Source organism: Rhipicephalus microplus, chromosome 6, assembly GCF_043290135.1.
Source record: "Rhipicephalus microplus isolate Deutch F79 chromosome 6, USDA_Rmic, whole genome shotgun sequence".
In the NCBI taxonomy this organism is placed as follows: Eukaryota; Metazoa; Arthropoda; class Arachnida; order Ixodida; family Ixodidae; genus Rhipicephalus; species Rhipicephalus microplus.
In genome coordinates, this window is record NC_134705.1 from 57,432,893 (window position 1) to 57,504,981 (window position 72,089).

A 72,089-nucleotide genomic window follows, 5' to 3' on the forward strand; every position below is an offset into this window, starting at 1 on the left:
TGTAGTAGTGTGAAACGAGTATAACATTTCAAGCTCCAAAGTGGTGCCGGTGAGAGATTTCTTCTGCGCGTTGTTGAACAATAAAAGATAGTGCTCAATGTACATGCCAATGACTGCTAAGGGGGAAAGAGAGAAAGGAAAATCAGACTTTTAGTTAACGCGCACGCTGCGAATTTTTTTATTGTTCAACAACGCACAGAAAACAAGAAAGGGTTGCTATGTTATACTCGCTGGGCGTAACCTCTTAAGTTTTAGAAAGGTTTAGCGAGTGTTGGGCCGCAGTGCCGTGAGTACAGTGAACTAGTATATATCATGACCTCGAGGTGGTTAAAGGGGAGAAGCAGATACGAAGCGCAAGCCGTAAGAAATTAAAAGCTGAATCCTCCTGTCTCTCATTTCACATTAGCAGCCACTGGCATGTACATTGAGCACTATCTGACAGGAAAAGGTTGCTACGTTATACTCATTGGGCGTAACCCCCTTTGTTTTAGAAAGGTTTAGCGAGCGTTGGGCCGCAGTGCCATGAATACAGTGAACTAGTATATATTATGAACTCGAGGTGCTTAATGGTGGGAACTAGACACGAAGCGCAAGCCGTAAGAAAGTGTGCGTGTGCCTCCTGTCGTTCAGTCCTTGAATTATCCGCTGGATGGCGGTGCTTCTATATAAGGAATATATGATGAAAAGATGCGAGATGGTGGTACTTGGAGTGTTGAATAGGTGGACGAACGGACACACAGACAGATGCATGGATGGACGCACGGATGGACGCATGGACGGACGCAGGAGCGGATGCATTGATGAAAGCAGGGACGGACGCACAGAGGAACGTGTGGACGCACAAACAGACGCATGCACGGACAGGCTGATGGACGCACGGGCGGCCACGCAGACGCACGCATGGATGGACGGAAGCAAGAATGAATAGACGAACGGATGCTTCGCACCACCATCCATCATTCACTCCATTGATATGCTGCCATTTTTTTCGTGGTAATATGCAAAGTACGTTGTCTTGAGTTATTACCAGTCAAATTGAAATGACGGGCCAATGTTTATGGCAATTTCTACGCCTTGGCAGACAAATGCCCGTTTAGCCACAATTAGTGGTTGTCCGCTTTCTCTTAAGGCAATTTTTATGCCTGGTCATACGGATGCCCATTCAGTCACATTTTCTGGCTGTCCTCTTTCTCTAATGTACTGCCTGTCTGTGACAATAAGAACATTTGATCATGAAGATGACGTGTCAACTAGTGGAGGTAAAAGCATATTTTTTAGAGCAATGAGTCATTACTTGTGATAATTTTTACAGCATTATATCGAGGTTTACTTGCAGGTCCTGCATTTTGGCCTAGAAGGATTTTATCATATGGGAGGTAGAATGACGGTTTGCTTTTGCATGCTATATATCGAGTGTTTCAACTAGATGTTGTGATAATACGCGGTCGCTGGCACCACGGGACACTCTTGTCTAAAGCGCTCAACTCTTTCCTAATATTCGACACAGTAGTTGCGGATGTGAATATTTCTGTTTTCAAGTGAATTTGAGTATTTCATTATAAATTGCAATGAATAATTCGGCTCTAGTGTAGCTGTGTTTCTAACTTGTGTTGACTGCTTACCCGATCCATGCGCTTCATCATACAGGTTGTTTACGGCGCCATGCTTGTTATTTCTATCGTATAATGTCACCGATGTGCCACTTGAATGTGAATATGGTGAGCGTGGTCCCTAGAGATTATTTTAAAACATGTACCCTGTCTGGGTACTGTATATTTGATGCAGCTGAAAAGCACGTAAACTGGAAAGGAAAAACTGAGTGCAGAGAGCGAGGGCTCTCTTGCTACTCAAATGTTTATTTCGCCCCGCTGTGGTGTTCTAGTGGTTAAGGTACTTGGCTGCTGACACGCAGTTCGCGGGATCTAATCCTGGCTGCGGCGGCTGTATTTCCGATGGAGGCGGAAATCTTGTAGGCCCGTGTTCTTAGATTTGGGTGTACGTTAAAGAACCCCAGGTGGTCAAAATTACCGGAACCCTCTACTACAGCATCTCTCATAATCATATGGTGGTTTAGGGACATTAAACCTGACATATCAATCAGTCATACATTTATTTCAATAAAAAAACTCAAGTGAAACCACATGCTAACACATGCATGACAGACATTCGTATACAAGTAAAGAAGTGAAACATGTAATGAAGCATCTATATGTGTGCATCGAAAATCAAGGTTGTCCCTTAAGCAGATAGATTATGTCGCATTATAAGCAGACATGCTTTTTCTTTATTGGTGCGTATGATTTGACATCTGACGACGTCTTTGACTGCCTTAAATAACAGTGTGTGGGCAATGCTCGGTTTTAATTATCTGTGAGTTTTTTCAAGATAAATCATTCAGTTGTGAGAGTGCCCTCTTCCTCTGCGTACACTCTGTTGTTTTACGCCTTAGTCTTTAGCGCTGCAAAAATCACTCATCTATGAAAAGCGCGCGTATTAAAGCTGGCCCAACTACACTGTAAAAAATGAGAGCCCTCCTTCACGGAGGAAGCTGAAGGTATAGAGGTGCCGAGCACTTCCGTGAGACCAATTAGACCAGTTTCTGTAAGAAGGAGTCTTCTCACGGAATGCTAACGTTAGCACGGCCCCCACAAAACACTCAGTCCCAGATTAATAACAGACACCCTTACGTGACTGAAACACAGCAATTGCCCTAAAACGAAATATTAATACGTGCATCATACGTAGCTATGATCAGAGCAGAGTACTTCATTCGGAAGAAGCACCTTTTCGTGATGATGTTACAGCTGTTTTCTTATGAAGTAGTCCCCTACAAACATCTCACGTTGCATGTAAATGCAACCCTCCACCCCAAGAACAGTTTATACGTAGGTACTAATGATAGCGAGAAACGTAAAACGGACACTGTTGCTGACTAATTTGATGTCCTTTGAAGTCAATATTATATTTTGTGGGATGTACTGACCAGTGGTGGATCTAGAGGGCGAGCAGTAGGGGCGATTGCCCCCTTGAAGCCGTTTTCTGTACCCCACCCCCCCGCCTCCTCGTTTTTCACTAGCGGAAATGCTGTGAGTCAGAATGTGTTGTTTTTATGCTGTGGTGGAGTTCTTGCAAATTCAGTAAGTAAATATCAAAACTCCTCCTCCATTTCTATTCCAAACGAATTTCCAGGCGAAGATCAGCAAGGGTGAAGCCCTTGCTGATCTTCCCCTCGGGCTGACAGACCACAATATTAACTCACAGACTGAGAGTGAAGAAGTGGACATTGTCGGTGAGCTGCGTTTTGGCTGCGGACTGACAACTGTTATTTTCCACGTAACAATTTGGTGGAGGTGCTGGGTGCTTTTCTGACAACGGAGCTACGCAGTGGTCGCCTAAAGACTTGCATGCAGTGAAATAATGCACAGTGCTTGCAAATGACACTACGTAAAAATTAAGGACTGATGTTTGCCCCTGGAATAAAGATCGACAATAGTGCAATGCATCCCGGATGAAAGTAAACTAAAAATTTTTTATAAGGCAATTAGATATATTATTATCGTATGCATTGATAATATATTCACAGGTATATTACCACTCACCATATGTGAATTCAATACATGCGGTTTATACACATATTGCACTGTTCATGCGATATCGTAGGCTTATGCGAATACTCGAGCATGAGAAATGTTCAAATGAATATTAATGCATTTGAATTAATTTTGATTCCAATATAGATTATTGAAAATTAGGCGCCCGAAATTACCTGCAACATATAGGTGCATGTAATCCCCTGCAAAAAGTAGTTTCACTGTTGTATAGAAGTGCTATGCCATGAAAACTTTGCAGAAATAATTCGCACTGCTGCAAAGCCGTACTTTTATAGGTTAAATTGACATATTGCCCTCAAATCAATTTTTCGTTTTCAATTTTAAAAGATTGTTATGCTGGCTTATATGCTCCAAGTATAACAAATCTTAAAATGTAACATATTTTACTAGTTATCACTTGCATTCTGCAGAAAGTCGAATTATGCTAGCACTATTCAAAGTTAATTGCACTTCCTTTGAACCAAAAAGACCGACATTTGCACGCGCCTTGTTTCACTTGAAAATAATATTGTTCAAGTTGGTTGGATGATGATGAACATGATCATTTTTTATAATGTGTGGAACACACTATTTGAATTCGATTTAAAATTATTCCAGCTAAATTACTATTCACTTTGAACTTAAAATTCACTACTCGCAGAAGCCTACTATGATGTGTGAATTTGTAAATAAAGTATAACGAGGCTTGTTTTTCTGACCTGTATAGATGTTCAAGCTGGGACAATTAATATACACATCTGTTTTTGTTTACCCAGTACTTAAGGGGAGATGCTACTCGAAAAACGATTTTCTTTAATAAGAGTCTGAATTTAACACAAATTGGCATGCTAATAGAGTTTGTTCTCCTCTTTTCAAATATGTCATTTATTTTCATGTAGATTGCTTGGTTTTCTTTCTGCAGGTCAGATACTGCAAAATTATAGCCATTGTTATGCAACTATTCTGACCTATAAAAATTTGAGATAAAGCATGCAGATATAGCTGACTATGATTCTTTGGAACTATAGAGTGCAAAAAAACTATAAAAATTTTGTGTGTAAAAAGGTGAAATACAATAATAAAACAGAAAAATTTACTATGGCTCTAGTCGCCAAAGGCTTTCAGTGTTATGTAATTTTTGAAAAACATAATCAAGCAGCACTGACAATCTGAAAAGATACTTGCACTCTATGGGCCTTCATCATGCTATGTGCAAAATTTCATACAGGTATGACAATTCTAAGTATACGAACTAGCATGTATAAGAAGCACAGATCACACAAAACTGCAAAAGAAGAAAAACGCATTTGAAAGTTTCAAACTTTTTTTTTATCACAGAGTTGTTAGAAATGCATAACCTTTGGCCATAATGTTCAACAGAACTTTGAAAAGCACTGCAAGTTACTAGAACTGTCCTGCAGCATAGGTTGTGCCCTCACGGTCCTTGCGAGCACTCTCTTCTAGCCGTGCCCTTTTCACTCCACGACGACGGTGGGCCCTTGCTTCTGCTGTCAGACGCTCGGACATTCTCTTGATGCGCCTCGCATAGCGGGAATCACTGAAAGTAACTAGATCTCTAGATGGCAGTATGTTGAGCTCTTCCAAGATGTGCTCGAAATTAGCATGACCCTTGTTGAACCACAGGATTGCCATAGCTGCCTCGACAACCATTCGGGAGACAAACTTAGTCTTGGGGCAAAGTAGCCAAATTTTGCTGTTCAGGGATTCTGATGCGTTCTGGGTTTTCCCTTTGATGCATCGAGAAAGGAGCTTCTCATCCGTTAGCTGCGTATAAATGGGCAAAACAGCCAATCCCTGTGCTTTTGTCAGGAGAGGTGTGTGGCGTGGTGCAGGTTCACCAAGTGCCTCAGCGCGTTGATGTTTGCACCACGACTCTGTTGCTGCAGGGCAAAACTTGTGGCTGCCAGCATTGTCAGTAGAGCATGAGAGGAAGTACGAAGCCCATACTGCAGTGTACATGTCCAGTACACTCCCCCTGTTGCTTGTTATGGCAATCTGATAGTATGTTTGGAGCTTCTGAATGGCTGGCTCTTTCATTTTCTGCCCTCGTGGTAATGGCACATGCAGCTTCCATAGCGCGGTGCCAAGTCTCTTGGCCACATGATTAGTGCAGTGTTCTTTTTCTATATTGACAGCACCATAGACTTTTGACTCTGCAACTGCACTATATGCTTTGCTGTCACCGTCACTCAAGAATGTCATGAAATGCAGTGGGGTGTCATAAGTCAATGTTCTCTGCCAAATGCGCATTGCAGCCTCCGTTTCCATGGCATGGGAGGAACAGTCTGCATTTTTTCGACAGACTGGGCCATGGAATGCCTGCCACACTTCCTCGTCTGGGCCCATATCCTTGTGCCTACTGCATGTCAGGCAGTAATTTGATATTACCTCGAAGTCTAAGCAGAGGCCAGTATCTATGGAGATAACTGCGCCAATCCCGTTGTGGCTTTTGTGGTCCCTCTTCTGCCAAGTGCCGTCGAACATAACAGCCACATCAGTTTCGCCTGCGACTTCTTTCGTCAACTCTGTGGATCGGCGCAAGTTTTCACTCACAGCTGCCATGGCAGCGGTGTGCACCTTCTTTGCTATCGAAAAAAATCCTCGGTGGTGCATTGGCTTTGGGAGTCCAATAATGGAGCAAAATCTCGACAATTGCTCATGCCCAATGCCGACAGCGCGTGCAGCCACTACCGCCTTCACATTTACAGCGAAACTATCTCGGGAGCTCCCACTGTCGTACCGTTGGCTCACTCGGCTGCTGTCGTCCGCCGTAATACACAGTGACATATAGGAGCACAAAAGAACAGTCGCTGAGCATTCGCTGTTTTCGCAATGAAGTTCGAGGAGCGACAAAAGTTTCTTGCGCTTTTCTGCCGGCTCCCAAACGGCAAGTTTTTGAATACCGCAAGCAGGGCATGCCGCACCTGCCACAAGTGCCGTCAGCAAGAGGGTGTCGCACAAAACTGTCGTTGCACAAACCTCATCGCGCTGTCTTTCGTCTTTTTCGAAGAAGCCGAGCTTCTTTTCCAAAGCACTGAGGAAAGAAAGCGCAGCGTCAATCCCTTCACCGCAGCCACTGTCGCTCGTGCACTCGTCGATGCCGCCGTCAGGCCTAGCACATGTAGGCGCGTTCTCGTTCGTCGCCGTCGTTCGGGGCGCTTTACGCCGCCTTCCCTTGAACTTGTGCTTCGTTCGAAACTTCTGCGGTCTCACGTTGCACTTTTTCGGGCTTGTCATCGCGGAAATATGCGTAGACGTGCAGAAAAGCAGACGGACCAAACGCCGATGGCCGCCACCAACACAGCTGACAATGACTCGGTAGCCAATGGCGATGTGGCTTAGGGTGCCCCGCGTTTCAAACCGCTCAAACCACGTAATGAAAAGGCCTCTTTTTTTTTTTTGCCCACGTACGAAACTGGCGCTCGTCGGAGCTGTAAGAAGGCCAGACGCAACTTTCCCAACCGATCGCGATGGCGGGCGGCACTGCGACGGGGAGCAGCGCGCAGTCAAAGATGGCCAATATCGGCGCAAATTCACCAAATTTTGAGCCATCGCGATGCCTTCATACACATTTTTTTGCATTTTGTGGTTCGTATTTAGTTTTGAAATTTTCACAGATGAAAGAAGAAGGTTTGAAGATTACAATGCAATAAAAATCAAAAATACGAGAAATTTCGCTAAAAACACGATTTTTCGACTCGCATCTCCCCTTAACTGTGTATTCGATTCACTATGCTGTAATTTAACCTGTAATGTAATGCAAGTGACTGCGTGCAATACTTAAAAAAAATGGTCGTGCATGCTTTGCTTGAACTTCAGCGTTTCTTCAGCAGTTAAGTGGAAGCAGCTGCTGGTACTGGTCAGTAAACATTGCGATTCTGCTAGCTGGTCAAATGTTGTAGCATGTCACTGTGAAAAGCACATCTTTCTGCGGCATGCATTGCCCCAGATAACAGTGTCATTTCAAGTTCAGCATGTAGATTACAGTAAAGCAATAAAACGCCTCCTGTGGTAACATAGCCTGATATTTCTCAGCCTAGCTCATAGCATTCACTATGCTTTCTACAAAGAGTGAAACAGTCCATAGCCTTGACAGGAAGTGTGCATACATACTACTACTTGCCAAATAAACTCTGAACATCCAGCCATTCTGAACATATACAGGTGGAATTTATTTTGCCAATCGCACCATGTCTTATGGTTTACCTGAAAAGAAACACAACAGAAACTATTAGGACACGTCGACTATTTAAAGAATGCAATCTTTGCCAAAATAAAATACTATTGCATCTACCTAGCAATAACAAATGAAACACATAAAGCAGCTCTAATGCATCCACAGTACAGCCAATTTCCTTGAAGCAAAAAAGACATGTATACCTAAAATGTCTGGACGAGTGAACAAAATTATCATTCAAAACAAAAAAGCTGATTGACTTCTGCATGGATGCCTAAAAAGGGAGACACTGAAGGGTGACCACGTTAAGCATGATTGCTAGACTGTCCTTTAGAATTCATAAATATGTAACTCGTAAACGTACTCACAAAAAACTTTACTTTCTGTTTTTTTTTGTAGCAATAAGTACAGTAATCCCTCGTAATAATGAAGTAAGCAAGACGGAGAAAAAATTCGATATAAGCAGTGATTTAATATACGCAACTGCCTGATAAAAGGTGCGCAAGTACAGCCAAATTAGATATCACAACTGCCCAGAAGTGGTATCACGTGAAACATATCATTATTCACACACATAAAAGTCATTAAACTATCTTTGTCGGGTGCTTTGGCTGGGCGCGAGGATTGCCTGCTTGAGTTTGTTGAGGCAAATTATGAGGTCATGGTCGCCGCTTGAGCCCTACACTCTATTTTGTAACAGATGGAGGCTCTTTTGCGTTTGTGCCATTGTTGGTATTTCATGGAGCTGTTAGTCTAGCGGCTCATCTTTCTCATCAGGGCCTCCAAGCAAGTTGACTATTTCGGCCGGCTAGTCGACTGGGGCTTTGCTGCCTTTCCCAGTATCAGCAAAGGAAGTTTCTCCTCCCCTATCTTGTTAGCACCAAACAGCGCTGTGATGCGTCCTTTGCTTTGTTTACCTCCTGCTAAAGTTTAGCCCTGTGTAGGGTGCACGTGCTTTTGAAATAGTTTGTAAAAGAATGCGGTCTCATCCAAGTTGTAAATGTCTCTATCTGCGTACTGCTGAAGTAGGGCGCTCAGCCGACGCTTGCATCATACGTCCACGACACCGTGGTCCACGGCTGCACCTTCACCAATGATCAATTTTAAGACACATCCGGCCGTCTTTTGAAATGTTCAAGCCAGCCCTTGCAGCACTTTAAATCTTGGTTGCCCATTCGGGTGTCTAGGGCTTTGGATTCTGAAGTCTATACAGACCCATTTACAGGAAGGTTTGTACTTCTAATGCTTTTCAACTATTCGAGAAGCACACTTTTCACTTCAGAATACATAGAATCATGGTTGCACTTTCATTTCTTGAGAAATTCTCAAAGCTTTTCAGTACAGGATCCTTATTCTTTACAACAGTTGATATTGTTGCGGTGGTATTTCAAATTGTCTTGCAATTTCAGACCTTTGCCGGCCTTTTTTCTTTCACCTGACGTATCAGTTGAACTTTCTGCTCCAATGTCAGACACTTCCGAAACGGGCACCGGCGGTGCCAGTTTCAATCGACCTAATTGCTCTATGTGTTTGCTCAAAAACAGGCAGCTTTATTCTGCCAAACTTTGTCTTACTGTACAATCAATGTTTCTGATATTTTAGAGCATAGCGCCCGCCAGTTGGTGCTGTTAAGCTGTACAGACCCCAGCTTCTGACGATTCAGAAAATCCAGGCCCAAGAATGAATCTGCGGCTGAAGACGCTCCATTATTTTATAATAGAGACATGACAACTTTTCACAAAACAATTCAGAAAATTATTCCAGTACTCACTAGACATGCAAGGTGTCAGGAGCTTTTCACATTCTGTGTCTCAGTACAAAACTACATGAAATGTAATCCAAACAATTAATCAAATACAAAACCAGTGCTGACATTACAGTGGAACCCCAATTATAGGACTTTCAGGGGATCACTCAAAACCGTCGTATAATTCGGATGTCGTAAAACCAGAAAACCAAGAATAAGAGGGTGACACTGAGCCTTGTCAAAAAAGAAAAAAGGGCACAGATTGCCTGAACAAGCCTACAACATGACCTTGTGGCTCTGCAAGGAAGGTACATGAAACTAGTCTTGCCAGTCGGAGCTAACGCCATCATTACTTGGTTGAAGAAGGTGCAAGCAAATCTTTATTTTCAACCCTACAAAATATAAAACCCAGCGCGCATCTTTCTACCAATAGAGTCCGAGAATTGCCTGCACATGAAAATACAGTCGCCAATCGATAAATCAGAGACCGATAATTCGGACATGCTCCGTAATTCGGACAGTCGCGCGGCACCGCCAATGGTCCAATAGAAGTAATGTGGAAAGACGACCAATATTTCGGACAGCTGCCAAATCTACATTCAATAATTCGGACCCTGCCCGACTGTCCCGCACGCCGAATCGGCAGCCATTATCTCTTCCGGCACTCCAACCATACAAAGTATGGCCTCAGAGATCAAATTGAAAGCTGATTGGTAATCTATGAGGCTTTATTTTGATCGCAACTTTATGCCTCGGAGATTTGTACTTGAAAATGCCGATCTTGGAGGCATGGCTCAACTGTGGGGGATCGTATCGACATCACGATCATCCCACATTCCGGTTTGTGTATACCTTCGCCACCCTCGCTGTGCGGCACGGCTGTGCGGCTATCGCCGCCGTTCTGTCACATGTGTGTGTGGTACATCATTTTGCTGAATTCTGCACGCGTTCATATTTATTTTGAGACTTGCTTTATTTTACGTCCAACTGTCTCACAAGATCTGAAGTTAAATGGCACCAACGGTGCCCTCACAGCCAGCGCCGAAGGCCGCGCCGACGAAACGCGGCAGATATACAACGCTAACCAGGGCAAAGAAAGCAGCCATCATAAGCAATTGCTCAGTGGTCGTCCGCAAGTCGAAGTTGCTCGAGAGTTCAACATTTAGAAGCAAACCATATTAAACTACATGAAGAATAAGGACAAGATTTTAGGCGCGACGGAGACATCATCCGGAAGTGAACAAAAGAGGGTGAGCCAAGGTGTTCATCCGCAGTTGGAAGAAGCGTTGAGCATTTGGCTCAACGCTACTGTCGCTCAACGGGTTCCCGTTTTCGGCCGCCTCTTGAAGCAAAAGGCCAAGACATTGGCACTTCGCTTTGTCATTGATGGATTTAGGTTAGGTTCAGCGATGGCTGGCTCCGGAACTTTAAAAAGCGGTACGACCTCGCTTTCAAAAAAAATGTGTGGTGAGAGCCGTGTCGTGGATAGCACAATGGTAGCGAACTACCGTGGTGGAAAGTTGGTGGAGCTGCTTCGGCGCTACTTGGCTGACGACACCTTCAACCTCGATAAAACCGCACTTTCCTATAAGCTACTACCGGAGAAGACACTCGCCCGTTCTGGAAACCTTGCCACGGAGGTAAACTCAGCATGGAATGAGTCACTGTCGTCGGCTGCAACGCTTCTGGCACGGAAAAGCTCCCGCTGCTGGTAATCGGGAAATCGAAAAACCCTCGATGTTTTAAGGGGAAAAAAATCTGCCTGTCTGGTATGAAGCCAATACGAAAGCGTGGGTCACGCAGAAGCTATTCGCAGAGTATGTCGGAAAATTGGACCGAAAAATTGAATTGCAAAAGCTGTACCCATGCGCCGATCGCTGTCTGAAAGCCATCGAGCTAGAATGCCTGCCGCCGAATATGACCAGTATTCTCTAACCTATGGACCAAGGTATCATCAAGAATTTGAAGGTGCTGTATCATTCACGCATGCTGCAGCGCATTGCTCTGCTTAGAGAGCCAGATAAAATACAACGTTGATTTGATGTTAGCCATGAGCATGCTTGCTGATGCCTGGAAGGCAGTGTCGGCAGGCACGATCAGCAACTGTTTCCGGCACACAGGATTTACGTTGCGTAGTGAGCCCGACACGGCTGATGCAGCCGAAGAACCCGACAATGCGGCTGAAGAGCCGTACCTGCCGCCCAGCGCATCGAGCTCAGGTGCGGAGGTTATCGACGACCTGCGAGGCTGCGGTGTGCCGATTCCCGACACTGTTTCGCTTGAAGACTTTGCAAACGTCGACAGTGCAGTGTCGTCCTGTGCGGAATTGAATGACGACGACATAATTGAGCAGGTTCTGCAAACGTCAAACAGCGGTTCTGACTCTGACGATGATGACGTGCCGTGTGCTCCGGAGCCGTCGCATGCGGACCTGTCTCGAGCCCTCGCTGTTTTTTAGTCTTCGTATAGCGATCGTATCACACTGGCGGAGATACAGGCGGAGATACAGGCGGACACTTGCGTGCACGTAAGCGGAAGTGCATGCGGCAACGCATGAACGACTTTTTTCGGCCACCGGTAGACTGAAGTGTCAATAAAAGTATTTTTTTTCTAACGCATTCGTTTTTTCAGACTTACGATAATTCGGACTTATTTGCATTCCCCGTGGAGTCCAAATTATCAGTCGTCGACTGTAAAACTGAAACTGGGTTGCCAAGTGCTTCCCGTCAGAAGAGTCAGGCAGAGTAACAACTCTGTCAAATAATGGTGACAGGCCATGAGTTTTAGTAGAAATCTCATCTGCTGAGAAAATCTGCTGTTCTGTTGTTTTGAATCTGTAGTTAATTTACACATAGTCTCGTTTTGCAACATATGGTCTCTCGACTAATTTCTCTCGACTAATTTCTGCAAAAAGCGATGAAACCAGAGGGCTCCCAGTTCAAATCATTATCGTGCACATTGAGTTGTTCGAATTATCAGGAGTCTTTCTCCATAGAATAATACACAGGGCTGTGCCGGGAGTAGGGCATCAGTTTTAATTCGACATAAGTTTGAATTAACAAGCTTTTATTGTATGAATCTTAATACCACTCTGCTTTTGTGCAACGTGAGGGGTGGCACACCGGGCAAATCTGAAAAAAATTGCTTTCTTTTCATAAAGGGCAACTTGTGCAAAACATTTGTCTTCTTTCAATAAAAACTTCTTTGATAGATATCCTCACATTTCTAAATAACTTTGAATGATTCATGCAAACCATATTAAATAAAGAGTGTAGACGCACAATAAAACTACAGGAGATCAGCAAAAAACACCAGGAAAAGTTGACTTACAACATCAGTTCTTCAGCGCAACTGCTGCACCAACTTCATCATCTTGTTGTCCACTGCACCAACTTCATTATCCTGTTGTCCATAGTGGTCCTTGATTTGCGGCCATTAGACAATTTACTGTCCCTTTCTGGGTTTACGTTGAACATCTCCCTAGAAGGCATGTAAATAAGTTAGCTGGTGATTTAGTTTGGTTTCTTGTACCATCAGTTCTTACAACATAAAGTCACTATCGCATTTCTTTCTGGTTTTGTAGCATCTCAAAGATGCTTTATTTTCTGTTTAATTTTTAAGTGCTCATGATTTGTGATTTATAAAGATTAATAGGCAATATTCAAAGTGTACGGTGCCATCTGCCAAGGCCATAAGCTCCATGCATGGGCACAAAATTGAAACCAGTTGCATGTAACTGCATCTCAAATGCTAGCTGCTGATTTTTTTCTTTTCGTTTTACAATAACTTCCCTACAATTTGTGCACTATTCAGGTAACGAGGCAAGTGAGACAATACCGAGAAGAAAGTAACTTTGATTTTATTACTATATTATAGTGGAAAGATGTGGTGGGACTGCATGAAGAAAGAAGCCTAGCAAAAACTAAGCTTCTTTGTCTAAGCTTTCTTTTTTGTGCATCATACCACTGCACAGTTAAACTATATTGAACATTTAACAGCTTGCTCAATTTGCCATGCTGCTTAGTAGTAGACAGCGGTAGTTGTCTAAAGAAAAACATGATAGAGACCCCTGGCAATAAAGTATGATGACGTTGAGTACAGTTACTTCAATGTAAACAGAAATGTTAAACAGAACTAAAGCTTAACTGGAACAACTGCCTGTAAAATGATTGGTTTCGAACTCAGCCTTCAGCCTTCTTGATCTCAGTAAATGTAACTCCTACTCGATATATCATTTTTTTCTGGTTCCTTCAGGTTCTGTTTAATATATGCCTACTTTATTCTTGTCCTAATAAAGTTTGTGGCTGACATTAACACTTTTATTGATAAAGTTTAAAATGCAGGTATACAATGAAGTATTACTTGACTACCCACAAAGGCAAAGAAGTCCCCACAAAACTAAGCTTCACAGACAAAAGCAACAATTCAGCATTTTTCTTTGCACCACAAGAAATTTCAAGCAGTGCCTAGCCCAGGGATTATATTCATTACGAACTAAAATTATTTCAATGTTGAAATGTGATCAACAGCACTTCTTCAAGTGGCAACTAACCAAAATTTGTAGTCATGCATTATCAGACAGAAGAAATTATATAATGTCCATAAAAATTTCTTTGGCTTTAATGTCTGTTGCATTTATTTCATTCCGTCTTACAAAAAAGTGAGCTTCTCAATACAATTCCCCTTCATTTGTTGTTTTCTATATATGACTTGAAGCAGCACAAAAAAAACAAGAATGAGGGCAATAAAGCAACACACCCTACAGGACTAGCGCTAAACTGCCAACTGAATCGTTACTGAAAATTGATCCCTTATGTCTACGTCAGAACAATGCCTTGTCACAAAAAATTTCCAACATTATTCAAAGATGGAAGGCATAGGTATTGTTGTACTACCAGGTGGTTTTGAACAAAACATCTATTATAATCACCCGGTACTGACAGATTTCTCTTCAGCTTTAGCAAGATATTAGGCTTCCAAGATTCCTTATCAGTTTTCACAATTTCAAGGGTTACATGTCCCAAATTCTCAATATGTTTGTGAGAGACACTTTAGTGTAGGGCTGCAGAAATTTGAACCCCCTGAGGTCCTTCAGTAGGCCCCTAAATTTAAGCAAATGAGCCTCCAGCATTATCGCCTCCATTTAAAATAGAGCTTCCATGGCTGGGATTGGATCTCACGACCTGTAGGTCAGCAGTATAGCACTGTAACCACTAGACCACTGTGGTGGATCAAGACACCGAGACTGTTTGCATCATCAGCACATCTCACCTCAGAAGAAATTCCAGTGTTGTCGTGACAGGGTCTGTATAAGCTAAGTTGAAAATGTAGTAGCTCAGAAGTAAAAGACAGGTAGCCTCTAAAAAGTCTACAGCCTCGGTGAAAAGAAGCTGCTGTTCACAGGCCACAAAGGATTCCTTCTTGAAAATGCTTCCTATGGAAAGATCGCAAACAAGCCAATGGATTGAAATCACTTCATTACTATTATAATCAATACAGTCTGAAACGTATAGCTGCTTCATCAAAAAGGTTCCCACTACATTTACTGCATCCAAAGCACCTGATCACAACATATGAATTGGGTTTCAAGCCAAGTGCAATTTTATCGTATGGCTGAATAGAACTTGTGTCACTGCAGATGGCTTACAGTTCCCAGCAGAGAACTGAATGTTTGCACAATATACTAACATGATAGAGGCCCCTGACAATAAAATAAGATGATATTGAGCCCAGTTAACTCTCAGTAAACACAAACTAAAACACTTGACTAAAAGGTCTTCCCACTCAACCATATAACTGCCTATTTACCTTCCCAAAATTGTACAAAAATCGTTAGTATTTTACAATATACATCAATATGTTTATGCAATTCAGATTTTCAAATTATTATCACGCTGATTTCTGAATTCGCACAAAAATTTAATAAATAAAAACTGCTGTTGAGGGCGGCTTTCACTCAACGAATGACCTGGTAATGGGTCACAGCATACTGAAACCTGAAGCAATTATGCAATGCATGGTAACACACTGAAAAGTGCTAAGACGTTTATTGAGCAGGTGGTCGGTTATCACCGTTAACGCAATGCCACACATGTGCACTGCACACGACATCATGGTCACTGCTGCTCTTGTCGTCATCAGAAGCAATATGCCGAGTAAACGCAACGTCCGAGTCACTGTCGGCAACAAATATCATGTTGCCACTAATGCTGCCACTGGCATTCTTCATGCAAAACAGCATTATGAAATGACTGTTGCCGAGATTGAAACATGCGCGAAAGGCACTAAAGTGGTTTTTCATAGACAACAACTGCTGTCTAGAGCCGAAAACTGCAAGCAAAGTAATTGACATCTGTGACGCGTCTTCGGCAGCGGTACAAAATCGCGTGATGAGTACAGTTCGGGGTCGGTGGCTTAAAGGGGCCCTGAAACACTTTTTGAACATGGCCTCAAAACGCTGCTGATTTTTGACAACACGCGATCTAAGTAATATAGCTTGGCACAGGGCATGCAATTCACAATAAATTATCAAATTTAGCTAAACATTGCTCTCTCTTCTCAGCAAATGATGGAGCAAGCTCGAAAAGCACTCGTAAAAGGCCTTCTACCAGACATTGGGTGATTTGAACATGGCGCGCTCAGTCATTACAGGGATCGCCGCGGGAGGCTGTGACTTGTCCACGTGCGCACACGCGATTCCAATGAAAAAGCTGCGGTTCAAAAAAAAAAAAAGAAGTTCTCAATGTCACGAGGCGTGAAAGGCGTATTTTTATTGACCACGCCACCACCCCCACCCCCCTGCTTAGCTTCCAGCGCTTTTGTCAGGACGAGAAAAGAGAGAATGCAATTTCAGAGTGCGTCAAATTTTTGTTATTACGCTCGTACAAGGACTCTTGAAATTCTTGCAGCATTGAATTCATGAAACAATAAAAACTTTTCATGAATCCATATCTTAGTTACTTTGAAAAAGTGTTTCAAGGCCCTTTTGAGTGTGACTTAAAAAAGGACCAATTATACTGATTACATCAAGTGATTGGTGAGGGTTTTTGGCTCCTAAATTTCAAAAATGCTGCTAAGCAGAATACAGACTCCCTCCCTCAGCAGCAATGAAACTGATTTTAATGAGTCAGAGCTGTAACTGTGCCACAACCACGTTTAAAAGATGACGAAGGGCTAACACAATATGCAGCACATTCCCTTGCATTAGCACAGCTAAGCCTAGAACACTATAAATATTGGAAAATAGTGATCAAGTCTTCCTGCAGTCAGAGCAGCAGCTGTTTGCTTTTAATTGCAGCAAGCTGCACAGGAGATCTTTCATTACTCACTGATGAACAATGAACAGTGCTTAGAGAGCTGATTTAGGTAGGTTCTTGCATGACTTTAGAGCTTTATGTGAAAAGCATCTCTACTTTTTGATAACGTGCATTGAATGGCTCTACAGTGAAGGATGCCCACCACAGATATAGTTTAGATGGCTGTCATTTGCATAGCTGCCCAGAAACAACTTTTGGCAGAGATAGTGTCAAAAGTCACATCTTTAAATAAGCAGTCCATTGGACATGTGGTTTGCTGCAGAATTCAATACAGTTTGATAATGCAAATTGCTCAACCTTCTCCTCATGATGACAACTTGCACCAGACAATGTGCTATGTTGTCATTTCAACCTATTTTCTCACTTAAGCTAGCCAAGGTGATGCAATGAATGTGCAGGCTGCTCGTGGTTATCACTCACAGGGTTTTCCACCACCAGAGCACAATAAAAGCTATACTCACAAGTTGATAAAGATGAAAACAAAGAGTACTTGTTCAATACACAAGACAAAAACATTTCTTGAGCACAGCCAGCAGAAACCCTAACCAAAGGAAAGACACTCTTGTACATGGTCAGAAAAAGGAGCACATTATAATCTTTTCTGACATCACAATCATTCCTGCCCTCCTTCACTCCTTACTATAAAGGGAGCAGATGTAGTGATAACATGTGAGGCAAATTCAATGCAAGTTCGGCTACTTCATTATTCGGACATATATAGCAATGCAATGAAAGCTCATATTTGAGCATACCAAGTGCAATGATAGTAGGGGTGTGTGGCAGTTCAGGGAGTTTTTCTGCGATCCTGGTTCCTTCCTGGAAAATAAAGAGGAATACACTTGACCATTGACCATACACTTGACATTCCACTTGAGCAGATATATAGGCGAAGCTGCTTATGCCCGTCTTATATATTTGGTCCTGCTGTGAAACAAACGGCATTATGAACAGGTAAATTTACCACAAAATCAGCGCAAATCCCACTACTCGCTGCTACGTCTCATCTCATATAAGTGAGGTGTAGTCATGCGCTGATGTACCTGTGGGCTCATACCCCCCCCCCCCCCTTTTGAATGAGCCAACAGTACAAAAACGTCAAATGCGCCCCTCAGCGAGCTGCGATTTATTGGTTATGACGAACCAGTCATCGCGTCAGGGACGGTCGGCTAAGTTGGGTAGTGTTTTCAAACCAGAGGCATCTTAATTCTTCCATTTGTTTGTCATTCCACTGAGTGCAGAAGTGCACCCTATCATGACTGGAGACTGGCAGTGCGACCATCGGCTGAGCTCTCTGAAGCGGTGCTCGTTGAGGAAAACGTTGTGTGCGTCCCACAAGAGCGCGGGAACACTCCCACGTGCACTGCAAAGAACACGTACCGGAGTCCCAGTGACACGTGGTACGCATCGCACACTAACGCTGTGACACGCAGTAAGCGTTTCAGCAGAAGCGCGTGCACAGACAGAGGGGGATAAAAAGCGGGTCGCATGTTTTATATACAAGAAAGCTGCCACGTAGCATTCACCGCATCAAACGCTTGACAGTCTCAGCGGCACCATCACAGTCACGAGTTGAACTCGGGCCTTCTCAGAATCAACGAGTTTGTATACGAGTTCATTCATCCATCAGTTTGATTGACAGAAGCCCGCGGCGAGTATAGAATCCGCCCACCACTTTTGCTTTTGCCGAGGAGCTGTGCTAACGCCACAACGCCGGCGAGCGCATGGTTCATCTACTAGCTTTACTGCACAGGCTATGCACACACGCACGCAGAAGTAAAGGAAGCCACGTCGCTACTATAATGGAGGTATAGAATAGCGCACCGCGAGCCCTTGCGGTGCGGTAGCTGCCACTGCACATGCGTTGTAACGCGAGCCGCCGTTCGCGTTCGTGGCCCGCCTGCAGAAAATCCGAAATACCACGCGGCGACCATGGCCCGTGAGTCCCGCGAATTGCTGTGTGTAGCTTCCGTGCATTTGGGTTTGCGGTCGGGTTGAAAGTTTCCTCAGGAAGAGCAAACGCTATTCTGAAACTCATACGGCACCCGCAACTAAAGCAACGCCCACAGCACCTGCAAACGTTATTTTAAACCTCCCTATGATCTCATACTCCATTTCACCGCGTTCACGACATATCCAATCACAGCCGCGTTGCCGACAAGATGCGAGCACCCTTGGTGACCACTTGTCCTTACATTTATCCGTAATACTTGATGGAACCGAAAGAATCGGCACGAGAGCGTTGCGTGAGCACCCTTGCTGCATTCGAGAGTGAAAATTTCCATGCTGCAAGTGGAGCGAAAGAACCTGTGCGAAAGAGGACATAGGCCCACGAACACGCCTGTGGGAGGCGCGTGCTGAGTTGGCAAAAATACAGCCCGACAATCACGCTGTCGTCGCTGCACTCTGCTAAAATGCTGAGTGAGTAGTGGCGCTGACGTGCTCGCACGCGGCGTTTCTTTGATAACCATCGCAAATGCCCCACACGTGTTTCAAACGCCACGCGCATACGTGTAGCCATTTCTATCAACACCGCTATCACGCGCTCCGCACTGTCATCGTGCCACAGCTACCGCAAGCGAGCTCGGAGCAAACTCGGCTCCCCGAAAAGCTCGGGCCATGCTGCTTGCACCCCAGGCCAGAAAAAATTGGCGCACGCGTTCTGGGACGCGAAGCAGATCCATGGTGATCCTTTCTGTTCCCCGATTGACTAATCACGGCGAGTTTCAACAGCTATGCTGTTCAGTATATTCAATAAAGAAAAGAGGGGGGACAACACGCCGACAGGTGAGCATTAACATCATTTTATGTACCAGTATTCGCCTGTGAACACGTGATTGCACAACCGAAGGGAATTAAAGGGTGAGGAGGGATTGTCTATCTTGTTGAGAAACGGGATGGACAAGTTTGAGGGCAAACAAATATCATCGTCGACACCACACTAACCATCGCGCGACCGCACATTGCAATACGTGGATGCTATAGCAAAAACTTACTGATGAAGAAAACAGAGATGATGCTAGGTAAAGCAAAAAAGAAAATAAATTTTGTCCCCGAAAGGTGCCAGCAATTACTCGCTCTGCATAAACGAATAAGTCTTTCAAAAACAAATACAGTGCTGTAAACAGGACAGGACAAACAACTTTATTTGGTCCTGAGAGGCAAGGCAGCGGGCCAACTATGTAGGTCCCCACCCAGCCGTTGGCTAGTCCCATGTCGGAACAGAGAGGCCATGCCTCTCCGCTCGTTCACGGGCCCTCTGGACAGCCTGAAGCTGGACGTCTCGTCTGGGGTCTGTGATTGCCGTCGTCCAGTCTTCTTCTGTTTTAAAATCCTGTAACACAGGGCACTGCCAGAGCATGTGACTCAAAGAGCAAAATTCACCACAATCTGGGCAAAGTGGATCAATATCCGGATGAAGCATGCTCAGAAAGCCCCTAGAGGGGTAAGACCCCGTCTGGAGCATGCGGAGCGTGCTTGCCTGTGATCTGTGGAGCTTATGATGGGGAAAGGGAAAAGTCTGTCGCTCTCCTCTGTAATGAGATGTTATCTCGTGAAAAGTAACGAGAGGATCACTGTGGACGAGCTCTCCCGAACCCACCCGAGAGACCACCCCGTCGCGGCTTGTGAAACCTCGCGCACAGTCGTGGGCTATCTCGTTTGGGTTCAGGTGACCCGGCAGTACGGCCCCAAGTAACCACGGATATCCGTCGGCTGTCCGCTATGAATCCAAAGGTCGAAAAATTCGGATATCCAGAGCGGACACAGCACGGACATTCGCTGGACGTACAAGGAAGGTCCATTGACGGGATGTACTAGGTGGCTTTCTGGTGGATATCCAAACAGGATTTCAGTCGGACAGCCAGTTGCGAATGTCCATTGGCTATCCATCAAAGGGCCCCAAAGAACACATGAGAATTGAAATTAGTTTTGGAGTACTGCAGTGCATGAGCATATCCTATGCTCGCAGTCATCAGAAATTTTCTAAATCTTGTGATAATAGTGGGGCTTTAATTGTGTATGGTGATCCACAAGTGATCTGCTTTCAGATCTAGAGCTCATATCTCCTTGTATAGCGGCCGTAGTAGTGGCGTATGTGTGTATCTGTGAGCGGACAGTTTCCTTGGATGGCATGAGCTGACTCGCATGCCGATGCCCAGGCCAACACACACGCTGGGGAAACCAGAAAGCCCTTCAAGGATGAGGTATTGTTTTTTTAATTTTCACGGCATTCTGAACTGAATGCGACGGTTATTTGAAACGTGAAGGTCGCGGGATCAAATCCCGGCGGCGGCGACTGCATTTCCGATGGAGGCAGAAATGTCGGCCCGTGTGCTCAGATTTGGGTCACGTTAAAGAACCCCAGGTGGTAGAAATTTCCGGAACCCACCACTACGTAGGCGTCTCTGATAATCATATGGTGGTTTTGGGACGTTAACCCCACATATCAATCTTATTTTGAAACGTAAAAAAATATAGCATCTAGTTCAGGGTTTTTTAAGGCATGTGCTCTTTTTGTCAGGGTTAAAAATATATGTGCTCGTATAACTTATGTTGTATACTGTGCATTGCTTGTAGTATATCGTGCACTTATCTTACTAGTTTTTGTCAGCGGAAAGTGACCAACAGTTTTTAAAATAATTGTTCCATGAAATCAATAAATTTTTTTTTATCCCGTTGACCACTATAGCAAAAGATATACAATGAAACCATACACTCAATCTATCACTGAATAGACTAACTTTTCACTGCTGAACGTTTATTACAAATCACGTGTAAGAATACTTTAGGTAAATAAATGCCACGGAGCGAGCGCAACCCGACAACCCGACAAATGTAATAGTTACATGCGGTACACCACGGAGGAAGGTGATACACACGGTGCTAGCGATGACACTGCTGCCGCGTCGCAAATGCCTCTCTCAAAAACTGAAACAAGACACAAAAATGGCGTTTTCAATTCAGGTTATTTGATAATAATTATTATCAAAAACGGTTGTAATACACCACCTAATTGTGAAATATTATAAAGCTACTTTAACGACGTTGTTTATATTGACGGTGATCTATCCAAACAGCGGAGAGAAAAAAAGTTTCGTTTGGCGAGCCATCGCCCAGTCAAGCCAAGCCACTGGATTTGTTTTGTTAGTCCTGTGATTAATGGCGGCGTGCTTGTAGTGCCAGTGCAGATACGATTGTATTTTCTTCCCCAGCTACGGAGGTAAGACAGCTACATTTATTTATTTATTAAGAATACAGTCAAAGACTTCAAAACTTCGTATGAGTACTACAATGTGCTTCCGTCGCAGGTGCCAGCATGCCTAAAGCGAAGGAAAAGTCTTACACGCGCAAGAAAGCGTCATTGCAAACAAAGGCAATATTTCGGGATTTCGGATTTGAAGCCGGCAGCCAGCCGTCAACGTCTGAAGGAATCGGGAACTTCGAACAATGCAGTAGTGCGTGTGGTACACTACGCGCATGCAGTAACACGTGCTGTGCCAGTGAGTGTGCGAGCATTTGCGTGCCTGGGGCTGACGAAAACACTGCGGCTACATCAGCAGCTACTCAGGCGGATTGCTGCAGCTCGGCGCCCCCTGAGGGCAGTTCGCCTTGCGTCACTGAAAGTGACTCAACGGACACATCGCCTACAAAATGTTCACCCTGTTCGTCCACGGGAGCATCGCACACTGAACCCGAAGGCTCGCCAATGCAACTCAGCGATGTGCCTTCTCCTGTAAGCGGAGTCCCGGAGGTACCTGTTCGTTCATCTTCCACTGATGCATTGTCAAAGCACAAAGATTTTGTTGTGTCACTGCGCAGTTGGGTCATCAAAGAAAATGTTACTCATACAGCTTTGTCCGCTCTTCTAAAAATTCTCAAGGTCAGTACTTTCGATTCTTCATCTCTGCCTAGCGACGCTCATACTCTTCTCGCCACGCCTAGAGATACACAGCGTGCACATGTTGTCAGTTCAATGGTACCGGGACATTACTGCCACTTTGGGCTACAGAAAAGCCTCGAGAATGCTTTGTCAAAAGCACGTTATAAAGGCAGTCATGTTACTCTTGCCTTTAACATTGACGGGCTGCCAATTTCCAAAAGCTCCACCATGCAGTTGTGGCCCATACAGTGCATGATTCGTGAAGATCGAAGAATACCACCCTTTGTAGTTGGAATTTTCGCAGGCCCAGGAAAGCCTGCTTCAGCCAATGAGTTTCTCAACAAACTTGTCAGTGACCTGCAACAGCTTCTTTCCCAAGGAATGATTTTTCATGGGCACCTAATTGATGTTTCTTTGAAGTGTTTTGTTTTGGATGCCCCAACATGATCATTTGTGTTTCAGATTAAAGGACATACAGGTTATTCTGGGTGTCCTAAGTGCACAGCTGAGGGTACATACAGAAACAGTCGACTCAGCTTCCCTACTACGTCATCCACTTTGCGTACGGATGATTCTTTCAGGCGTCAGATTGACTCTGACCATCACCGAGGCGCATCAGTATTAACATCACTGCCCATAGACTGTGTGACCTCTGCACCACTGGACTATATGCACCTGTTGTGTTTGGGGATTGCGAAAAAGCTGCATAATGCTTGGCTAAGTGGTCCTTTAGACATAACGCCTTGGGCCTGCAAAGCGCAGACAATTCTCTCACCTTAATGTGTTGTTAGCACCATATGTGCCGAAAGGTGCTCTGCATCATTGGCCGTGAATTCAAAGTAAAAGAAAACTTGTATGAGAAGCCATTTATTTCTGGCACCATTGGTGTTTTTGTGGTTTCACAGCTTTCTGGTGTTAAATGTTGGCCATTAAGAAATGTACGCAAGGTTGCTAGGTTACCCTGGCACGGAAAATTTGTTACTATTCCACTGCTTCATCTGTCTTGAGGGCACTAAAAGAATAATTGATTGCATTTAGGATAGATTACCCTTCAACAGTTTTTGACACACCGCTTTGCTATGAAGAGATGCTTTGTTTTCTTAAAGGGGAACTCCGGTGCATTTTCGACCATAGTGAGATAATGCTGTTTTCAAATAGTATTGACAATCCTGCAAAGGCTAAGGTGGTTAATTTTGCCCAGGTACTCGTCAGTAATTTTAATTAAGCAATAAGCGACAAGTCAAAACAAAGACCAAAATGGGAAGCTGCTCTGTCATCCATGGTGGGTATCAGATGACGTCTCGAGAATTCGTCGCTGATGACGTCACGAGATCGGCTACACCCCGCCACGGCTTGCTAGGGTGCACACATAGCTCACATTCCACTTCTGATGCGCGAAAAGCAAGTTGGCGATATCGACGCAGAAGCAAGCTATGCCAGAGCGTCTGAACTTACTAGTGGCAAGTTCAGCAATGATTGCAGCTACTATCTCAGCGCAGAAGCATCGCTTTTTGATTCCGACCCGCCGGCACGTGAAGCATCTGACATGCCCCGAATCGATTTTCTTGTTGCTCAATATTGTAAGACCGACATCAACGATGACGAACACGTTGTATACAGCTGACAAAACTGAACTGTGCTAGCGTTGTCACCTCGTAGAAGAAAGCGCACGTTGCATCTGTCTGCCGGGGAATGCAGGGTTTTCCAAAAAGAGTAGGCCCTTACGTCACATGCGCAGGGTGGCCTGCGTTTACTAGTGTGATTGCAGAATCGGCTACTAATTTTAAAATTTGTTTTCCAAGAAACTGAATGACTTAGGGTGTATAATTTGGCACATATTATCACGGTACCAATGAAAACATATGTTTAAAGTTTTATTGAAATCAGTTAATATCGAAAAAACGCCGGAGTTCCCCTTTAAGTGATTGTTACATGAAAGTTTTAATTTGTTGTTTTCTTGCGTTAAATGATATGTGGGCTTTAACATCCCAAAACCACCATATGATTATGAGAGACGCCGTAGTGGAGGGCTCCGGAAATTTCGACCACCTGGGATTCATTAACGTGCCCCCAAATCTGAGCACACGGGCGTACATTTCCGCTTCCATCGGAAATGCAGCAGCCACAGCCGGGATTTGATCCCGCGACCTGCGGGTCAGCAGCTGAGTACCTTAGACACTATACCACCGTTGCGTTAAATGTTAAGCCAAGCACTGCTGATCCTAGAAAATAAGTGTAAGTGCTCCCTGAAAAAGTAATTACAACATGTTATTAAAAACTAGTCTTGGTTCCTACTGTACTCTCAAGTCGCGATATGAGCTCTTCACATGCTGGAGCAAGAAATTGTGATGTTCCCATGGCCAGGCGAGTATCCTGTATGATGTCGCCAGAATTAGTACTGTAGCCTGACGTCAAGCTAGTGTCGATGTCGCGAGGTGCACCTTGGGAAAATTGGCTTTACTAGTACTGAGGGAAAAATGGCACTAAATTGGGACGAAGAAAGAATGACCGCACAACACTGAGAAACAATGGAACTGAGAAACAACTGTGTGTTTGTTTATTACACGGGAAAATATAGAGCTGCAAAAACAAATAGGACTACAACACTTGCTCATAAAGATGAAAAGCAAGATGAATCTCTCACGAGTCAAAATGTCCAAAGTTAACAGCTCAGAAACATGTTCTCTTTTTCGAGGAGGGCAAGTGGAGGCTCACTGACACACGTGTCCTTTCTTTCTAATATGGAAGACTTCGTTGATTTCGCACTCGATCTTGTTACGATATCGTGAAAGCATCTTTCAATTATGGAAGAGCTGGGTGCAGCTGCACGAGGAACAATGGGCTGCAAAGGTGCTGCTTGTTGAAGTCTTGAGATTGAACGGGTGCTCATTCAGGTGATCGTTCAAACATTGACTGGTCTGTCCAGCATAGGTGTAGCCACATGACAACGGAATGTCGTAATACATTGTTAATGCATTCCTCGTACTCTGTCCTGTGCTTCTTTATGCACGCATGCTCTTTGGGGTTACTTTACTTTTTCGCATAGGCTGCCGAGAAAGCCTTACGCCTGCTTTGCTAACGATCTTGAGTGCATGGCTCGCACCGCGTGCGTAACGGATGGTGGAAATTTTTTGTCTTGTGCTGGGTATTTCCTGGTGCTTTGCTCAGCACAGGGAAGACAATTAATTTTTGTCGTCTCTTAGGTACATAGTTTGAGTCATGCGCTCATGCAAATCGTGTATCAACTGGCCCTTCAAGACACCCTTCTGGCTTTAATTCCAAAATAATCTATCTCGGCATTTGCTGCACTTCACACTTGCTCCGAGCTATCTCTATACACAGGAGATTTGTAGGGCAGAGTAAACTGTCCTTCAAAAAAAATGGTGGCACTACCCCTTTAATATGACAGTTATTTGGTCACCATATTGTGCTAGCAGTGAAACGAAACAGCCACTATTGTGCAATAAACATTCACATTCTCCAAAGATAAAGAGGTGTATTGGTTGTGCTTGAATTAAAACTGATGTCTATGTGAGGACTGTTCATAGTGTTTAAGAGATATCCATGTCATAAGGGTATCTTAATTGTCCCATTGCATTGTTCTATGTAGAGCTCTAAAATGCTTCTGGGCGAATGACAGTTTTATGTATGATTAATGTTTATTGTACTTAATAAACAATAAAACTGTGTCATCCATTTTCAGCATGTGATGGAATTGAGCCCTGTGCTTTCCATGATGTGAATTTGTCTGATACAATTTTTTGGTATTTCCCATTTCATGTTTGTTTTTGTATTTTTGCAACAGTCATATTTGTCACCTGTTCTGCAGTATTGTATTGGAATGGTGTTTTGCATCATACTGGATTTTGTCAGTTTTTAACTTAAACCTTTTTTATTTCTTGCTAAATGTTCTTGACATTTTTTGTTTGTACCAAAGCTTGTGTCTTTATGACCCTGTAAGTTTTAATTTTGATATTACAAAATGAAATAATCACAGTTAACTTCTTTCATTGTATTACCTTCACTGCTAGAATTGTGTGGAGCTGTGCTTCTATTCTCATCATTGTGTTCACACTTCAACTTGAACATCGTACTTGATTTAATTAGTGTTTGCTTAATTTATTTATTCATTATTACTAGAGTACATGATTTGACCTAATGATAATAAACATTTTATTGCATCTGAGACCTTGTGTGAGCCCAATCTTCTTACGCTTTAGCACTTGTTCCTGCGCAAGTTGATGCCTAAGTTTGCCAAACATATGTTATTCTGTTTTATCGATGGTAAAAGCTTGAAAACAAATAAGCTTCTAAGCATGCACAGTGGCACGAAAGTTCGCTGTACTCTTTCACGTCACTGTGCATGATTGTTTTTTCTAGCTTATACCATTAATACACAGCTGGTAATTGGCACTCCGGATCCCTAGTCGTCACCTTATTTGTGTCCATGAATCTTGTTTTAATTTAGCATTGCACCAGAAATAATTTTAGCGCTTTGATATTTAATCTGCAGCAAAAGGGTTCTTGTGAAAGACGTTCAAGCATCAATTGCGAGAGTGCACAAAATCTCAAGGACCCTCGATATTACCACACACACACACATATATATATATATAGCTAGGTATTTGTGCTCACTCAACATCAGCCTCGGACAGGCCGCATGGACATTCAAAGGACCATTAGGGGGTAGATTATTTATGCACAATGAATAAGAAATCAATATACATATCTATTATGAAGATATATGTACCTGTGTATATGTATAATATATCCCCTGATGGTCCTTTTAATGTCCGTGTCGGCTGTCCAAGACGGATGACGAGCGAACGTACAAATTTGTTACCTTTGTACATTCACAGTATGTCCATTGGACGTACATTGTACGTCCGCGGATATCTGATGGATGTCCAGAATATCCGAGACGGACGTCCCGACGTATTCCTAACGGATATCCGTGGTTACTTGGGGCTGGTCCCATGTGAGCGGGAAACCAGACTATGTGATGAATAACGTCTGAGGGGGGTTTGCTGTGGAGAATTCTGGCTGCCTCTGTGGCTATCAATCCCGATGCGAACGCCCTAACGGCCGCTCGGGAATCGGTGTACACCGTGGTGCGTTTCGTGTCCAATAATGCCAGCGCTACAGCAGCCTGTTCTGCTACATCGACCAAGGAGGTCTTCACTGAAGCTGCCGAGACAAGTTCTCCCCTGTCATTGACTACTGTCACGGAAAACCCGCTGCCGCCGCCGTGGCGCGCCGCGTCCACAAATGTCTCTGTTCCAGAGAGGTTCTTTATGAAAGCCCTAGCCCTCGCCAACCTACGACCTTTATTGTGTTGGGGATGGATGTTTCGTGGAAGAGGGTCAACAATAAAGGAATTCCTTGTTTGATAATCAAGCTGCGTAGTTTCTCCCTGATTGAAGATAGGACGGAGGCCTGCCGCATCGAGCAGTTTTCTTCCTGTTTTGAAACTCGATAACCGAATTATTTGTGCTGACCTTTGCGCTTCAATTAATTCCGAAGTGGTGTTGTGCACTCCCAACTTCATGAGTTTTTCTGTGCTAGTCGTGATTGGGACGCCGAGCACCTTTTTGACACTTTTGCGCATGAGCGTGTCCAATTTATCCCTTTCCGTTTTGGTCCAATTGAGAGCCGCCACTATGTATATGATATGGCTCATGAGGAAAGCGTGGTGGGCCCTAAGGAGGATATCCTCGCCTATGCCGCCCTTCTTGTTGGACACCCGCATAATTAATCTCAGAATGTTCTCTGTTTTTGTGGTGAGATGGGCTATAGTCTTTGCGTTGCATCCCTTAGAGTCTAATAAAAGCCCCAGAATTTTCATAGAATTGACTCTAGGAATTGTGCGACCATCCTTGGTGCAAACGCTAATGGGCACCTGATCGAGAGGGGTGAGTCCCCTAACACCTCGTCTAGCCTGTCTGTACAGCAGGAGTTCCGACTTTTCCGGCGAAAGCGCCAGTCCCGTACCTTCCAGGAAAGACTCTGTAACGTCCAGAGCCTCCTGTAGAGCTTGTTCAACCGCCGCCTCCGATCCTCCGGGACACCAGATTGTAATGTCGTCAACATATAAAGCGTGTCCGACATTAGGAACTTTAGAAAGGCTTGCCGACAGCTTGCGCATGGCTATGTTGAATAGAAGGGGGGAGATAACTGCCCCTTGGGGAGTACCCCTTCGTCCGAGTTTGAAAGGCTCCGAGACTGATTGTCCCAGTTTTATTGCCGCCGTCCGACTCTCGAGGAAAGATTCAACGAAGGAGAAGAATTTAACTCCCAGGTTCAAAGCCGATATCTCCTTAAGAATATAGTCGTGTTTGACAGTATCGAATGCTTTAGTGAGGTCCAGTGCGAGGACCCCTTTTACATCTTTGCTTGGAGAGTCAATTATTTGTGTTTTGAGGAGGAGCATGACATCTTGCGTGGAAAGTGAGGGCCTGAAACCTACCATATTATATGGAAATAGGTCATTCCTCTCGATGTAGCGCGATATCCTGTTGTGTACTGCATGTTCTACTACTTTGCTAAGGCAAGAAGTAAGGGAGATCGGGCGGAGGTGATCTAAGCTGGGTGATTTACCTGGCTTGGGGATTAAGACCACTGTGGCCCTCTTCCAAGTTTCTGGTACGACGCCCTCCTCCCATACCCTGTTTATCTCCTTCACTAAGGCCTGAATGGCTTTATCATCCAAATTTCTTAAGAGCCGATTCGTAACTCCATCGGGACCTGGGGCAGACCTTCCGTTTAGGCTATGGAGCACTTCCCTGATCTCAGCTTCCGAGAAGGGAGCGTCCAACTCTGGGGAAGGCACACCCTCATACCGGTGGGGGACAGAAGTTGAGCTCTGGCTAAGCGGGAGGTACTTGTTGGCAAGTATCTGAAATTGGGAAGCTTCTGAGATGCCTGCCATTTTCTCCTTATTAATAAGTCGGTCTATGGCTAGTTTCTGATTGCCTTTGGATTGTCCATCATCTAGGAGGTGTTTGAAGAGGGTCCATTTGCCTCCTTTGCGCATTTTCCCGTCCGCAGCCGAGCAGGCGTCCCTCCATTGTTGTTTATGGAGTTCGGAGCAGTGCTCCTCAATATGCCGATTGAGCTCCGCAATCTTTTTCCGTTGCCTGCGATTTAGCCTTTGTTTTTTCCATCTCGCGATGAGAGAGCGTTTGGCGTCCAGGAGGTGCGCTAACCTTGCATCTATCCCCGGAGCATCAAATTCTGTTACTATTTCTTCGGTGGCCTTCTCGATATCCTTCTGGATTTGTACAAGAAGTTCACTGAAGGTGTCATGTACTGACTCATCTTCACCTCTGATTTGCCTAAAAAGGTCCCAGTCTGTATATTTATAAGTTCTTGGGGGTGGTGCTCTTATTTCCATCCGGAGTTCTATGATGCTGTGGTCGCTTCCCAAGTTCTCCTGTAAGTTGGACCACTCGACCACCGCATTTCTAGTGAAGCTGAGATCAGGCATCGTGTCTCTGGCGACCGAGTTTCCCAGCCTCGTGGGAAAACGCGGGTCGGAGATAAGCGTTAGGTTTAAGTCTATACTGGCTGCAACTAGATTGGCCCCTTTCTTTGTCCTCGTAACATAGCCCCAAGACGGATGGGGAGCGTTGAAATCCCCAGCTACTATTAAAGGGTGCGATCTGGCGGCAGTTGCGACCCTATGAAGGAGTGAGCAGATATTATGTTTATAAGCCGAAGGAGGGCTATACAGGTTAAAAACGAATATGTTGCTTCGGATTTTGCCGTTGGGGATGATTTCAATTAATTGTGCCTCGAGACCGGATCTCTTATCTGAGTCGCAAATTTTGACTTCGTGCTGCTCAAAGGAGGTATCTTTCCTGACCAACGTGGCGATACCTCTGCCATTTGCGCCTTTTTGGCTAATCGAACGGTAGCCCGAGAGAACTACCTTCTCGCTAAGTGTTTCCTGCAAGAGCAGGACGTGCGGCATTGACGCCTGTGCTTTGATGAGCTGCAGTAGAGCAGCTTTACGCCTTAAGAAACTTGCGCAATTCCACTGCCAGATAGTTATGTTTCCGGTTTGGCCCGCCATTTTGAATATTATTGAAGGAACATAGCCTGCGGCGAACTCGTAGCGTCCGAATCCTGCTGCACTATCTTGGCTTTTGCAATCGTACCAGTGCTGGTCGTCTTGAGTTTGCTAGAGTCAATCATTTTCATTTTAGATTCGAGGATTCCTACTCGACGTGTCAGGTGGGAGACGCTCCCGTCCATACGTTCGATTGTGCTAGATTGAATGGCTAAGGCCTCTCTCACCTGCTTGAGCGATTCCTCAATCGCCGTTAAAGACGCGAGTACATTTTTCTCAGGGACCTGAGCGGGGGACTCGTCACTTTGCATTGCCACGCTTTGCCATTGTCACTTTGCATTGCCACGGGGGGCGAAACGGCCTTGCGCTTATTCGACCCTCCTGCTTGAACCGGTATGGGTGTGGCTACTTCACCAGGTTCACGCGAGTTGCGGAAGAGCTCGAACTCGGCCCTCAGCGTTCGTAGTGCTTCTTTAAGTTCTGCATTTTCTTTTGTAAGCATTAAAATCTCTGATTGTTCTCTTTTTTGCTCTGGTAAAATGCCCTGCGTTACCTTTTGGCCGCTTGGGATGTTCATCCTGGCCTTGTCCGCCCAAGACATTTGCTTCTGAACGTGGCCCTTGGAACCCGATCGTCCTCTCGAACGGGAGCGACTGCTGCCCTTGTCACGCCATCTGGAGCGAGAGCGCGATTTGCTGCCGGAGCGTCCTCTGGAGCGGGAGCGTCCTCTAGATGCCGATCTGCTGCGATGAGCGCTGGAGAATGATTCTTCTTCCGCCAGTCCTTCTTCGCCTCCAGCTGTGTCGGAGCCACGCCGCGCGCGCCTACGGCGGCGCCTACGCCGTCTTTGGCGCACGATGTAGGGCACCTGGAAGCGCTTTCTGCACTTGCGGTCCGCCGTTGGGTGCGCTCCGCCACAGATGGCACACGTGGGATCACACTGATGATCCGGTGATGGTGACTGCATGCCGCATCCGCGGCATTTCTTCTGTTCATCGCCCTTGGGGCAAACATCGGACCTGTGGCCCAAATCCCCACATGCATAGCACACGTCCACTTGCCTGCGATACAAGGAACAAGGGTATCGAACACCATCACACACGACGTGCTGGGGGACCTTTTGTCCGTCAAACAACACGATCACTGTTGGTGTCTTCTTGATTCTTCGAACCCCCAGAGCGTCAGGGTTTCTCCGGTTGACGATCATCTCTGTCAGTTCTGCGTCACTGAGATCCACATTGATTCCACGGATCACTCCTTTACATGTGTTGTCAGACGCAGCCACGTAAGCCGCCAAGCCTATGACAGTCGAGCCCATACTTATCTCTTGGACCCTGGCGTAGGCGCGCGCATTCGCCTCGAACGGCGTGGCAACGACGAAAATGTTCTGGAAGGGGTTCGTGCACAGCGTGTCGTCGAACACCTGCTCTGCTGTTAGGGAAGCCGCCTTTGCGAGCGAGCGCTTGAAGATAAGAAGGTCTGTCTTCTTGACATCCATCCCTCCACGGGGCCGTATAATGGTCTTAAAGTGATCCCTGGCAAGGTTTGGGATCCTGGAAGCTTTCACAACACGCCTCAACACGTTCTGTGAGGCGGCAGTGCGGGAGCCGCCTTTACCGCTTCCTGTCGCTGACGTGGGCGCATTACCAGCGTTACAATCCGCCCGCTCGGCAAGTTTCTTCTTCTTGCTGGCTACTTCAATCCATCCCGCGCACTCCGCTTCTTCCGGATTGATGTCCATGCCTTCTACAACTGACACATTGGTGTTGGAGGCCATTCTTCAGCTCGACGACGCGTTAGGCGTCGTCGCGACGCTGTTGCAGCGCCCGAGAAACGCGTCGACGCGCGAGGCGTCTGCGTGGCGTGGGTAAAAGTCCTGGGGATGTCCAAAAATTTTCACCCACCGGTAAGATGTTGGTATCTGCTGGTTCACTACAACAAACGGCGTCGAATGATGCACAGTTCTTGCTAGTTGAGGCAAAAAAACCGTGCCAGAACACTTGAACAATCGGGAGCCGACGTGTTCGCACATCCGCACTGGACGAGCGCCCCCTGGCCAATCCCGTGCTGTAAACAAATAGCAACGACCACTTGCTATTAGCCTATTGGTCCTCTAAGGATTGAACCTTTTCTGAACGTCTCAGTGAGGTTCCATGATGCACACCACAATGGCAGCCGCAAGTGCAGACGAGGAGCTTCACACACACACACACACACAAAGGCTCATTACGATCGGAGAACATTTTAGTACAAGGCAGTGGTCGGATCAGAACGGGTTGTCAGGTTGGAGATGACACCACCCAATATTACACTTTTAATTATCTACCTGAAAGCATCACACACAGAAACTCGAGGAAATATGAGACAGCACTTAGGAGACGAAAAAAAAAACACACAAGGCGTTTTACACCAGAAATTTTCACAACGGGGTTGCGTGAAATCCATTATTGACACAAACAACCAAACAAATGCCCTTTGTTTGATACAAACAAGCAAACAAACACTACCTCCCGTAACAACTGCTCCTTTTTATTTTTGGTAGGCATCACCGCATGACAATTTTTTTATTGCAGCGGAGTTGCCTTGTGTTGCCCTTTCTCCACAAAATGGCTTAAAAAATCTGTTGTGGTTTTCTACGGCATATGCACGCAGAAATATTTTTTTCAATGCTCACACATTTCAAGGCCAAACGTAGCTAGAAACAGGTGGAATTTGGCAGCAGACCACTCAACACATTGGCAAGCTGCTAAGATCGAATTCGCAACCTGAATTAATCCATACCAGAGAGAAAGAAAAGGCACCTATTTGACGCAGCACATTGTGTTAGTTTATGACCTTTCAATCACTGCAAGGGGTCCTCATCACTTCCACCGGTTCACCAGGGCTCCAGGAAATATTCCGTGACTACGTGCACTGCCAGCGAAGCATACAAATGTAACACGCGAAAATATAGGTCATGCATTTAGCCACATGTAACAACGGACAGTATAATAGGCGTGCGCACGAGGGGCTCAAAGTCAGCCCCATACATAGACGTATAATGGGGAAGGGGGGGGGGGGGCACTGCGACAAACCTCCGTCCTTCCCCGAAGGAGAAGATGCGCACACCTATAGATATAGCAACACGTACTTTTCTCTCAAGAAACACGTGTTTACGTCACTCAACGCCTAGCGCCAGCTTGAGCTAATAAACCCTGACGATTCTCAGCACAACACAAATACACAACGATGAGACCACGCGACACGTTCAGCTCAAACGTTAGCAACCACCAACATGAAAAGTTAAGCGCTCAACGGGTGACAATGTACGGTTTCGAATAATTGTTGCCCAAATGATAAACCTCCTAGCGTCGCTCTGGTCAGAGCAGTAAACCGTTTGGCAACAGGAACCACGCCATTGTACCACGGGCGTTATGCTTTTAATAAAGATTATACGCTTTGCATATCCGTTGCTAACTGATCGGGAGTGCTGCGCCTTGAGCCTTACTTAGATCGCATATACGTTTCGCGTGCCTGTTATGTGGAATATCAATAGCAAAAGCCAAAGTGAAGCACACGTACCTGCGGTAAAATTCCCAGCGAGTCCTATCCTGAAGATCGTCAAACGTCGTCGCAATCTCTTGCTTGAACAATATATCGACGAAAACCAACACTCGCACGGATCGGACCGTGCGCCGAGGGGAGTCCGCACAACACGACCGAAACGAAAGGCGGGAAACGTTGATCACGTGACTTGAACTCCGCCGCGACGCCCGCGCCGAACGGCGCCATTCAGCGCCGGCGCCCGGTTGTTGAAGCGCTTGAAGTGGCTGTGCGCTGCCGCAAACGCGCGTTTTGCGCAAGAGGGGGATATGGTTGCGGGAGAGCGTGTACTACCGCGCGGTGACGGCGTTATCTCTTCGACCTTTGTACCTTGACAGCGTCATGCCGTAAAGCTTGGTAGGCGTCATTTTTACGACGCGCTGTACGCCAACCGCTCCCTTCGTCAACAACTGCTTTAAGTACTCATTTTTTCGCAGGGTCTCAAATGCATGGAATCAACTGCTCAACGATTGGTGCTGCAGCCATCTCTGAATTTATTCATCTCCCACATTGTGCATTTAGCTTATTTTACTTTTCGATGTGTTGATAACTGTATTTGAGGTGTTGCTTCAATTTTATATATAATTCTGCATAGATTTTGTACCACACGTAGTTTGTTTTCCATTGTTTTGTTCGCTCTACCAGTTGTACCAAATATTTGTATTCCATCCTACGAAAATTCCTTAATGGGGTTGCAGTATTCCTAAATAAATAAATAAGTAAATAATAATCGCTAGAGCTTACTCAACGCTTCCACAAAACAAGTGGGACGAAAAAAGAGTGCACATCTCACAATTTTTGAAACAGTGTTCAACTGCAATTACGTGTTTGGAAATACTAAAGGCAGGCAAACGTCAGTGCAGTACGTGCTTCCAATTTTGCTACTTGCGGTAGGCGAGACCGTGAGACGCGAATGCTCGCGACAGAACTGCAGTTAACGGAATGCCAGGCGATTGCGTTGTTTATCACATTGAAGTTATTTTATTGTCACGGGTCTTTAAGATAGATTTCGCATAGCAATGCGTGCATCTGTCGCCAACACACTGCAGATCGCTTCTCATTCTTCATATACGCATCCAACTGTTTACCTTTTACTATTTATTTTTATGGATTCCATTATTTTTGCTGTACAAGATCGGCTAGTCGAACTGCCTTTTTTTAAAGCCTAGTGACGTTATATTCGCGCAACATCGAAGCTGGCCGCGGCGGCCACACTGAATTTCGTCTAGATAGAGGAGCTTGCCAGTGTGCGCAATGCCAGTGTGCGTGGCAGAACACCAGATGGACTAAATTTACGAAGCCGTTCACTTCGGCGTGACTCATAGTCATACTGTGGTCCCATGGACAGCCTTCCTGATTCTGACGAAACTTATACGCTCTGGTTTTTGGCTGAGAACAATGATTTCAAAGCTAGTTTTACAAAAAAATATTGTTGATCGAAATAAAATGTATACAAATTGTGCCCACATAAACAAACAGCAATAAATACTTTACTTCCAAGTTCTCAAATTCTGAGCTTGGAGAGTGCCTGACCAAATAGGATACAGTTCTCAATCACGATAATTATTCCCATGAAAAAAAAAGTGAAAATCTGTATTTATTTTGTTTTACTTTGCTATCAAACAAGATAACCAGTAAAATACAGTAAACTTTCAAAAATACTATACTCATAAGATATAAGCCCGTGCAACAAGCTTTTAACCGTTAATAATTGAGTAACATGAGCGAGCGCAAGATGTTCATTCAACTTTGAAGTTCGGCTTAGCGGCAGTGCAAAATAGGGTTGGTTGTAGGCGTTCTCTTGGCATAGCATTCTTACGCTGCAATGAAACCACTTTCACAAAGAGTTGTAATATACGCTTATGCTATCTCTCGGAATACTGTGATATTCTTTTGAGTATTCCTTGTGCACGAATAATTGCACGTGTCTACTTCGCTGCAAATAATACACGCAGACAGTCTGGCAGTATGTCAGGACGACAGCTAAATGTTATTTATTTCTCTGCTCTCGAGCGTGACATATTAAGTCAAATTCGTTGTATTGTGTCGCGCATCGTCTGCGTTCTACCCGCGGTCCAAACTGTGCGATTAGGGAGGATATCAATTTGGACTTTATACGGAACATGACGGCGACGCTGGTGGCAAGAACACGTGAAGAGTGGTGATATAATTGTTATTGCAACCAAAGTACTCTGTGATGGTTTTTGGTTGGAAAATAGCTTAACAGTGCAACCAACCTAACCAAATTTAAAAATTACCCACTACAACCAATATGCCCGTGTTTGAATATACAGCATATGTCCGTTGCTCTTTACGGCTATTAACGACGTGTTTTCATAAAATGACAGGTGTCCGTGAGTATTACACCAGGATATGCCATGCGTTTGAAGGAAAGTTTTTACAGTGTACTGAACATTTTATGCTTGGCTCTCTCTTGGTGTTCTGTAGAGCATCGTTTTTAATTTCTGGTCTCAATACATACTTTTGTGTCCCATGAGATAGTTTCTCTGAAAATATTAGTCCGTAGGAAATTTATTACTAAGCTAAAATTACTGCGGGGGTAAATGTTAGTGTTCAGTGCGCTTATGCCCCGTTCCTATCTCACAAATATGCCATGAAACGGATATCGAAGTGAGGCCTTACCAGAGATTACTAAGAAAAACTGTGATTCTAACTGACCCTTAGATATGTTGTCGTACTTTGGTGCACCAGGGGAGTCCATACTCGTGTAAATTGACTGTCATGATGAATATCTTCTTATCATTGTTATTCTGTTTTTAAATCAGAAGAACAAAATAATAATCTGGAAATATACTTCATGTTATATCCAGTATAACTATTTCGAGCAAAGCGTGATTGTTCTATTGTCGCGGTGAGTGGCACTACGAGTTAAAGGCTCGCCGAACGTAGCATTGCTTCCTGCAAAATATTCATATGCAGCAAAAAACGTCTTGAACTTTTAAGCTTGACTTTCTAGAGTGGAACGCGATAACTTACTCGGGCCCCGTACAAATTGCCTTGTCTATCACTCGTCGTGCTTCTATTCCCGGTACACCTCTCAACCGTGCCACAAGAAAGCGACCATCTTTGCGCGTAACATAGTTTCAAACTATCTTAGAATGAATGCTTGAAGGGCAGTTACGCGGTGCCCGCTACGCCACAGTTCTCAATCTTGCGAATCGGAGGAGGACCCATGGCGCCTGTAAGGCAACATGGAAACCTACGCAGCCGCTGAATTCGGTAATGGTGTCGTTCGTGATTATTATTAAATACGCTGGAAAGCTTTGCAATGGGACCCACTTTTACGACACCCCGTCCTTGTGGAATTTACATGTTTTCACACCTACCTGGTTTATACGCTTGTGCCACGCAAGATTACATGCCTTAAGAAGACTCCTCCAACAATATACGATTCGTATGGCGTAATTTTTTCAAAGAATTTTGAGAAATCGCGAGCTTTCTGCAGTGCTAGCAAAACTCCTGCTTTCCACGCACGCAAACGCTTGGATTTATTTGTCACTCTCACTGAACAATATTATTTTTTTCACATATTTACTGATCGTTTTGCGATGGACAAAGCTAATTTTTCGCTCGTAGTCAACGACGCCGACACCAGAACTTCGACCAATCGAGCTCTAGCAATATCTCGCTGATACACAGGAAAACGGAGGCAACCGAGAGCCCGTTTAATACGTAGGAGGTTCAAAGAATGTAGAGCTGAGTGTATGCTGCTCTAACTTAGCGCATAACCAGTAAAAATGAGGTATGTACTAAAATGTGTGCAAGGCCCCTCGCAAGGCTATTTTCCTCTTCTTTTTTTTTTCCCCGTGTGGTGCAAGGCACGCTTTACCAGAGCCTTCTGATTTAGACCACGAGTGTGTGTTTTTATAAAATAATTAAATAATGCTTTCCTCTACCAATTCTCGCGTCACTCTGTTCAGACCAATTGCAAAATGTATATAAAAAAGAAAAAAATGGAGGTAGAACGAAACGGCAAAATGAAGAAAATGATACACTCACTTCATATGCCATATGACGTTTTCGTAAGAGGCCTCTCGATTGTAGCTCACACCAAGGACTGTGTAATGACGGCTAGTGGACATTCGTTCTTGGATGGTGCTCTCCACCACCTGCGGTACAATTTTCATCAATAATTGTCATTAGTGTGCTTACCATTTGATGCAGAATATTAAAGAGTTACTATAACTACTACTACAACAACAGGAACTACTACTACTACTATTACTGCAACTACAACAACATTAATAATAATAATAATAATAATATTAATAATAATAATAATAATAATAATAATAATAATAATAATAATAATAATAATAATAATAATAATAATAATAATAATAATAATAATAATAATAATAATAATAATATTATTATTATTGCTTAATTCTATAGATATGACGCTTTCAACTAAACTCTGGCCCTGAGGCTCCGTCACCTGCACTGTGCGATCGGCTCTTGCAATATAGGCAAACTTATATCATTTAGTCAGGCAGTGTTCTAAATTACAACTATGATAATGATGATTACGACACCATAACTGATTCGTGAGAGCACAAAACGTTTGAGCGTATTCGTAATCATTGTTCACTCTTACGTATAGCACAAAATAAAACAAGAGCTGCATAGCTAACGAGTAATCAACTTTTGCCTAGCTGGTCACCTCTTTTTGTATTTTTTCTTTCCACTTTCGTGAAATCAATTCGTATATGCACTACGTATTTGATGTTTTGTCTTTTGTTTTTGAAAGGCAAACTTTCTGTATGTCACCAGTTCATCTATGAGCACCGAAAACACCCCGTAAAAAAACCAACATACATAATTGAACCACCTGTGCCCCTAGGTACAAAATACGAAAATTACGTCCACATCTACGCTCATTAAAACGCAACGAAAAAATTCGTAAATCTTGGTTGTGGGATCGAGGTGACGTTTCGACAAGCGAACTAGACTTGCTCAAGACTAAAACCCAAAACTAGCTCTATCTTTGGAGAAAACAAATCTATATACTTGTAGAGACGTCGACACGAGAAAACAACCCCGGTTTACGGCTTTTTATTGCAAGCTTCCATATTCCACTTCCGGTCGTTTTTAGGGTCATAAAACGTTGACAGCACGAGACACGTGTGCTGTTGTAAACAGTAAAGTTTACGTTTGTAGTTGTGTGCAGATCAGAACTATGCGAACTGAAACACCACTCTTGTCAAACAAAAGAACACATCTGCATTGTATTACGAGTGTTCCGCGATAAATTCCAGGGCGTCATTACGGGAATACCGTATGCCCTGCGCTCAGAGGAAGAGAATCAAGCTGCCACAGGCGAACGTGAGCGCGAGAGAAATTGCACCCGTAGCTATATTTCGCTACGTCATAGACAAGCTAGGTTATGCTAGACCACGCCTTGTTTAATGTAAATATGTCTCAGAGATCTGTGGTACAAAACCGTGCCTACACTGATCTCACGTAAAGCACCCAGATGGTGCAAATGGCAGATATCGTCTTTTGCAGCAATCACAAGTGAATACTGTGTTAGTGAGAAGTCTTATGTGAGAGTGTGAGCGCGTGCGTGTAATAAACCACTCAGTGATCTCATAGGAAAGCAATGAAACTTCAGGCAGTTTGTCTATATTTAAGAAAGGGGGCTGTTTCGGCGAGTGGGCATTTGTTCATTTGAAGAGAGCCATACACACGACCACAAAAGCAGAAAGAACAAACCGACAACAAGAACGCTGCATTTAACTCCACCGCTAAATATGCAATCAGAAGCAAACAAGCAATCACAATGATTGGTTGGCTTTCACATTCTATAACAATGACATCATTACGAGGAACACCGAAGTGGAGGGCTCCGGAAATTTCGACCCTCTGGTGTTTATTAAGGTGCGCTGACATGGCGCAATACATGGGCTTCTACCATTTTGCCTCAATCGAATTGCGAACAGCCCAGCCAAGGCCCATCCTGCGATCTTCAGGTAATCCGTTAAACGCCGCAATCGATGCACTACCACGGCGTACAACTAGCAATGGATTACATGTGCATCGCATATAGTCCGTCAGCATCTCTAGAGTTCGTTGTGTGGCCATTGGCTTTCGAATTTGGTTCAGTTTGCATACAAAAATGTTTGCGTGTAAACGACCTTGCTTTTAAGAAAAGGGATTTTTTAATATGTAAACATTACTGCACTTATTTTCCTAATAAAACCTCAGTGGTCTGTGCACTGTCCGATGTCTCAAAAAATATCATATGGTCTAAACTATCTGCAGCAATCCACTATGGTGTTAGTCAGGGACCGGGTCACTTCGCGGCTTCAAACAACGCAAACGAACGAGACAAACCTGCAGGAACGAGAGAAACGCGATTACTTCTTCTTCCCCTGTGCCATTGCCATACACTCGAAGTGCGCCAAAGTGGGTCACTCCACGGTTCCACAGCTTCAGGAGGCCGGATGCGACGTCGGGTGACCGCACGTCAAATTTACCATTGTTCATGCTGGTGAAGAAAATACACAAAAATTCTTTTGCGAGTCAAGCACACAGGTTCGAATACAGGGATACTAAAGAGGAAAGCGATTCTTAAATTATCGATAGGTTACTCTTTTTTAACTCCAAAATCACCACGCTTGCCGCCAGAAGACGCTTGGTAGGTGAGAAAACACAAAAAAAAAACTTAATCGACGTAGCGCGTTTTGAAACATAGGACAAGAGAAGGGACAGAAGGGAGCGCTTACTTCCAACAAAGTTTTGTTGGAAGTAAGCACTCCCTTCTGTCCCTTCTCTTGCCATATGTTTCAAAACGCGCTACGTCGATTAGGTATGTCTTACCAACATGCCCAACTTTTTACTCTTGACAAAAAAGAAAAAAAAAACGCAGGTACCGACGCCATATTTGAATTTTTGCAGCAAACGCCATGACGTTATACATTTTGGTACATATGCTACAGCGTACGCAACTCCTACTCGGCAAAAATGAATAATGTTAGCCTCTGGCGGAGCCACAGACTTAACGTATCAAGTTTCAGGAAACTTCGTCGGGCCAATAGCGCTGAAATGCGTCCAATAAATTTTGAAATTTCTCACGTCGAATGCGTGGATTTTGGCCCTGAATTAAAACAGGTGATCTTTCATCTTTATTTTTTCCTTGTGTTAACACCAGTATGATGGTCAGGTTAACATTGTTATTGTTGAAAGGTTTATCAATAATTGTGACATTGAGTCTCTTTAGGAAAATATTTTTTTTTCATATCTTTAAACTACTCTGCGACAGAGTCAGAACTCTTGCGTCGACAAGACGTTTACTAATAAAAGAAAACGTCTCCCTCTTCCTCCACAAAAAAAGGAAGGGTAGGACACGCCATCCTCACATCCACCAGCAAAAACTGTAAGGTCATACACTTTGATGACGTTCATTGCTCCTACGTAGTTACTTATTCTGTGAAAAATCAAGCGCATTATCATGTCATAAATTAAACATTCCAAGTTTCGGAATATTTTGTTCAGCCAATGTCGCTAAATTGTTGAACATACGCTTTGATATCCTCAAAGTCACATGCGGTGACTTCGGCGAAAAATTCGAAAATATAACACTGAGCTTAATTTTCTCCTGTGTTAAGAAAACCAATTGTGGTTAATACACACATATAAGACTCCTAAGAGCATAACATATTCTTAACGAAGTGTTTGTTTATTTCTGTGTCCCTTCAAATATCTGAATATTATGAACGAGAATCATTTTGAATGTCACGAACAAAATTTCTTTATAAGGCACTAATGAAGAAATGCAATTTTTTTTGCGCATCTCAGCTATAGGTTTCATATCGCATGCGCAATGTTCCGGGCACATCATACTTTTAAAACAAAATAGTAATGAAACTTATGTTGTTGCGCAATGTACGCCGCCTATAAATAATTGCTTTTAGTCGATGAGTGGTGCGTAGGTCTGCATATGGTGAACGCTGGAGAGAGAAAACGATCTTCATGGCACGCGTATTGCGCTACGCAGTACGGTCGCTGAAAGCATGAGCGCACACAGTTCACCAGTAGGCGCTCGTGGCGCTGTGAGCAATAGTGGGGCCGTGCCGCTAAAAACGATATCCAACTGAGCTTAATTCTGACATCTGCGCACACTTCATCATGGAAGCGGCCTGTTTTAAGGAGTCGACATACTTGTTAAATCTTGGCTAGGGTGCAAGATGATGTTTCTGCCTGTTGATTACAGCGGTCACCATAGCAACGACGACAGGCTAACGACAAATCATACAGATGCGCAGCACGGGTCAATGTCACAATCTCCTAATTATTGATTGTCATGCTGTTTTGAATGACAGAAAGTACACGTTTGACAGATATAGACTTAATTCTTGGTTAGGCAGTAGTGGGCCAAGAAAATCAAGTACATTTTTACTAAAGTCCAATGGTACGTCATTGTTTTTTTCTGCATAGCGATTGATATGCCCTACTGGTCAAGATACCCACATCATTTCCCGACGAAAATGATCGATAAAAGTAATGTTGGCTCTGGTCTACGCGTTTCGATAGAAACTGCGGCGTCATGACCCTAATTGAAAATAGTCGAATGAAAAGTATATGCGTTTCTTAGGCCTTGATTGTTAGGTTTTGATCCTACAGTATTGTGCACTCATTGTACAAGCGAACAAAACCCGCATGCAGGGATAGCGGTGACACGGTAGCGCATCGTCGACTAATCTGATGGTAGGCGGAAAAGTGGATTTTGAAAATGTAGTCATGAAAATTTGAGTGCTTTATCTGATGTGGGTGTTCATGTGTGTTTTGCAAAAGTGTTTAACGACTTAGAATATTTCTTCCATTTGCTATGGGAGAGCAGTAAGCCAGGAATACATTCGACTGCTTGCACCGTGTGCGCCTGCAGTGAAGTCTAAGGAGTGTATTCACACACCACACTTCGTAACTGTATGTTTTTCTTAAGTTTCTGTGCACTCTACGTACATTTCAAGGGTAAAATGTGAAGTTGACTGCAAGGTTTGTTCTTTCTGTCCAAGCAGGCATATTTCTTTTTTCAAACACACTAGATGCACAAAACAAAAAAGAAAACGCTAAATAAACATTGTTTATCAGTGGAGGGCTAAAAAGTCCGGAAGCTTCCCAAGCATTTCGGCGCGACCAGCGCTGAGCAATTGTTCTCTCTGATGACAACGACTTCGCAGAAAGTGTGTACTTTTGTCCCAAAACAATCATGATCACCAAGGAAAGTTTGCGTATAATTTCTTGAAAACTCCACTCTGACCACTTTCCTACCATCAAATTGCAAACGCCCCCTAGCTCAAGCGCACGCACACACACACACACACACACACACACACACACACACACACACACACACACACACACACACACACACACACACACACACACACACACACCACACACACACACACACACACACACACATGTCTATGTATATACATTTGCATCTGCCTCGAATTCTCACCACAGAAAACGTACCTTCTTCACTCCAAACCAAAGACGCCGCTGCCTCAAAATGCCGTAGGGCACTGTTGACGAAGCCTGCCATTCTTGACGTGGAAAAGTCGTGTGCACGATGATAACATAAGGAAAGGCACCCGAAATAGAATATTATTATTATTATTATGGGGCAAAAAAGCAAGTTTTTTACTGGCCCATGTCCTCCTTGTATGTGTGAAAGGTTTTTTTTTTTCGTATGCCACCTAATCACACAATAAAGGGAAAATAACTCGCGGGAATACGGTGCCTAATCGGTGGAAGATGCTGATGAGTGCTGTGTATGCAACCGGTACATTCGAGTGGTCGTTTTTCATAGCTCCAGCGTGCTCTCACAACGCACATCATGTTCGGCTGGTCAACATCGAGCAGTCTGAATACGTTTGGCTGGCTATTTCAGAGCACCGTGGTCTATGTGAAAGCGCCTTGAGGTGCTTTCACTTGAACAGGAAAAATTCCCCGCAGCGTGACTCGAACCTGATCACGCGACTCCAGCCTCTCGCCTGTTTGCTGCAGACAAGAGACTGCAGTAGGGCTCTTCGCGAAGTGCACAGCATTTTATTTTTGTCCTGTATCCGTGTTTTCAATGCGCACTTTTGCAGATAAGTCAACACCAACTAGCCCACCTAACAACTGTTCTCTAGAATGTGGAGTAACGTTTTTCCTCTTACAGCGTTCGATTGCTTTGTGGAGCTACGAGTCATATGCCAGGCAACATCCCACGAGTTTTTGAAGTGTAAGCATTGAAATAGGATGGCGCAGATTGAACGTTCGGCTGGGGCACGTTTTCTTTCGCTCGAATCAAGCACGGGCTCTGAAATTTCGGAATCTGAATGAGAGCGTAGTGGCGCACGGTCGAATGTATCATGAAAATAAACAACAGTGAGCCAGAGAAAGGTATAGAAGACTCCCTGGCGCGTAAGGCATTAAGCGCCTGGTCACAGGTGCTATATACTCTCCGTCAATTCTCGACTGTCCTGATATCTTGTGCGTAGTGGTGTGGGCACTCTTCGTTCTAACGCATAGCGGCTCCCCTTTGCCACTGCTAAGCAACGTGGCGCCACCGTCAAGTGCACGTGCAGCGTCTGTAACCAATGCTACACCACAGTTTTCACCTCCCCCTTTTTCTAGTTCGCTGAATGAAAACGGGGATACAGCCAAAGTACTGTATCATTTATGTCATGGCTTTAATGAACTCCAACTGATAATGAGCCAGTGTAGGTATGGAGAACGTGATTTGATTGATTGATATGTGGGGTTTAACGTCCCAAAACCACCATATGATTATGAGAGACGCCGTAGTGGAGGACTCCGGAAATTTTGACCACCTGATGTTCTTTAAAGTGCACCCAAATCTGAGCACACGGGCCAACAACATTTCCGCCTCCATCGGAAATGCAGCCGCCGCAGCCGGGATTCGAACCCGCGACCTGCGGGTCAGCAGCCGAGTACCTTAGCCACTAGACCACCACGGCGGGGCTATGGAGAACGTGAACTGTACTGTTTTAAGTGCATTGTTATATTTGTGATGATGCATGTTAAGATGTTAATCTGGATGATAACACAGCTTGGCACGGCCAGGGACTTGACCTGCGACCTTTGCATGTGAAGGTAGCAGGTTAGGTTCCTGCCAGTGGCAAGTTTGTTTTCGTCTTTATTATTTTTTTTTCTAATTTATGCACGGGCAGTGGGGTGGCGGCGTATACACTTGAGCAGCATCTAAGAAACTTTGCTCACTTTTGCAGTGCCAACTGGTAACCAAGGCTTGGAACTTCGACGCGCTGGCGCGGTGCTGGCACCCACCCATCCCAGGTTGCTACCAAAGAATTGGCTGACGAGACGAGGGTCGCCAGCAAAAAAATACAGCGGCACTGCAGCAAACGTATTCAAGTGTCAACGCACCACGTGACCTGTAGCTGACCCCATTTAACCAGCTATAAACGCCTATCAGGGCGTCGATGAAGTATATATAAACATACTGGAAGAAATCTACAGGGGATCAACTGCTACCATAGTGCTTCATAAAGAAAGCAACAGAATACCAATCAAGAAGGGTGTAAGGCAGGGGGACAGAATCTCCCCAATGCTATTTACCGAGTGCTTACCGGAGATTTTCAGAAGCCTAGCATGAGAACAGTTAGGAATAAGAGTTACTGGAGAGCACCTTAGGAACCTGCGCTTCGCCATGGCATTGCATTGCTGAGTAACTCGGGGGACGAATTGCAACTCATGATTACGGAGTTAGACAAGGAGAGCAGAAAGTTGGGTCTTAAAATTAATCTGCAGAAAGCGAAAGTAATGTACAACAACCTCGGAAGAGAGCAGCACTTCGACATAGGTAATAGTGCACTTCAAGTTGTAAAAGACTATGTCTACTTAGGGCAGGTAATAACCGCAGAGCCGAACCACGAGATTGAAGTAACTAGAAGAATAAGAATGGGGTGGAGCACATTCGGCAAGCACTCTCAGATTATGACAGGTAGATTGCCACTATCCCTCAAGAGGAAGATATAAAACAGCTGTATCTTGCCGGTACTTAGCTACGGAGCAGAAACCTGGAACCTTACAAAGAGGGTTCAGCTTAAATTGAGGACGACGCAGCGAGTAATGGATAGAAAATGGTAGGTGTAACCTTAAGAGACAAGAAGAGCGCAGAGTGGATTAGGCAACAAACGAGGGTTAAGGATATCAGAAATCAAGAAGAAATGGACATTGGCCGGGAATGTAGCGCGTAGACAGGATAACCGCTGGTCGTTAAGGGTAACTAACTGGATTCCCAGAGAAGACAAGCGGGTTCGGGGGAGACGGAAGGTTAGGTGGGCAGATGAGATTAAGAAGTTTGCGGGTATAAATTGGCAGCAGCAAGCACAAGACCGGGTTAACTGGCAGAAAATGGGAGAGGCCTTTGTCCTCCAGTGGACGTAGTCAGGCTGATGATGATGAAGATGATGATGATGATGATGATGATGATGATGATGAAACGCCTACTGCACATCGGTGATCACACACGGCAGTGGTAATGGTGGCGGGTACACTGGAGCTGTATCTAAGAAACTTTGTTCACTCTTGCAGCTTAGTTCGCTGCTCTGCAAATTTTTCCGCACTTGTACCCATGTGCCCTGTGTAACGAGTTTCTTAGCCTTCTAGAAAAACTTTTGTGCATTATCGCTTTGTAGCGTTTGTAGTTCTACCGCCAGTGCTTGAGCCATGAGCAACGACCCTGGCGAAACGTGTCTAGCATGGTTTGAAGAATTACTGACAGATGACGAATGCATGGAGTGTGTGGAATGCAGTCTGCATTATTACCTTGGAAAGTGCTCAGATGTTAGCGAGCACACATACAGACCCAAGGGCGTTGAAGTGAGGGCAAATATGAAGTGTCAGACATGTCGCTTGACAGTGTCTCGAAGCTCTGCCAATGTGTGACAGCAGCATGGCAGTGTACCCGTTGCTTTGAACAAGCAGCTGGCAGACATAAACAGAACGCTTGCTGCGCTTACAGTAAAGGTCGATCAGATAACGAGTCTTTAACATGCAGTGAGCAGCATTGAGACATCTATGCAACACATGTCTGACACATATATGCTTCTAGAAGCTTCAAATAAACATGACAAGCAAATCTAAGAGACCGTTGCTACACTCGAAGCCGTTAAGGAAAAACAAACAATTGCAGAAATGTGCACGGAGCTCAATGCCCTAAATTAATAGAGCAGAAAACAGAACATGGAAATTCATGGATTGCCTGACAACGAACGCGAAGATTTGATAAAAAAAGTGAATGAACTGGCAAAGAAGCTTGAGTTGCTGGTGCTTAAAAATAATGATGTTGATAGGCTGCACCGCATTCCCTCAAGGTCAGACAGAACCCCGGTTGTCCTGGTCAGGTTTTGTGAACAGTTCACAAAAGCGCAGTGGATTGCGAAGCGAAGTACTCTGAAGCAATGCATAAAAGACGTGAAGTTTTTGGACAACTTAGCGCAGAACAAGAGGCTTTTGTGGCTCGCAAAGGCAAGGGCTGCGGAAGCCCACTACCAGTTTGTCTGGACGAAAGAAGGGAAGATATTTGTCGAAAAGAACCAAGTAATCGAGCCATCCACATGAGCAATGGAAACGTTTCAGACAAAATTCTCTAGAACAGAGTGTGTGCTTCTTCTGGAAAGAACTTGGTGAAATATGGCCTACTTTTCTGCAGATTCATTTCGCGAACTGTTAAACTCCTCTGGATACAATACAAACATTAGCCTGTCTTTTTATCACATAAATGCGCAAAGCCTAATAACAAAGCAGAGAAAGTCGGGGCTGAAATAAAGCTGATGAATCATACCTTTCATTCTTTTTTTACTTTTACCGAAACGTGGTTCCGCTGGGAGGAATACGTCATTTAGTTTGCTGCTACAAACACATAACTAAAAAAATAAACGGGATGGAGTTTTGGCCATCTACATGCGCCAAAGCTTATCTTATGACGTCCTGACTGATTACACGAGCGTTTTCATAGATTTCGAATGTGTTAGCCTAATACACCGGAACATCTTTATTATTGCGCTGCACCGCCCCCCTCAAGTAAAAACGGAGGCCCTAATTCAGTTTATCAAGACATGTTTAGAAAATGCGACTTTAAATAAATAGCATGTTATTGCACTTCACGTTTTGAATGTGAATGTTATAATTCAATCTCCAAAACAAGTGGCCTTAACTGAAATGCTGCTACTGTATGGCTGTACGAATACGATTGAGTCCACAACATGAGTCAACAAATCAACAGCAACAATAATAGATCTTTGCTACACAAACTTTTCTTGTGACCTGGTTTTTTCGGTTGCGTTTTGATCTGGTTAAGTGATCGCTTGCCGTTTTTCGTATTAGTCCCTTTAAGAAAAAAGCGAACTCTGCCTATCAACTTACGCAGAACCAAAAATTCGAATAATACTGCTATTTTGTGCGAATTATTGAAAACAACTGATTGGACAAATGTCAACAGTGCAATGGACCCAAATGAAGCATTTGATAATCTCATTAGGAAGGTTATTGAGCATTACAATGTTGCTTTTCTGGTTGTGGCAATTAGAAAAAACAGTAAGGCACGAAAAGATTGAATAAAGAAAGGTCTGTTTATGAAAAAAAAGAAAAAAAAATTGGTGTTCTCTGAATTTCTTAAAACAAGGAGTTCTCATATATTAGCCGAGTACAAAAAGGTTTCGTAATGTGTTAAACGCTGATCTAAAAAAGGTAAAGTGTTCATTTTACAGAAAAAAAGTTTTCAAACATAGGTAACAATCCTAAGCCGATATGGGGAGGAGTTAAAAAACTAATCAGTAGCAAAGCCAACACAACACCCCTCGAAATGCTGAATAAAGGCATTAATTACAACGGCGCTGCGTTAGCCAACAAATTCAATAAATATTTCCTGGAAGCGGGTAAATTTGTAGCCACAACTTCCTTACCAAATTGTACCTGCCTTACGTGGGGCATTCACGCATCAAACTATGGCTCGACATTTTTGACGCCAACAACAGAAACAGAAATGGCAATCATTATTGTTTCTATAAAAATACATGTGGTCCTAGGGATGAGTACATCTCACCATTGCCGTTAAGAATTCTATTGGTTGTTTTATAGAACCTTTGACTAGTATATTCGATCAGATGATGGCAACTGGCGTGTTACCAGATAGATTAAAGATAGTCCGTGCTACTGTTGTCTTTAAAGGGGGGGGGGGGAGAAAACAGAACTCGGCAATTACCAGCCGATTCCAGTTCTGCCAATTCTTTCTAAGGTTGCTGAAGATATAATATACACATGTTCTTGAACTAACTTTCTGCGAATGGTATGATAAGTGATCATCAATACGGTTTTTAACCTGGAAAGTTAACTGAGACGGCATTGCTGTATATAGGAAAGGTCTTCATTGGAAACATTGAAGTGAAACAATTTACTTTTCTTGATTTCAGCAAAGCGTTTAATTCGTTTCAACATGATATATTGTTAAAAAATTAGGAATTTATAGAATTTGTGGCATTGCTAAAATTCTTATGGAAAGTTACTCGACTGGACGACCACAATACACAGAGCTACCAAATGACACTTGGTCTAACTACGGAGCAATAAAATTTGGTGTACCTCAGGGGATCACTATTAGGACCTCTCCTATTTACTATATTGTGAGCGCGACAAGCGAATGACTCTATTCTCTTTGTAATCATCATCACCTGTACTTCTTCTTCATCTAAGAATATCATCACCAGCGTGATTGAGCTCGAGCCTGGACGAATAAACCGGTTCCTCACAAGTGGTGGACTGTGCTTTTCGTTCCCTCAAGTCCTCTCGCCCGTTCTCGCTGGAGCTCCGCTCGGGTCGTCGCATACAACCCCCTGCCATGGCGGCCCAAGAAAACCCTGGCCCATCCAACGTCGCCGTCTTACTGCAGCCACCGCCACCCGCTCCGCCCAACAACACTCGCCTGCGTGATCCACCTGTGTTTTCCGGTCTCCGAGGCGATGATGTCGAAGACTGGATCAAGAACTACGACCTCGTCAGCGATTTGAACAGGTGGGACAATCCACACAAGTTGCGCAGCGTCCCATTTTACTTGTCCGATGTTGCGAAAACTTGGTTCTGGAACCACCACCCGGATCTTCCCGACTGGGACACTTTCGAGCAGCAAATTCGTCAGGTATTTGGTGCCCCTGCAGTTCGCACTGAGGCAGCAAAGAAGAAACTCGCTCAACGCACGCAGCTGCCGGGTGAATCTTACACCTCTTATATTGAGGATGTCCTTGCACTGTGCAAGCGCGTTAACACCAGCATGTCTCAAAACGACCAAATACGCCACATTATTAAAGGCATTACCACCGTCGCCTTTAACGCCCTCGCCACGCAAAATCCTGCCACGAACCAGGACGTGATAACCATCTGTCAGCGACTTGACGAGCTTCAGTCTCTTCGCCTTTGCTACGATGCCACCGACGTTCGTTTGCCTGCACCCCTCGACTTGCGTGCGCTTATTCGCGACATCGTTCGTGAAGAGCTGCACGGGCGCTGCTCTTCCTGTGCTGCAGAAGTTACTTTGCCTCCTGAAAAAGATAGCTTGCGAGACCTGATTAAACAAGAGATCGCCTCCGCATCGCGTGCGACGTGTTCCAACAGTCCCTGCGTGCGCCAGACGCGCACGTACGCCGAAGTTGCCGCGCTCTCTGCCGCACCCACCGTTTCTTTGCCTACAACAGCAGACCATACGCCTGTGGCTTCGTTATCACCGCCAGTGCGTGCACCACCTTACTTCGCACCTCAGCGCCCACCTCGACCAATCTGTTACTACTGCGGCTATCGAGGACATATCGCTCGGTTTTGTCGAAGGCGCCAACAAGACGAGCAACGCGGCTACGCTCCCGAAGAACATCGAAGCTTCCGTCCGACCATGAACTACTTACGGCCACCCCCCCGATCGTCCTATTACCGTTCACCGTCACCTACTTACCACACGGACATGCCTGGGAATTCCCGTACGTCTCGCCGCAGGTCGCCTTCGCCAGGTCGCCGTTCAGTGTCGCCTCTATGGCCCGCCTCCCATTTCACGAACGCCCACGCGGAAAACTCCCCAATGCAGTTTTAGGAGGGGAAACTGCATCCCTTGGACAGCTAACAATTCCTCCAGAGCGGCCATCGAATTTGATAGTAGTGTTTGTAGAAGGTGTACGTGTTGAGGCTCTTGTAGACACTGGCGCTGCCGTTTCGATTATTCGTGCTGATTTTTGTTCCCGCCTTCGAAAAGTCACCACACCTTATGGCGGCCCACCTCTACGTGCGGCGACCAACGCTCTCATTCGTCCACTTGCACAGTGTACCGTTCGTGTCTGCATAGAAGGCATTCGTCATCACATTGTTTTCGCGGTATTTCGTGAGTGCACCCACGCTCTCATTCTTGGGTGGGATTTCTTGTCTTCTGCGTCTGCTTTCATATCATGTCATCAGCGCCTCCTGAATCTAAACGCCACTGACTCTTCTCCGCTTGAACAAGATGGGCACATCCGCCTTGTCACCAAGTCAGATTATGTACTTCGGCCATACATCGAAGAAATTATAAGTGGTAATTGCACCGACATTGTGGACGGCGACGTACTAATTCTCCCTTACGGTCATACCCTACGTAGGGGCATTGTGATCACACCGGGGCTTATTCGCTTCTTCGATGGGTGTACGTACCTAACCGCCATAAATCAAACGCCCGAGAGTGTACTGCTCCCCTGTGGCTCAACAGTATCTTGCGCGGTCGACAGTGAGCCTGTTGCGATTGTTACTCTTCCGAACAACAACCGCAACGATGTTCCGAAGTCGCAATCATTGCCATTCAATGCCTCTGCCACACCTGTGTCGGCGACAATAAGCAATGACTTGACACCTGATCAAACTGAAGATTTGCTCGCCCTGTTAAATAGACACCGTTCTCTATTTGACGTCAACTTGCCCACCCTAAGCATGACTACCACCGCTACTCACAGCATCCAGACTGACGGCTCTCGTATTGTACATCGGCGTCCATATCGCGTGTCTCAGGCAGAACGCAAGATCATCGAGGAAAACGTCTCAGACATGCTACGACGCAACATCATACGCCCTTCCTCGAGTCCCTGGTCATCCCCAGTTGTTCTCGTTCAAAAGAAAGATGGGACAGTGCGTTTCTGCGTCGATTACCGTGCGCTAAACAAAATAACGCGCAAGGATGTTTATCCCCTCCCTCGGATCGACGATGCACTGGATTCATTACAGGGCGCAGAGTATTTTTCCAGCCTCGACCTTAGGTCAGGCTACTGGCAGATACCAATGTCGGAGTCTGATAAAGAGAAGACCGCCTTTTCAACGCCAGATGGGTTGTACGAGTTCAATGTGATGCCTTTTGGACTCTGTAATGCGCCCGCCACCTTCGAACGCATGATAGACGGCGTATTGCGTGGTTTGAAATCAAAAACATGTCTGTGCTATCTCGATGACATAGTAGTGTTTTCATCCACGTTCTCGCAGCATCTACATCGTCTTGACGAAGTCCTCACATGCCTTGCAAAAGCCGGTCTACAGCTTAACACCAAGAAATGTACCTTTGCTAGCAAGACAATCAAGGTTCTCGGCCACCTTGCCAGCAAAGAAGGAATTCGGCCCGACCCCGAGAAGCTTGCCGCTGTCTTCGATTTTCCTCGTCCACTACGTCAGAAGGACCTGCGCAGCTTTCTTGGGTTATCTTCTTACTTCCGGCGCTTCATACGTGGTTTCGCGGAACTTGCGTCTCCGCTCCATCAACTCCTCGCAAAGAACGTCCCCTTCATTTAGTCCGAAGACTGCGAAAGCGCTTTCACGGCACTGAAGCAAGCCCTCACGTCGGATACGGTACTGTGCCACTTCGATTCCACCGCACCCACCATCCTTCACACCGACGCAAGTAGTCATGGTCTCGGTGCGGTACTCTTGCAGCGTGACAAAAACTCACGCGAACGCGTCGTTGCTTACGCAAGTCGTGCTCTTACCGCTCCAGAAAAGAACTACACTATCACCGAGCAGGAGTGCCTTGCTGTTGTTTGGGCAGTGCAAAGATTCCGACCATATCTTCACGGCCGTCACTTTACCGTCGTGACCGACCATAACGCCCTATGCTGGCTTTCATCGCTGAAAAACTTATCGGGTCGCCTTGGTCGCTGGGCGCTTCGCTTACAGGAGTATGATTTCGATGTCGCCTACAGATCTGGGAAGAAGCATCAAGATGCTGATGCTCTATCGCGCTGTCCTTTGCCCAGCGGAAGCAATTCACCATCGATACTCCAAAACAACAGCACCTCTCCAATCGCAGCGCTAAGTTCATCACCTGCCACCCTATCCGTCCTTGTTTCACAACAACGTGTCGACCCATACTGCCGCACCATTGTTGACCGCTTGACCGGCTCTACTACTCCTCCAAACGCCAGACTCCGTCGACAACTTAAACAATTTAAGCTTGTCGGTGATGCTTTATGTCGCTACATTTACCACATCGATGGCAACAAGTGGGTACCCGTCATCCCACGTTCCCTGCAACGTGAAGTTCTGGAAGCCTTTCATGATGATCCAACCGCTGCTCATCTAGGCTACCACAAGACTTACGACAAAATACGAAGTCGTTGTTTTTGGTTTGGCCTCTCTTCAGCCGTCGCTAAGTACGTCGCCTCCTGTGTCCATTGCCAACGGCGAAAACGACCGACATTGCTCCGGCTGGCTTAATGCAACCTCTTCCTTGTCCCGCCTCACCTTTTGAAGTCGTTGGAATCGACTTGTATGGCCCTCTTCCTATATCATCCAATGGGAATCGCTGGATTGTCACGGCAGTCGACCACCTTACCCGCTACGCAGAAACAGCTTCTATACCATCTGGGACTGTCACTGAGATCGCCGATTTCTTTCTTCGCCACATCTTTTTGCGTCATGGAGCTCCACGCATTCTCCTCAGTGATCGTGGCAAAGTCTTCCTATCTTCCATTGTCGAGCAAGTTTTGCGTGCCTCGAACACTGTTCACAAGACCACTTCTAGCTACCACCCGCAGACCAACGGATTGACTGAACGGTTTCATCGGACCCTATCGGACATGATCGCCATGTACATTCACCCCAACCACACGAACTGGGATGCAATTCTACCCTTCGTGACATTCGCCTATAATACGGCTGCTCATCGCACTACCGGCTTTTCTCCATTTTTTCTCGTCCATGGTAGCTCGCCGAGTTTCGCTCTGGATGTCTCTTTCCTTTCGGCCCCTGCACCCTCGACGGCTCCTTTCTCTGAAGAATTCCTATCTCGTCTCGCACACTGCCGTCACCAGGCCCGTGTTAACACCGGCCTCTCTCAAGACACTCGAAAATTTCGCTACGACTCGTCTCGCCGTGTTGTGAGTTTTTCCCCTGGTGACGAAGTTCTTCTTTGGACTCCACTACGCGTCCCCGGCCTATGCGACAAATTCATCAGTCGCTTCATTGGGCCATACACGGTGGTCGAACAGACATCTCCTGTCAATTACCGCGTTTCTCCTCTTAGCGCTAGTCCTGATCATCGTTGCCGAGGAACAGAGATAGTGCACGTATCTCGTTTAAAGCCTTATGCGCGGCGCATTTCATAATACTGTCAAGCGACCAGGCGGCCGCTTTCACCGCGCGGGGGAATTAGTGTGAGCGCGACAAGCGAATGACTCTTTATTCTCTTTGTAATCATCATCACCTGTACATCTTCTTCATCTAAGAATATCATCACCAGCGTGATTGAGCTCGAGCCTCGACGAATAAACCAGTTCCTCACAATATACATAAATTATGCTGCAAACATTCCTTTTTCTTCGAGCATTATTCTATTCGTCCTTGATTCCGTTGCTTCTTCCCCGGCCAAAATCACTTCTGGTGTTCCGCAAGGCTCAATCCTCGGGCCTTTGTTATTTTTGCTTTATGTTAATGACTTGCCTGATATTGTTCATTGTAAGATTCGTTTGTACGCTGATGATTGTGTTTTATATCATGTAATCTACTCGCCCAATGATCACATCCTTCTCAACGATTCATTTGCATCTTTCTGTAACTGGTGCCATTCCTGGCAAATGAACATGAACTACAAAAAAAACTGTGTTCATGTCCTTTACTAATACATTAGTTCTTTCAGATTTCAACTACTCATTTAATGGGCTGTCTTTGCTGAGAGTTTACCAATATAAATACCTTGGCGTGCTTTTCACTCCTAACCTGTCCTGGTCTCACCATATTGATTACATTACTTCTAAAGCGCTAAAAAAACTTTGTTACCTCCGGCGTACACTTTCTGCGGCCCCTAGCGATACAAAACTAACTGTGTACAAGACCCTTATCCGCCCCGTGCTCGAATACGCGTCACCTGTATGGAACCTCTACAACTAGTGCGAAATAAAACAAATAGAATCGGTACAGAAAAAGGCCATTAAATTCATCTTCAGGCGTTATGACTCCGCTTTTTCACCTACGTCAGCATTACCATCTTTGAACCTATCTCTACTTTCATCGCGAAGGAACATTGAGTCTCTCAAGTTATTACATTCTATAATTTATTCGACGTGCAAACTTTCAAAAGATCTCTACTTAACATGTTCCAGACCTTCTTCAACACGCCAATACCATCCTTTGAATATGACACCATTATACGCCCGTACTAACACGTTTAAATTTAGCTTCTTTCCACGAACTGTTGAATTTTGGAATAACTTATCCGGTGACATACGTTCTTTGCCCTTAAATGAATTCTTGTTATCCATAAATACCCTTTGACAGTTTGTCTTTTTCCGTTTCACTGTTTACTGTGTTTACTGTGTTCTCTTCCATGCCACCATGTCTTCATTATGCCACCATGTGATGCCATGTATTGCCACTTTGTATTTTGCTTTCCTTCGCAAAGTATTACACCATGTTTTGTACCGGCCTGTTACCCACTCCTGCCATAGCCCTTACGGGTTGCAGTATGTAAAAATAAATAAATAAAATAAATAAGCAGGCGACACTAACATCATTTTTCTGGCTGCAGCCTAGACGAACAAGAGCAGATATCCAATTGCTGGCTGGAAAACTTAGAGGGATAGCTTAAAGTAAATAAACTGAGATTAAACGTAAAAAAAAACAATTTCATTTTAATATATGCTAAGAACAAAGCAATATTCACAGCCCAAAACTCTATTTTGGTAATTCAGAAATAGTATGCAATAGTAGTTGCAAGTTTCTGGGCATTATTGCCGCAATGGCTGGAGCTGCTCTGATCACGTCAGTCATGTAAAAATGAAAATGGCTTGATCCGTAGGTGTTCTCAGCCGTATTAACCATCTACTTCTACATTCGGTGGCAAAGCAACTATACTTTTTCCTTGTTCATTCGCACCTCACATACTGCTACTTAGTTTGGGGCACATGTAGCAAAGCTTATGCACAAAATATTATCGCAATGTAACAGAAAGCATTGAAACTATTAGCAAGAAGAACGGATAGCCATAGCAATTTATTTTGTTTTTCATGTATTATGCTTCACTAAATGCTATAAACGTAAACTGATGTTGTTATTTATAACCACATAGAACAAGATTTTGCTTCTTTCAGCAGTTTGTACCCAACTCGGGACATTGAATATATCTTGCGAAGGACGTCGCTTGTTTCAACTAAATCTAGGACAAATTATGGCACGCTATCAATTGACTGTAAAATAATAGGTATATATAGCAGTTTTCTTTTTGTTGTTAGGTTATCACAGACAAGCAGATCTCTATGTTATTTTGAAAAAGAAAGTAAGATTGCTTTTTTATCGACGATGAAGCGCTTCTTTTCTCGATGGTTATGTACGTGCATTTGTATTCTACCACTTCCGATGCCTACTTTTGTTCTCTAATTGTACTCACCTGTTTTTCAATTGTATAGTTACATGTATTGTCTGCTCTATATAGATTTTGATTTTAAATATTTACAGCAATATTTTTGAATTGTGCTGCTCTGGATACTTTCGCTTACCTCGCCACTATCATTTTGTTTTATTCACTTGCCGGGACAGAGGCCTAGTCAGGAAACACTTACGTCTGTTTCCTTTTGCCTGATCTCGGTGGCATGTAACTGTAATATGCCACGATAAAGAGTAATAAAAATGTTTACAGTAATCTTAAAACATTTGTTAACGTTCCCTGTACAATCCATCGCTTCATTATCTACTGGTTGTCATTACGGCTTCGTCAAACAAAAAACTATCTTTCAGAAATACTCCTCTATGCAGGAGTCACTCATATTAGGACAATTCTGGAAAAGTTCAGCCAGTATGCGATGGTGTTCAGTACAGATATATTAAAAACTGCAGTTGTAGCGCCCCCTCGCAGTTTGCGCACTCACTGTACGTCGAAAGAGACTCCGATCCCCGTGAACTGCATGCCTTGCCCATGCTCCAAGAAGTGCTCGAGGCCGGCGTCATAGGTCCCTGTCAATGCATTGCGGCCGTCGCGGTACAGCGAGTCGTAGAAGATGGCGTCGCACATGCCATCCGGCGGGAGCATGTCGGAGGGGCCGAAAGCGTTGTTAACGGTGCACATCAGCGGGACTCTTTTGTTCATCGGCAAAGGCTCAACTGCGTCAAGTGGTGTACAATAAAGGATAATTTATAATTTAAGTACGAAGTTTATCACAACCTCAGCTTTAACACTTTCCCGAGTGAAGGCGATCTGGTTTTTTACACGCTAAAAGAAAGCTTTGGAGCCACCGCTGTTTAGTTCTCCCAGTTTATTTTTGCTTTGTTTCCTCTGGGTGAAGCAACGTCTGAAATACTGAAGTGAAACCTGAAAATCTTGTGAAAATGTTGAAAACTAGTCTTCAGTGTACGCAAAAAAAAAAATTGAAAAGAAGCCGTCGTTTTTCTAACTTTTCAGAAAGGGGTGAGTAATAATTTGTACGTTTTGTGAGCCTGCACCAAGCCACTCGTCCTACGCGAGTTGAAAGTTGAAGCAGTGACGTCAGGACTTCCTGATTCTACAGTAGGCTGGTGATAGGCCACAGTCTTTTCAAGCGCGCACGCCACCAGATAGGTGAATCAGAGGTACACAGTTTGCGCTAATGTTGTGGTACCTCTACAAGCGATAAATTCACCCGTGATGATGGAAACAATTTCAACTGCGCAAGACATTACGGTTTCGACCTCCTATGTCAAGCATTGAAGAGGAGCAGTAAGCAGTAGACGTGCCAGTCGGTACTCGGGAGGCCAGCATGGTTGAACGTGCAGCGGCCGCAGTATATAAAAGTTATTGTTACGGGGGATGTAAAATTAGTGTTTGCATCATCTTTCCTGAGGCAGAAAAACTGGTATTACGGCTCAATCAAGGCATAGAAGTTCATCGTCGTCCATGACCCGCCGCGGTGGTCTAGTGGATAAGGCACTCGGCTGCTGACCCACTCGTCGTGGGATTGATTCCAGGCTGTGGCGGCTGCATTTTCGATGGCGGCGAAAATGCTGTAGTCCCGTGTGCTGAGATTCGGGTGCACGTTAAAGGGGCCCTGCAACACTTTCTGAGCATCGTCACAAAACGCTGCCGATCGGTGGTAGAGGCCCCCGACAACACGCGAGCCAAATATTATAGCACAACACGTGCCCTGGAATTTACAATAGATTATCAAAATCATCTTAAGTTGCTTTCTCTTCTCTCAAAAAATCACGCTTACATGCCAAAAATCTTACGTCAGCGACCCATCTAACAGCCATCGGCTGATTTGTACATGGCGCACTCACTCGTTACAGAAAGCGACGCGGGAGGCCGCTACTTTTCCACGCGTGCGCGCGCGATCACACTAAAAAGGCCAAGCATTCGAAGAAAAAAAAAAAAAGAAAACGCGCTCAGAGTCGTTAAGCGCGCGTGACATTTATCTGTGGCCCTGCCATCCTTCCTTGCTTAGCTTCCAGCGCTTTCGCCGGGACAAGAAAAGATGATTGATTTGTGCGGTTTAACGGCCCAAAACCACCATATGATTTTGAGATACGCCGTAGTGGAGGGCTCCGGAAATTTTGACCATCTGGGGTTCTTTACCGTGCACGCAAATCTGAGCACATGGGCCTACAACATTCCCGCCTCCATCGGAAATGTAGCCGCCCCTGCCGGGATTCGAACCCGCATTCTGCGGGTCAGCGGCCGAGTACCTTAGTCACTAGAATACCGTGGCGGGGCTTAATTTTTTTTTGCGGTGATGAATTCATGAGGCAATAAGCTTTTCCAGTGAATTGATTCTATGGTTACTTGAAGAAGTGTTTCATAGACCCTTCAAACAACCCCAGGTGGTCAAAATTTCCGGAGCCTCCCTCTACGGCGTCTCTCATAATCATGTGTAGATTTTGGGACGTTAACCCCACTTGTCAGTCATCCGGAATAATCAACTATGCCGAGATGGGTATGAAATGAGAGAAAATCACGAGTTCTTTGCGATGACACATGCTTCGCGGACTAAATGTCAAGTTCGTGAAGTCAAGTTACTTTGTGCATCTTGCACCATTGCAAGGTTGATTCCCAACCACATCGACATGGATATCAAACGAACAAGCTTCGAAGCACCTACGTTAGTCGCGCTCGCTAAGCATCGACTAAAGGTGAGTCAGCCACAAAAAGGGCTCCCTGCTCTTAGGCCTTCAACTCAGAAATAATTATTCACTCTGTGAATAACTGTACTCAATGTTTCTTTGCTTTTCATATAGTGTAATTGAGCAACGCTTGTGTAGAGCTGGTGTTACTTCATTTCTACGTGCGTCCTCACTCAGTTTCGTCCGCTCTTTTTCATCGATTTTCTATACTCTTGAGCAAAGTTCGAAGGAACCACATCGCTAAATTGAATGCCTTTTGTACGGGACAATATCAGGGCACGTTCCGGAGCCCTACACTATGGCGTGTCGCATAACCAGTCACCGTAAATAAATAAGCGCTTAAACAACGAAGAAAAGACAGCTGTCCCGAAGAAAAAGCTGTCCCTACTTTGTTGTTTTCATGCTGATTTTTACAACAAACACGTATCAACAAGCTCCGCATCACACACATCTCCAGCTCATAATCATGTCCTTTCCGGACATAAAATCCCACACATTACTCAGGCTCTTGTTTACTTGGCTGTTAAAATGACGCAACAAAAAATGCGACTACTCAGAAACTTCGCGTCCGCCTCTTTGATAGAGCACTGAGGACTGTGTGTACATCACTTGATATTCAGTGAAGTACCGTTTTCCGTGACCGTTACGGGCCCGTAGTCAGGTGGCGGCTTGAATGTTGGCAAGCGTGGGATGTCGCCACCTTCTGTCGTCGGCTGGCCAGCGGGCACAAGCACGGGCCGCCAGAGCCTCGGGGGTGCCCTGCCTGCGACAGCATTGGTGGGGTACATCCAAACCAATTCATTAGAATTCGCTATATGAATGGTTCCACGTGCTCTTGCTTTATGACCGCGATGCTGTAAAATCCTCGGTTCTGTTACATGACGTCCGCAGCAAATTGATGCATAAAGCACGATATTCAGTGCCGCGAGCACGTCGCCCTTAATGCCACTACCAATGCCTATCGCACGAGGGTTGCGAAAGCCGGTGGTGGCACTTTCGACCACTTGGTATGCCTCTTTGTGTTGTGACTTGGAGATCATGCTAGCGCTATTACCTGCAGTCGCCCATCGGACTTGCCATAACATATGGACCAACGCTAGTAACGTTCATGAGGGCGCATGTCGTTTGTTCTGAGGAAAACCAGCGGCAATCAGTAGCGCGCCACGCGCGCAGAATTTTGAAGTAGCGCAAAAGCGTCGTGAAGCCACTTACGGAGGACGCGATAATATAGCTGCTGAATTAGCTAGCTTTCATCTTCGAAGCAGTGAACTTTTTAAAGACGATAGTGATTGTTGGAGACCTTCGACGCTGCAATATTTGTGTGTCTCTCTGTCTGTACATTTGTCTGTTTATCCGTCCTTAACGATACCCCAAACGCTGTGCTCCCAACTCTAAAGAAATTTTCCTAGATCTAGAGGCTTTTGGTTGCACTTAGGGGAAAATAGAAATTTTTCAACATCTAGGCAAATATTACGCGTCCACGTGAAGCAAGCAGATCGACGGACGGATCTTCCGCCCACAACCTTTTTTTTTTGTTCCTTCTTGCACCTTTTCTGTTCTACCCCCCTTTACAATCACCCAAAAGCGTGCACCATGCCCATTAGTGGTTCCGAGGGGTGCAAGGGTGCAATAGGGCCGATCGCCGTCCCCAACGCTGTGTCAGTGCTCTCCTCTCCCCCACTTCACTGCTGTTTATTCTGTGCCGTCCGTGCTCGACGTCGATGCCTGAATCTCGGTTCGAACCAAAGAAAAAGTGCTCACTCTGGAGCCCGCCAAGCATATGTTTTCCTTTACACCAACCTCCCATTTTGTCGCCTTTCACCAGCGGTGTTATTTCTTTGGTTGTTGTTTTTTTATCGGTTTCCCTTCTTTGCCAACGCTGTCACGTTGCTATATTGGGCTACACCGTGAAGCCACGCGGCTCTGCCAAGGTCACCAAAGTTTCTGTGTAAAGCGCGGTCAGAGCAGTAGGCTGCCAGTATGCGGTTGTTCGCACAGCTGGAAAAAAAAAAGCTGGAAGAAAAAGTAACTCGGTGGAAGACTGCAAGGATATGTTCGAAACGAATATATGGCAGTCGACATTTTTAATAAACATATCTTTTTGTAACCATCCTGCAAGTTGTGATATATGAAATGCGACACGGCTTAATATGCTTTCATGGTTAAACTACTTTTCGTCACAATATCCTGTATCAGATAATATGAAAAAGCTTGAGAGTACGTTTTATCAAGACATTGTTTTTTTGTTATGTTTTTGTTATGTAAGAATGCATCACTTTATGTTTTTTATGAACACCACCAAGCATTTTCTTGCGGAGAGTTGCAAAAAAAAAACAGAATGGCAAAATAATGAAAGAGTAACAGAAATCGCGAAATAACATGCAGAACTGACGAATTTTATTAAAGCTTCGTCGCCGGAATATTTCACGTACTGCGCTTTATATGCTCGTTCTGGTTATATAATATTATTATTATTATTATTATTATTATTATTATTATTATTATTATTATTATTATTATTCATTTTACAAGATATTACAAGTGCACTGTATTGTGGTGTAACATTATTTCCGAGTTTCGCACAGAACAGCTAGCAGTGTTCCTGAACTATATTTTGATAACTGATCCCTTCTTCGGCCTATATGCAATGCTTCTTTCTTGGTGATTTGTACAAAATACCGCGATAATACGTGTCTCAGCCTCCTCCTCCTTTTCATCGGCGCTTAGCTTTGTGATTTCATAGAATAAAATGTTCTTTAAAGCTTTTCAGTTTGTACTGCGACATTTTTACCTTCAGCATGATGATTTTAGTTTAAACAAATGTACCGCTATATTAAAAAAGTGAACTTTGAAATCTTTTTCTACAGCACAAACACATTAGTCTTCAAATAACTGCTCTCCATGAATATCTAGGGACTTTTCTCGCTCCAAAGAGGGAAAAAGTGGCTCCGCAGGTTAGCAGCACTGCCCAAACGGCACCAAACGATACCCCGAACGGCCGACCCCATCCGCAGCGCCCACCAATATTGCTCAAGTTTCAGCGTTCATACTTGTGCAATTGTCAACTAAAAAGCAAAGATTGCGTATATCTGAGGCACCATAATAACACTACAATATTCTGTATTTCTGTCCTAACACTAGAAAAGGCATACATACGTAATTCTAAAGACCGTAGCGTTTATAGCGCTGCACTAACAATGCAACGCTTGCACAAAAAGGCAAGTGTTTCCAACGCTTTGCTAGGACGACACGGTGATGGTACCTACCCGTCGTCTTGCGTTCTACGCCTTATCGCCTCCTAGACGGTCACGTACGCTGTGCGCTTCGTTTTTCAAGATTACTGCCAGATAGCGTTCATGTCTCACGTGTGACGTGACTGGATGCGCTCATTCGCCTCCGCTGCACGCTCGAGGCACTCTAACAGCTTGCAGTGTTTTTCCAGAATACCATTCACCAATTTTTCTTGCGCAGAACATCAATAAACGTTTTGTACAATCTCTTCAGACACAAGACTATCGTCTATCGACGACATTTACAGTGTAACAAGCAGATACGGGGCAATTTTTTTCTGCATAAGAACACTTGCATTGGGTGCTCACTAAAAAATTTTGTTCTGCTTTGTTCGTATACTCTGTGGGTGTAGTGCGAAAAGCAACTGAAGCCAGAAAGGAGAATACCTTTACTGGTGAATCCTCGGGCCCACACTGCCCAAAATTTTGGTGGGCGCGAGCACTCTAAGCCCGAGTGTGCTCTTTGTTGTTCTGGTCCAGGTAGGAGTCCTTTCTTAATTTAAATGCGAAGCATATTTTAGTGAACTTCGGCTACATTGAGCGTATCTATCTATCTATCTATCTATCTATCTATCTATCTATCTATCTATCTATCTATCTAGCCTCTTACGTTTGGGTGCTCTCGTTGTCACCCCCTTAACTTGGCGTGAACCAAAATTAGCATGGGGGGTAAGATGATTTGATGAACAAGACGCGCTAGTCAAGACATGAATAATATCACAATCCCATCGCGTACGTCATCAAACACTTCCCGCCAGACAGTGGCACATACGCCCAGGTGGTTATGTGCCACTGCTATGCGGATATGTGCCACAGGCGATCAATAAACGTTTTGTACAATCTCTTCAGACACAAGACTATCGTCTATCGACGACATTTACAGTGTAACAAGCAGATACGGGGCAATTTTTTTCTGCATAAGAACACTTGCATTGGGTGCTCACTAAAAAATTTTGTTCTGCTTTGTTCGTATACTCTGTGGGTGTAGTGCGAAAAGCAACTGAAGCCAAAAAGGAGAATACCTTTACTGGTGAATCCTCGGGCCCACACTGCCCAAAATTTTGGTGGGCGCGAGCACTCTAAGCCCGAGTGTGCTCTTTGTTGTTCTGGTCCAGGTAGGAGTCCTTTCTTATTTTAAATGCGAAGCATATTCTAGTGAACTTCGGCTACATTGAGCGTATCTATCTATCTATCTATCTATCTATCTATCTATCTATCTATCTATCTATCTATCTATCTATCTATCTATCTATCTATCTATCTATCTATCTGTCTGTCTGTCTGTCTGTCTGTCTGTCTGTCTGTCTATCTATCTATCTATCTATCTATCTATCTATCTATCTATCTATCTATCTATCTATCTAGCCGCTTACGTTTGGGTGCTCTCGTTGTCACCCCCTTAACTTGGCGTGAACCAAAATTAGCATGGGGGGTAAGATGATTTGATGAACAAGACGCGCTAGTCAAGACATGAATAATATCACAATCCCATCGCGTACGTCATCAAACACTTCCCGCCATACAGTGGCACATACGCCCAGGTGGTTATGTGCCACTGCAATGCGGATATGTGCCACAGGCGATTGACACTTATTATGTGTACCCAGGAACGACGAGAACACACAAAGGCAATTTGAACGCGCGAGTGTTAAGAAATACCCGACATCAATAGCGTCGACCTGGCGAATGCAAAGAATAAATGTCAGGGTCCCAGCTGGAATCAAACCCAAGGATTCTGCGTGGCAGTGAAGCATTTTACCACAGAGCTACACCATGTCTCGGAACTTCTTTTCAAATAGACGCTGATCTTCGTGAAATGTCAATAGTGGCTGCAGTGTTGCCTACTCAATTATATACACAATACATATTTGCTCTTTTGATACAGCCTTCACGTTGAACTAACGTCAATTGTGGTTAGTTGCCATGTGCTCAAGTTGATTCATGGAGCAGTGTCCAGGGCCAGCATGCTCGCGAGCATCAGCGCTTCATATCAGCTTCTGGTGTTGCTAATACGCATGTTCCAGTTGGCATCATTGCGGAAGTGGAAACAACTGATTACGTAAACCTCTGCAACTCTTCAACATATGTCTGTGCGTGCAACATTTGTACATATATTACCATCATTTCATGACGTGTCGCTCAATAAAAAATTGCAACACGGTCACCTTTCCTCCGCATGCTTCGCATAACGTCGATCACAGATATATACGTGGGATCCGCCGATTTTTTTCTGCCCCTTTTCCCTCAGTAATGGAGGGGGGGAGGCATGACACAGATGAAGTGGCTGAAGCTAGCCACAACACAAGGGTGACTTCGAAGGCAAACTTTCGTTAGATATGAATGCCGCTTCCTTCAGGGAAGGACTCGCCTACTTTCCGTTGAGGCGCACAGTGCCGACGCGCTTACATGCAGCGCTGCGTCATTGACGCCACTTCGGAGGCGGCTACCTTGGCGTCGTGCGCATTCCCGACGTCTTTCTCCGCAGTCTATATAGGCAACGTCAGTCTCGGCAGGTCTGGAATAGCTTCCAGCAGAGCTGTCGTGCTTTTCATGCTCCATTTCCTGGTCGTCCCTACACGCCAGCTTGTGCACTTCACTTGTGGGCCAGAGCCTCTCGGTCAGGACATCCATAACATTGAGGAAAGTGTTAGCTGCAACGTCAACCTTTTGAGTATATGAAGTAGTGGTGCCCTTTCGGCATAAATTCGTCAAGGAGGATATTACTAGGCGTCATTGTGGGAGGGCCAGCAGTCGGTGTCCCGTTGGGATACTTGTGTGCCTCGGGTTCTGGATTGGTCATAATAAAGTGAACACTAGCCGTGAGCAGTGCGTGGTGGACCTGCTGTGGCATTTAGAACAGAAATTTGGCTCATGGCTGGCTCCGAATGTAGATAGAGTTCTGCGCAATCAGGATCGAGCTCCGCGGCATAATGGTGGCCTCCCGTGCACGTGTAGTTGTTTTATATTGATTGAGCAATTATACTGAAGCGTTTCAATTTAGACCAATTTTATGAAACGCTTCGTTGTAAACTGTGCTTCGGAACCAACTGCTTCTCAATGCGAATACGTTCGGTGGCCCATAAGCTCTGAGCAGGCTGTATTATTATAATAATATTATTATTGTTGTGAATCCGGGGACCTACTGGTATTAGGGGGTTGGGGTGGTTTCGGCTCCTAAGAAGAGCCGAAGTATTCATGGTTGCCATTACAGCCTTCAACTATCCACCCAATATATCCTCACCTGGCCGAGTAAGTCCGTACATAACGACGCACAGGGCGAACACACCGAGCACCATGCAGCTACCGAGCAAGTACAGGAGCCAAGTAGGATCTCTGCGAAGATGAAGGAGCAAACAGCGTTCTACTGACACTTAAGCCATACTTAAGACGGACACTGACAAGTTTTTTGGTGAACTCTGGCATTTATTTGATATTCATTGATTATACGACAACTTTTCACCACGTGTTCTTGTCGGTATATCGTGCTGATATGTGCGAAAACTACAGCTTCAGTTTCTTTTACCCAAAGCTTTGACAGAGGAAGCAGACAACCAAGCAGTCTGGCAGCCGACACTCCACAGCGCTACTTTGTACAGGAGACCTTCCATTCTGTACAACGAATTTCGGGCGACAAATGTTGTGTTCTAGTGTTCCTTTGTTATTAAATAAATTACTGGAGGCAAAATATTCCTTGAGAAATGCAGTGGACGTAACATTATGGAAGTGCTTTTATCGTGAAAATTGAGAAAATGGTGGTCCAGGCATTCATGGAACTGTCTCTCTCTCTCTCTCTCTCTCTCTCTATATATATATATATATATATATATATATATATATATAATGCGATGGCGATGATGTTTATTCGAACAGAGAAGTCACAACGAGGTCGCGACAGAAAATGGGCGAACGGCAAGTCTGGCAAAGGCGGCACCGGTTCTCGCGCAATCAGAGCACGGGTTCTTCGTTCTCTTTTTAAGGCGCATACGCGTTAGTGCGTATGCTTCACTACAATACCCCCGGGGTGAAGAGTAGCCATCCTGGCGACTCAGGGAGTAGGCACAATCAGGGGGTCGTAGTAGGGCTTGAGACGGTCGACGTGCACGGTCTCACGTCCTCGACAGCGCAAGTCTGGCGATTGTGTTAGGGGCTCGATGATGTAATTCACCGGCGAGGTTGCGTCAATGACACGGTATGGACCATGGTACCGGGCCAGAAGCAAGAAGAAAGGCCAGGAACGTGCGGGGGCACCCAAAGCCACACAAGAAAGCCAGTACGAAATGTAGGCGCCATGTGATGAACGTCGTCAGGTCAAGTCTTTTGTAGACCTTGAGCCTCACTTGTCATAGACCGAGCCAACTGACGGCAGTCTTCTGCGTATCTGGCGTCTTCCGAAAGCGGAGAGCACTCCGATGCATCAGGGCGGTACGGGAGTATGGTGTATTGTAGTGGAGCAACACACCACCCCGGGGGTATTGTAGTGGAGCATACGCACTAACGCGTATGCGCCTTAAAAAGAGAACGAAGAACCCCATGCTCTGATTGCGCGAGAACCTGTGCCGCCTTTGCCAGACTTGCCGTTCGCCCATTTTCCATGGCGACCTCGTTGCGACTCCTCTGTTCGAATAAACATCATCACATTTGGTGGAGGCTGCTGAGATCCCTAAGCAGACCTGGAGCTCCGCTCTCGCAAGTTGGCCGAAAGACCACCGTACAACATGACTGACGCAGTCGCCAACCAGCCCATCCTAGCGCAGCCAGCACCATCGGCTGCCCCGTCGACCTGCCCTGGTGCTACCCGTCAGTGGGAACCACCAATCTTCAGCGGCAGTGGTGAGCAAGACGTCAAAGACTGGCTCTCTTTTTACGAACGCCTAAGTGCCAGCAATAATAGGGACAACGACTCTAAGCTTGCCTACGTTATCTTTTACTTGGCTGACGTCGCCAAGCTATGGTTCACCAACCGCGAAACCGCCATCGCCAGTTGGTCCACCTTTAAGACCCTCGTGACCGAAGCGTTCGGCCGACCAGGGGTCCGCTAGCTCCGCGCAGACCAGCGTCTGCGCCACCGAGCCCAGCAGCCTGGCGAGACCTTTACTAGCTATATTGAGGATGTGCTCGACCTCTGCAGGCGTGTTAACTCATCCATGTCTGAAGAAGAAAAAATTCGACATACTCTCAAGGGCATCGAGGATGGCGCATTCCAGATGTTGCTGGCGAAAAGCCCGACCATGGTGGCAGTCCTCGTAAGCCTGTGCCAGAGCTTCGATGAATTGTATCGTGAGCGTTCCATCGCCCGACAGAGTGTCCCATCACCAGATTCGATCTCGGCCGTCACACTCGCAAATGGCAACGTTCACCAAGGAACTCTGTCGAACCAGATTAAAGACTTCATCAGGGAGGAAGTCGCCCGACAGCTCTCCCTGCTGCCGCATAGCGACGCGCCAACGACAAGCCTCCCTTCGAATATGCAGCAGGCCATACGCTCTGAAATTTGCAATGCCCTCCCTACAGTTCCGGCCTCTTACCCAGCACCTTCACCAAATGCGATGATGTTTATTCGAACAGAGGAGTCGCAATGTGGTCGCGACAGAAAATGGGTGAACGGCAAGTCTGGCAAAGGCGGCACAGGTTCTCGCCCAATCAGAGCACCACGGGGTTCTTCATTCTCTTTTTAAGGCGCATACGCGTTAGTGCGTATGCTCCACTACAATATATATATATATATATATATATATATATATATATATATATATATATATAATGTGTGTGTGTATATGTATCTACATATATGTGTGTATATTTATGTGTATGTGTGTACACACAGTTTCTATGCATAGCATTGTCGCCATATATAAAGTATTTTGTATTCTGTCATATTTTGCATTGTACTTCGGAATTTGTGCCGAAAGGAACTACTTGCGCATATTAGTCTCTGTACATAGCATTACTGTACGTGCATTTCCCGACTTGTACTGCGCCAAACATCTCCTGGCCTACGTTCATTGCCTAAATGTTCATGGCCTATGTTTCTTCACCCATGCCCACGTTGCTTGCAATGTATTAGGGAGGCTCGGGTTATCCTCAAGTGACAAAACGTCACTTTTCTCCCGAGCCTGCCCTCATCCTTGGGATGAAATAAAATTGAATTGAATTGAAAAAAGTAAGTCAGCTTTACTATCACAGTCCCTGATTACTACTGTATGATCAATTCTTTAGCACGAGTACGCTCGCGCGATTTCACGTATTTGCATGCTGTGCCACCCACCTAATTAATTTCAAGTAATGACACATAGTTTATGTCTTGTATAAAATTGCTCATTTGTATTGATCAATTCACTTTGAATGAATAACTGATTGAGTGATTGGTAGGTTGATCTGGAACTTGATATAACCAGTGACTCAACTGTGCATTTGCAGGGCGTAGATGCGGCGATTGGTTTCGTAGCTTTTTGGGGGGGTCAGTAGTACGCTCGGGACACTTTCCGGTGACTGACATAACAATAGCCGCTTAACGATCAGCTCCAGCCTCTGACAGCTACGTCTTTTAAAATGAAATGGTTGTTCTATAGCCTTATGTTAAACAAAGGCAATATTTTACTGTGGTAATGGGAGACCAAAAACAACAAAACAACTTAGAAGCAGCCGACATACTGACTCGTCTGCGTTAGCTAGCGCTGGTGCCGGTTGTTCAGTGTTCACAGAAAGCGGTGACGCCGGTTCCGCGCGACCGAGAATAGGGAGGTGAGGAAAATGCTCCTCCGGAACCCCGCTCGACTCCGCTGACTGTAATCGCTGCGAAAGAGACAAAGCGAGACACGTATTACGGCGAGAGCCTTATATGCCTAATGAAACACGAAAAATGCTCAACCACTCCAACACGAGTCGACATGAGTGTTGAAAAGAATTATCACGAGAAACTTCGGCATCTGACGCCATCACATGACATTGTCGCTTCGTCAATGGAAAACCAGTCACTGAAGGAATGCAAAACGAGCCAATGTGTGGGAAACTTGCAAAGCCGTCAATTCAGGCAGTCGTAGAGCAGCCGCGTTCGGCGCAGAGAGCTTGAAAGGCAGGACCAATACAAATAACTGAGAAACTAAAGCCAAAATTGTTTTTGTCTTGGAGGCACCCTAACTGGTTGCGTAATAAACTCTGAATTTCAAGGCGACATCTTTATATGTCTCAATAAATGCGAAAATTAACTGACGGTGTGGGAGTCCAGCGTCGTTGGTGTCATCGTTGTGCGACGTAGCGCTCAGCACGAGGGATGCACGAGGTAGTCCAGTTCAGGCTGTCAAGGTGGATGGACGTGTTTTTTGAGCGCTCCGGATCGACTGCGCAGATAAGTGTTGTTGCATGTTTTGAGCTTGTCTCTATAATTATAAGGCAGCGGTTGAAATCTTCGTAGCACTTATTTTATGGTACGGCTTTTTCGGGACCAGTCACCAGGTATTTATTAGTTAGTGCGGGTGTGTGTGTTTGAATTTTTTGTTGTTGTTTTTTTTCCTTTGCCACCCCGTTGGGGAAGTGCGCGTACATTGATCACGTAAATTTTTGTAGTAGAGCTTGGACTTTTTTTTTTTTCTCGTAGTGCAGGGCTCGAGTTTAGTAATTATCGAGTATAGGGACAATTGGTGTCAGAAAGGCATGGTTAAAAAGACTGTAAAGTGTTCAGGATGTGGAGTGGGTTTGAAAGTGGACCCAAGCGTAGAAGCAGATGGAGAAGAGGCTGACGCGAAGTGTAGGCAATGTGAGGTCGAGGAAAAAATGGAGAAAATGATGGTTGCCCAGAGTGAACTGCTGATGAGAATTGCCAAACTCGAGACTGCGTTGGCGACAGAGCAAGAAAAAACGAGGGCAATGGGAGAAAGACTGAAGTCCGCCGAGGAAGTGCTAGCGAAGCTGAACAAAGAAGCGACCTACCGAGAGAACAGTAAGGAACCGGCAACCAGAACGGTGGAGAAGGAAAAGCAAGCAAGCTTGGAAAAAACAGGTTTAGCCGGTTCAACTGTCGCAAGGCCCAGCTTCAGCGAGGTAGTGGTGGGGCAGGAAGAGAACAAAAGAGCCGGCGTCACAGGTGCAAGTAACCCCCAGGTGCAGAACGCTCCAGCGGAAAAGTCACAGCATGTGATAATCGCCGGGGACTCAATTTAAATCGATGCACAGAAGCCATCAAAGAGAGGGTAAGAGGTGACAAGAGGGTTGCAGTAGGGGCGTTCCCAGGACGCAAGCTGGAAGCAGTTATGAAGCAAGCGAGCGCAAAGCTCAGAACGACAGCTGATAGACGCAACCTCGTGATAATTTCAGGCGGTTTAAACGATGTCCTAAATGAAGATGCAGCAGGACTAGCAGCCACACTGGCGAAAGGCGTCGATGACATGCGCGCCACTTCTCCTAAGGTGCAGGTAGTGATATGCACGATACCGGAGGTACCGGTGCGTGATAGCAACCTGCAAAGAGCGGTGGTCAACGCAAACCAAGAGATATGGCAGATGAGTCGAGAGAAAGGCTTTGAGGTGGTGGAAATAAACAGAGAGGTGCATAGGTGGGGGGGTTTTCAACGAGACAGAATTCACTTCGATGGGCGGCTAGGTCATGAGGTGGGTTGGCGACTTGCAGGATGCGCAGTAGCTTTTTTGGGGGGCAAGCGAGCCCTTCGGGGTGCAGGATAGCTAGTAACGAGGAAAACAACCAGGGAGACTCTTCGATAGGTGGTATGGACCGATACGATTCCAAAGTGGCACCAATATCTAAGATACGTAGAGTCCGGGGCATAAATAGACGT

At 45.0% G+C, this 72,089-nt stretch overlaps 1 protein-coding gene across 3 annotated transcripts; it reads right to left on the reverse strand.

The window, feature by feature from the left end:
• Positions 1-7,759: 7,759 nt before the first annotated feature.
• Positions 7,760-34,592, reverse strand: LOC119168122 (uncharacterized). 3 transcript variants are annotated; one of them, XR_012884127.1, is made up of 5 exons: positions 34,362-34,592; positions 17,604-17,667; positions 14,807-14,969; positions 12,866-13,015; positions 7,760-7,817 (listed from the first exon to the last, which is right to left on the reverse strand). XR_012884127.1 is itself a non-coding variant. In XM_075865989.1 (5 exons), exons 1-4 carry the CDS (start codon positions 19,131-19,133, stop codon positions 12,904-12,906), a joined length of 429 nt encoding a protein of 142 aa, XP_075722104.1. In that variant the 5' UTR covers positions 19,134-19,148; the 3' UTR covers positions 7,760-7,817; positions 12,866-12,903. The 3 variants fall into 3 exon arrangements, 1 of the variants encoding a protein (XP_075722104.1); XM_075865989.1 differs by lacking the exon at positions 34,362-34,592 and adding an exon at positions 19,044-19,148; XR_005109439.2 differs by lacking the exon at positions 17,604-17,667 and having other exon boundaries at positions 34,362-34,578.
• Between the last annotated feature and the right edge of the window lie 37,497 nt (positions 34,593-72,089).

Excerpts from the sequence above, each read along its gene's own strand:
- LOC119168122 (XM_075865989.1), bottom strand. The coding sequence starts at position 19,133 with ATGGAAATTTTCACTCTCGAATGCAGCAAGGGTGCTCACGCAACGCTC. Across the intron at positions 17,668-19,043 it reads ATCAAGTATTACGGATAAAT|GAAGGAACCAGGATCGCAGA; the intron begins GTAAGGACAAGT and ends TTTATTTTCCAG. Across the intron at positions 14,970-17,603 it reads CCCTACTATCATTGCACTTG|GAAGCATTTTCAAGAAGGAA; the intron begins GTATGCTCAAAT and ends ATCTTTCCATAG.